Source organism: Ceratotherium simum, chromosome 6, assembly GCF_057802395.1.
Source record: "Ceratotherium simum simum isolate JZ-2026a chromosome 6, ASM5780239v1, whole genome shotgun sequence".
NCBI lineage: Eukaryota > Metazoa > Chordata > Mammalia > Perissodactyla > Rhinocerotidae > Ceratotherium > Ceratotherium simum.
In genome coordinates, this window is record NC_141905.1 from 74,889,386 (window position 1) to 74,961,474 (window position 72,089).

The 72,089-nt window shown below is 34.6% G+C and overlaps 1 protein-coding gene across 1 annotated transcript; it reads left to right on the forward strand.

Annotated features, from left to right (window-relative positions):
* Positions 1-5,442: 5,442 nt before the first annotated feature.
* CCDC172 (coiled-coil domain containing 172) lies at positions 5,443-59,773 on the forward strand. Its single transcript, XM_004428105.3, has 9 exons — positions 5,443-5,782; positions 5,917-6,061; positions 6,264-6,349; positions 23,591-23,707; positions 24,904-25,069; positions 37,997-38,098; positions 38,446-38,548; positions 58,807-58,894; positions 59,713-59,773. The coding sequence occupies exons 2-9, from the start codon at positions 5,983-5,985 to the stop codon at positions 59,746-59,748; spliced, it is 777 nt and encodes a 258-aa protein (XP_004428162.1). The 5' UTR covers positions 5,443-5,782; positions 5,917-5,982; the 3' UTR covers positions 59,749-59,773.
* The last annotated feature ends 12,316 nt before the right edge of the window (positions 59,774-72,089 follow it).

Sequence of the window (72,089 nt, forward strand, 5' to 3'; positions counted from 1 at the left end):
TTCTCACTTGCCTTATATATAGTATACACCCAATAAATGTTCATTAAATAAACAAATTAATTATACAAGGTGGAGAACAGTGGTGTCCAAGTTTTGTTTTGTTTTTGTTTTTGGGGGCTGACGGCTAATCCCCTGGGTAGAGCAGCCTTCCTGAACCCTGTGCTGGGCTCTGGGCTATGATGATGTGAAAATCCAGGTTCACCAGCTACACTACAGTTTTTTTCTTCTAAATATTTTGATATTTAATGACTCCTAATGTGTTAATGGAATTTCTTCATGCAATATATTTCACAACCAAGAAAAGTTTGCTTTTCTTATTCAGTGATTAAGAATGGACAGTTTACTTTCATTTCTATCATAGAAGTGTAAGACTGAAAATACAATTAACATCTTTAAGCATTTATACTTATATATATAACTTTATCATATATGTGTGTCTATATATGCATGTATATGTGTGTGTTTTCTCTATATCTATCTACCTATCTCTCTCTGTGTTTTCCTCTGTCTCTGCCTCTCTCTGACTCTCTTGCTATCTATATCTATATCTATATCTATAATCTATCGTCTGTCTAGCTAATCTCCTTAACGGGGAAGGGCTCCTGTAGTAGATGAATTGCCCCAGGCCAGCTCTGCACCCTAGTTGTTATACCCTTTCTTCAAACTCTTACTAGAAAGTTCAATACAGAAAAAAGATAAAAGAGGAGTGAGTTGTTTTAACTGAAGTAGTTGAAAGCCACTGGTGAACAAAAAAGATCTTTCACTGGAGCAGAAGGAATTAGGAGGGAGTTCTAGACCTAGCTCTGACATTAATTGCCTGTGCAATGTTGGAGAAATCCATCAACCTCCCTGGCCTCAATGTTAACATCTATAAAATAAAAGGATTGTGCAAGATGTTTTCTAAAGTCCATTAAACCACTAAAAATGCTTTCATTATAATAGAAATAAATTAAAAAAAATTTTAAACCATAACTGTTTCCCACAACTTAACTCTTAAGGTCTGTTATGGCTTCAATTGTGTCCTCCAAAAAGATAAGTTGAAGTCTGAACCCCCCCAGAAGCTCAGAATGTGAACTTGTCTGGAAATAGGGTTGTTGCAGATGTAATTAGTTAAGATGAGGTCATACAGGAGTAGGGTGGGCCCTTTATCTAATATGATGTCCTTATAAGGAGAAGAGACAAAGAAGCAGAGATACACAGAGAGAACTCCAAGGAACAGTGGAGGCAGAGATTGGAGTGATGCATCTACAAGCCAAGAAACGCCAAAGATTATCAGCAAGGACCAGAAGCTAGGAAGAAGCAAAGAACAGATTGTTCCTCAGAGGGCCCAGAAGGAACCAACCCTGCCAACACCTTGATCCTAGACTTCTGGCCTCCAGAACAGTGAGAGGATACATTTCTGTTGTTCTAAACCACCTAGTTGTGGTACTTTGTCATAACAGCCCTAGGAAACTAATATGTATATTAAGAAACTAATATAATACTTTGTATACAAATTTCATACTTAGTTTTACATATTAGATATGTAGCTGGTTAAATAAGCATTTACAGCAAGGCACAATCCATTCTCAATTATTTTTCCTTAGACCACATTTGATCTTAATTAATTACAGATGCATCGCATTACTAATCCAAATTCTAGAAGTCTGAAAAAGTCTTCAGGAAAGATATTAATTTGTTAGTGATAAATTTTTTTTCTTTTGCTGAGGAAGATTAGCCCTGAGCTAACATCTGTGCCCATCTTCCTCTATTTTATTCTGTGGGTTGCTGCCACAGCGTGGCTGACGAGTGGTGTAGGTCTGCACCCTAGATCCGACCCGTGAACCAGGGCCACCAAAGTGAAGCATGCTGAACTTAACCACTACGCCACAGGGCTGGCCCCTTAGGAGATGTATCTGCCTTGAAATGAAACACAGCTGCTTAAATAGTCTCATTTTTCTCTAGCCTCTAGTTTTTGGAGGCAGTAAATGAAATGGTTAAGGGTTTGCCTTAAGAGACGATCTGGGTTCAAATTCTGGTTCTGCTACTTCTCAGCTACCATATCTGACCTTGGACAAGTTACTTAGCTCTCTCTCCATTCATAATGTAGAAATAGTGAAAGCAATGATCTTAAAGGGTTGTTGGATTTATGAAAAGAATTAAGACATGTCAAGGTCTCATACAATGGTTGTCACATAGTAGGTTACTAATACATATTAGCTGTTAGTCTCTTTTTAATGCTTCTAACCCATTGCCACAGATTGACTGCATGAAGCAACTCTGACATGCCACTCACCTGCTAGAAAACATTACATGGTCCTCCACTGTACATTTGAAAATGTTAAACACTGTCCAAATGTTGGCCTTATCCATTTTTCTGCTTTTTATCTCCTTTACTCGCTATCTGTTGAAGCCCCACCCTGCTTTAAATTCCAGCTCATATTTTATCCCTTGCTGATAAGACTTCCCAGATCACCAATATCAGACTTATCCTTTCTCCCTCTGCCATATTCCCAGAGCACAAGGGTGAAGCTCTTGTACAGGGCCTGCCTAGGAGTTGTTGTGCATGCTCTGTCCCATTTGATAGATTATGAGCTCCAAGAGGGCAGGGCTTATATCTTTCAATTTTGTATCCCCCGTAGTACCTAGTAGAGATTTTTACACTAAATAGATACTCAATAAATGGTTGTTAAACTTGGTTGAACCCATATTTTTTTTTTTCTGGCAGATGCCCTGAGAAAAACATAAAATAAATGAATTACTTTTCTTCTTTTCATTGCAATATATATGCCCTGGGCTAGTGGGTTTTGGAAGCCTGGTTTAGAATTTAGGGAAGTCATCAATCTAAGAAAGGAGAGGAAATGCATTTTAAATCACAAGAGCAATATAGCCTTATATAAGGCCTTCTAGCAAAGCAATTATCAATGGCTCAGTAACCCAGGTGCTAGCGTTATTATGAACAAAAGTCTGAGGTTGAGAGACAATGAATAATCTTAACTTTTCTATTTCATGGGTATGCAATTCGGTGAAACATGTACAGATGGAAAGTTTAGATCTGAGAATCATATGTGGGTAACATAATGCAAATAATTGGCTTTCTTTCTAAAGAACATCTGTTGAAACATCTGAAAGCAGTTGTTTATACTGCTGCCAAAATGCTGAAAAATATAATAATTCTCCAATGAGGTTAGAAATATCCGGGGGAAGAAAAATACTTTCTATGTAGTTCTGTTTTTATTAAACTCTGTTGTTGTTTCTCTAATATGGCACATAGGAGATGCTCAATAATATTTGTTGAATGAATGTTGAATGACTACCAGAAACTCATTAAACAGTTGTTGAATGAATCATTTCTTTTTTGTAGACTTATAAGATACATTTTTGGAAAATACTATGCTCTAGTTTTACCATGTTGTATGCCATTTTTATTTGGCATAAATTTAAGTAATGCTACTCTTGCCGTAACATTATAGAATGTAATCAGCATGTATATCTATAAGAAAAAAATCTTAACACTATATAAAGTGTATGAATAAAGCTAGATATAGGATAGCAATATTTTAATATCTTAATGTGTTACTTTTACTCATTATTATGAAACATTTTTAAAATCTAATTGTAGGCTTGCATAATCATGTTTACTTCAACAAATAAAATAAAACAAAAAACCATGCTAATGTCTATAGTTGTGGTACCTCTAAGAGGACTCAAACTTGGGATTTAAAAGCACTGAAATATTCTGGGAAGTGAAGAAAACTGCAGAAGATGAAGAAGCCATTTCTCCCCATTTCCCCTTCTCAGAATTTCCAGCAGCTCTCTCTTCCATACTCCCGTTGAGTGAGGTGACTGGGGTCCCTAAAGGCTGCCCAAATTTCCCTGTGCCAAGTTTCGGTACAGAAAGAGCGTATTAAATAATAAATGTGAGTTTGAGTGTAACTAATAAAATTGGAATGTTAAGGAGCAGCATGCTTTTGAAAACCAGCCTCCTTGTGAGGGCACTCCCTGTGTAAGTCCACAGGAAATAATTCTGAAGGGAGTGATATTAATTAGTAATATAATTTATCTTCTGGAAGCCCTTTCCTTTGATGGCTGCCGTGGCACAGTTCATAAGCCTCCAAACGAGTCCTCAAAGAAAATGATTCAAACCACAATTTCAGCTTTGTTTTCTGTCCTTAAACAGATAAAAGAGTCAAACTTATTTCAGTATATCTAAATTTTACACATGCATCTGTATGATGGAGGATTATCAAGTTATAAAAATGTATTTATGAAGAGTTTTCAATGCAATGGTAAAACGCTTGTGATGTAATAAGAGGGAAAAGGAGTAGAATCCAAAATTAAATTCATGGTCTCTGGTCTCAGATTTCTTGCTTTCAGATCTCACTCTGCCATATACTAGATAAGCAACCTTGGCAAGATACTTAACTGTTTTGTGCCTCAGTTTCTTCAACTATACTATGAAGGTAATAGTAAAAATCATCTCAAAAGGATGTTTAGTGTTGAGAATAATGCCTGGCCAATACTCAATAAAAAATAATAATAACTATTACTATTACTTATTTACAATATTTTCAAGTTTATAAAGGAAAAATGCAAGGTGAGGAAGATTACCTGGAAGGCAATAACCAAAACGTTATTAATATTTGCTTCTGAATGATGTTTGGGCAATTCTTTTTTACTTCATTACACTTTTCAGTATGTGTCCTTCTATAATAAAGTTTAAGGATTAAGTTTTATGCATACATGGCTTGATGAAAATTAAGGTGGAAATTTGGAATAGGTCAAAATTTATAACCAATTATACTACAGTATTAATAAAATATTAATTAAGTCTATTATACAGGTGATGTGACAGAATTTACATTTACCTTCTTTTACTTAATTCTAAATACATTCTAGCTAGAAATTACTTATTAAAGTTTAGCCAATGTCAATTTAACAGTCAGAAATAAAGTCAAATACTTGTTATAATCTTAATATTTTGACCTACTAAAACTAATATTTTATTTTTTAATTTAAAAAATTCCATGCCAAAGTCCCAAAGGTGCCTTTCATGTTTAAGCTTTAATTAGCAACCACGTTGGTCTCTGACACATATTGCGCAGATATTGAAGTGTTAATATTACTGCAGCTTGATTACAAAAGGCAATGATTAATTTTAAAGCAGACAAAGAAGATATGCCCTGATTACAAAGGAATGATTAAGGCGGAATGTCAGACATTGCACATTTATAGCAGTCTCTGCCATAGGGAAAGGAGAGGACTTTGCAAAAGTTTATATTTAGAATCATGAGTACTTTGTACTTTATAATAGTGAGTGTTTGTGCCTTGCAGATGGATCACCCCAACTCCAACTAAGGCCTGAGACCTTTGGGGGCCACACGGCCATAGCAAAACACCTGGACGCAGAATGGGCCCCACGAGACGCCGTAGATTCTGTTCCCGCCAGGCGAGGCCGGCCTGAGGCGCTGGTCCCAGCCTTCGGCCAGGTCTCCTGCGCGCGGTGTTGTTAGCAAGTGCACAATTTGCTGAGAGACAGGGCAGTTGGAAGACTTTCTGTCTGCAAACAGAGGGGACTGAAAGGAAAAGCTGACCACAGAAAGGGCTGCTGCCCAGACCGGCTCTGACGCGAAGGCCCTGGGCCTCCATTTTTATTTGCCGCCAGAACAGGGACGGAAACCCGGCGAGGGCCCGGCCTCGGCCGAGGGAGCTGCGCTCAGCCAGGGGAGAGGCGCAGCGTGAGACTCGTCACGGCTGGACGGAGGGCGCGAGGGAGACGCCGGGTTTGTGCACAGTAACAGAGGCAAGAAGGCTGGGTCTGCAGCCCGGGGCCCTCGGGCCTCACCGCCGCCTGCGTGGCCGTCCTCGGTGTGGGCGCGGGCGGGGAGCCGGCCTGGGAGTCGCCCTGGAATAATCCTTCTTTACTGTGCTTTCCAGGATCGTCGGACTCGGTTATAAAATATTTCAGGGCGAACAAAGGATCGGCGGGAGCCCGGGCCCGAGATGAGTCTGGAGTCGTTGTTTCAGCACATCATCTTCTCCGAGCATCGGGCCGAGGAGGGTCGCCGCCTGATGCGCGGAGGTCGGCGCTGGTCGCTCGCGTGGGCCTGTGGTCGAGTTGGGGGCTTGGAGCAGAAGGAAATCCCGAAGGCAGGGGGCAGAGCGGTTAGGGGCCTCTGCTTTCCCCGCCCAGGGAAGGACAGCTGAAAGGTGGCTTATCACAGACTGCAGAAACGGGGACTTGAGACAGATTGATGTGTTTAAAGATTTAATTTGTTTTACAGTGAGGTCGGAAATTAACAGATGTCGTGAAAGAATTAAGAAAGCAACAGAGGAGCTGAACGAAGAGAACGTCAAGTTGGAATCTAAGGTATTGACACGTAGAGCATGCTCATTATCACGTGAAAAAGTCTATTTTAACTTGACTTTTTGAGGATGTTTACTGTTTAACTAGTGGTCCTTCAAGCAGGAAGCAGACTACTCTGCTGGTTAGTGTCGTTCCATGTTGTCTGGTAATGTTTCAAGTTCTGAGTCCAGTGACACCTTCGGTTCTAATATGAACTTGTCCTGAAGAAACCAGTGTTAAGTAATGAAGAATTCATCGTCCATGTTGTGGGATGCTTAACGTTTTAAAAGAGCACAATGTCATTGGAAAAATAATTGTTCGGTAGGTAGTTGGTGCCGTATATATAAATTTTGAATAATAAATAGTTTAAGAAGTGTGCTCTGTTGATGTAACACCTGAATGTAACTTTCAAAGGTCTCTCTGCCTTTTGTTTTTTAGTTCTCTAACGTATTTTGGACATATCTTTCATCCAAAAGTATAATTTTTCCACTAGCATTTCACTTTTTTCTGCAGCATTTGTCAGGTTCTGTTATTTTATATAGAAGCAAGGGAATCTGATGGCTTCCTGAAGGAGGATTTTGCAGTGGTGGGTAGAAGTTTGGAGAGGCAAAGAGAAGTAGTAGACGAAGCACATTTGAGGCAGGGGGAGGATATAAACAGCAGGGAGATATGGCCAGGGCATAGTGGGAGGAAAATCTCCCAAAGCAGAGGGCTGATGTCTGGGAATAGGAGGAAACCATTGCAGGTTTTTGATCAGGGAGTGGTGTGATAAAAGCGGTTTTAGAAAGAGCCCGCTGAGCTCTGGGAGGATGGAGCTAAGAACATCATCCAAATCTGTCACAATGAAGGCCTCACTATGGGCTGGGGCAGGCAGTCATACCAAAATATTTATTCAACTACTGAAGATAAAATAAGCAAGCAGTGTGCAATGGGAAAGCTGTTTGAGGAAGTCTGTTTGCTTAAAATGTCTATTTTAACTTACCGCTGTGAGGAATTTCCAGTCTCTTTCTGAATAAAATAATCATAGATTCTTTCTCCGCCTGCTGATCTTCTGCTCTTCCTTCCAAGTCTTGCTCAAACATTACCTGGGAAGCCCTCCCTTGGACAGCTTGGAAAAATTTTTTATTATGGCATTCAGCCCATTAGCTTACCATTAAACAACAATAGGCACTTGTGTTTGTATCCCTCGAGCAATATATCTGGAATTTTTTTCTTATGCATATTTTATCCAATGTATCTAATGCCTAGCACATAGTATACATTAGCATTTTAAGTGAATTAATGAGTACTAATAGTGAGATCATAGGGAGAGTGCTGTCTTAAAATAGAATTTGGAACTATTATTCAGTGAGACCTTAGGTCCTGCTTTGCCTGTGAATAGCAGATAAGCTAGCTGCTAACAATAATGCTATAAACTGATGGGATGGGCAAAGCATTAAGAATGTCATGACGTGCCTTTCTTTTTCTTTAAAAAGAATTAGGATAGCTTCAGGATTGGTAACTAGAAGCTAATAGAAGTAAGAGGCAAACATACACAATTAGGTAATGCATAGCTAACCCTTCCTGAGCACTGGTATGCTGGGCCCTGTTCTAAACACTTCACCTGTATTAGCTCCTTTAATCCTGCCAGGGATCCTGTGAGGAGGCACCATCATTAATCCTCCTTTATAGGGGAGGAAACTCAGAGGTTATAAATGACTTGTCCATGGTATATAATTTAAAAAAAAAAAAACAATTCAGCTACCACCGGTGAAAGTAATAATTGAGTAATGACAGTATATTTTATTAAAACAGATTTCTTGAGCTCATCTTAAACCTTTTTCTTCAGGAAATTCACATAAAATAATGTATCTGAAGCTTTTGCATCTAGTTTAGGGCAATATTTTTAAAAGGTCACTGATGTAAGTTTTTGTACAAAATGTATTTTTCCTGGATTCGTGAAGATATTGACCTGACAGATAACAAATGTTAAAAAAAAAAAAAAAGAAAAAAGATTTACTCTTTGAATATCTTTGGAAAAAAATAGATTTACTCTTTGTAATATTTTCTTTGTTAGTAGTGTATTTTGCTGAAAATGGAAATGTAATTTGTTGATATATACACATACATAAAAAATGTTGATTCAAATATTTATACTAGAGAGAAGACAGAGCAAATCCCTAACGTTGTTTATAAACAATAATTTGCTGCAATCACTAATTAATATAGGCTCATAAATGTGCATTGCTTTTTAATCAGCTTATATACATGGGTAATAATACAATTGTATCTTACTAATAAAATTAACATATGAGGTTCACAGTTCATGCGATACTAATTTGTAATTGAAATAATTTGATTTATAATATAGTCAAGATTGTGTGTGTGTGTACAAAGATTTTAAAACTGGAACCACAATTATAATGTAAATGACTAATGAGAAGAGCTGAAGAAGTAATCATAAATTGACGTCTTGTTTCTTTTATTCTTAAACTTAATTATATGTCTGCCAATAACAAGGAATATATTTACTTGAATATTTGACTTGGCGTTTATTGACCAATTTATCAAGTGGAAGCAGCATAAGGAGAAACTAGATCATAATTTGAATAGGCTAGTGCTTGAGCTATTTTTATAGTGATAACATTCAGAAAATATTTTGGGCATTTATTTTGGAAGTTGCTAGTGGTCAAAAAGTGTATTTAGTAAGTACAGTATTCATTTTTTTTTCCATTCTGTAAAACCCAGGGAGCATGTAATTAGTACTTGAATGATAGCATTTGCCTTTCAGGGCTCAATGAGTCCTTTAAAATATATGGTTGCAAAAGTCTCACATTATATAGTATGAGTACTTTGTGAATTGGAGAGCTACAGTATGCCTGGTTAGGTTTGGTAATATGAAAACAGAAAGACAAGAACATACTTGGATTTGTATTAATGCTTACCAATAAACCTAAAGCTTCTGATAATCAAGGAGGGGTTTTATAGTATTGATGATAGAGAAAATCAAAATTAAGGACTCACAGAACATTGGTAGTGTCTTTTAAGCATCTAAAAGAATATTTTCTGTTTTAAACGGTAGTATATAGTTAAAATTTGGGCATTTAATTTTTATAAACATATTACATAAAACCTAATATAATACCATACTCCCTCAAGAGGAGGTAAATGGAGTAAAGTCTGATGCTGTTTTGTTTATTTTTGCTTCTCCCAATTTTAATTTATTGCATGAACATCAAAACAATAATAAAATAGTATCTGTGAATTTTTAAAGGAAAATTATATTGAAGTAAGTAACTTAATATGTTTAATGAAGTTATTAATAAGGTTATTTCATCTCTTTGTTCCTCTGCTTTACCAGTTGAGTAGCCTTATGCGAGCAAGGTAATACCTTGAGTTTGCGCAAGTTTCCCTGTAATCGTGTGGGCTACTCATTACTAAAGATTCATACCAGTCAGGCAGCAGGTTAGGATGAATAATACATGGCCATTGCCTTTGAGGGACTTAGAGTCAAATCAGAGGTATTGCCCCTTCCTTAGAGTGGAGGCTCTGTCAGTTTAGGGTGCTCTTGGTTCAGTTCAAAATGGCTTAAACAATATTGGGAAACTATTGACATATATTTGAAAACCCATCATTTGATTCAGCAGTTATATCGGTTGGAATTGCATCAGGATGCTTATAACAAAAATCTTGCGATGGTGGCTTTACCAAATAAGGGTTTATTTTCTCTCGTGTAACAGGAAGTCTGGAGATGGGCAATCCAGGGCCATTTATTAAAGCTGCTCAATGAAATCCTAAAATACCCCAGCACATTCTGTCTTTCTGTTCCACCATCCTTAGCATGTGGCTTTCATCCTCATGGTCACAGGTACTGCTCCATTCCCAGGCATCATATCTGAGTTCCAACTAGTGAAAACGAAAGGATGAAAACCAAAAGGCTTCTCCTCATGTCACTTTATCACTGTTTTGGTAGTCTCCAAGGACTTAGGCCTGCATCTCAAGGATTAGAATTTTGTCATGTGGTCAACCCTAGAAAATGGATTCTGGGAATGTGATTTTTTTCTTTTCAGTTTTGAGGACTTTGCCATAATAATGTGTTCAAACATGTAGTGCTTAACTGTGTGTCAGGCACTGCTCTAAATGCTTTACGTATAGTAAGTCATTTAATCCTCACAACAGCCCTGTGAGGTGGGTGCTGTTTGTTAGGAAATTGAGGTAGAGAGAGTTTAAGTAATTTCTCTAGTTAGGAGGAAGTGCAAGGTCGATTCAGACCTAGGAAGGCTGGTTCCAGGGTCCCTCTCATAACCCCTCACACTCTACTGCCTTTTGTGTCTTTTACGTTGCCCAAGTATCTCTAGAACTGGACAGTTGCAGGGCCAAGGAGAGCCCGCAAGCAGTGGAGCACCTGCCTCTCCTGCTTCAGTCCTCGTCTTTGCTCACATAGACTTTGTCTCAGTTGGATATTTTTAACTGGATATATTACTGCTCTGAACAAAATTGGAATTTTAATTAGTAAATAAGAATGGTAGAATGGCTTGTTGTCCTTGTGTTCCCCAAATAGTTACTAACAACTCCTGGACTCACATGCTTTCTTGTTCAAAATCAGGGAGAGAAGGAAGTTTCCAGAAGCTTTCTCTGAAAAGCAGGGACATTATCCTCGTCAGAAACCTTCTTCCATCTTATTTCCATGAATTGTGACATATGACTACCCATGAACCAGTAACTGTGGTCAAGGGTAGTAACTTCTCTCAAATTCAATGGGCTCTCTGAGAATGGTGCAGGCTTCCAAAGATAATGAAGTATTTACCAAGGAAAGAAGGAATGCATGTGAGGGAAGCAGCCGCAGTGTCTACAACAAAGGCTTGAGTCCTTAAAACCAGAATGGCAATGTAGAGAGTGCCTGTAGTGGGTTGAAATATTTAAGGTTAATTATTGATTATGTTTATCATTTAATGTGAGTATGATTTATCATATATGACAGAACATAATGCACAGTTTTCCCCTCTAAGTTATCCCTCAGTCAGAAGAAATTGTTTTATGTTGGAGTCCTTGAAAAGTCTTTCATGTTATGAAATGCACTTTAAATTCCTTTATTTTGAACAAGAATTCAATTAATGATAGTTTGGAATGCTTGGAGAAACGACTTGATTGAACTGATAAAAAAGTAGGTAAAGACAGTTAACAGATTTAGTTATTATTTCCTGGGAGTATGACCTCAGAATTCTAAGTGCTGGATGTCATTATAAAAAAGCCACTTAATGATGACCTAAAAAACGAATTCATAAATCTCTAAAACATAATATTGTGATAAAAAAGCAACCTTTAGAAGGTACATAAGTATGATACCATTTAAAAACATGGAAAACAATAATACATCTTGTGAGGGATTTATAAATATATGGTGAAAGTATAATGATGTGCATGGGAGTGATAAATAGCACATCAAGATAGTGATTATCTCTGAAGGAGGGGGAAGATAAATGTAATCAGGGAAGGGTATACAGTGCACTTCAGCTGTACATGTAATGTTTTTTTCCTTAAGCTGGAGTTGGGGACATAGCTGTTATGTTGCTTTAAAAAATAGACATTTTAAAAGTTACAGAGCCATGGCTTTTAGTCTATTCAAAAGGTTGTACAACCATCACGATCTAATTCCAGAACATTTTCATCACCCCAAAAAGAAACCCTATACCCATAACAGTCACGTCTCCATCCCCCTCAAACCCCACAAGCCCTAGGTCACCACTAATCTACTTTCTGTCTCTGGGCATTTCATATAAGTGGATTCACACAATATGTGGCCTTTTGTGACTGGCTGCTTTTGCTTAGCATGTGTTTAAGGTTCATCCATGCTGTAGCATGTATCAATACTTCATTCCTTTTTATGGCTGAATAATATTCCATTGTGTGGATATACCACATTTTGTTTATCCATTCATCAGTTGATGGACATTGGATTGTTTCCAGTGTTGCTATGAATATTTGTGTCCAAGTTTTTGTATGAACATGTGTTTTCAGTTGTCTTGGGTATTCCACCTAGGAATGGAATTTCTGGGTCATACAGTAATTCTAGGTTTAACTTTTTGGCAAAATGCCAGACTGTTTTCATAGTGGCAGCATCATTTTACATTCCCATCAGCAATGTATGAGGGTTCCAATTTCTCTATATTTTTACCAACACTTGTTATTGTTATTTTCTGGTTTTTTATTTGTTTATTTTGTTTTTGTTTTATAGCCGTCTTAGTGGGTGTGAGGTGGTATCTCATTTTGGTTTATATTTCTGGTTCCCTAATGACATTAATGTTCAACATCTTTTCAAGTGCTTTTTGGTCATTTGACACATCTGTTCCTAACATGAGCTGCTTGATTAATGGTCATATACATGGTTACAATTCTTCTGTGGGGGGGCCTGGTCTCTGAGAAGTAGCAATCTCTCTTCATATTGATAGAACTGAAATGATTACATTTCTAAATGAAGTGTAAAACTGTACATGTAGCATTCATTGAACTCCTTTTTCTCAACTTTGTTTTCATGATCTTAAGAAAATCTGAAGAATATTTCATGGTAATAGCAGTTTAGAGCAAACTCTATAACAATATGCTGGATAGCCTTTCTGTTCACAAGTGCTTATAAATCACAAAAGTTGTGCCTTTCCTGGCTTAAATCCACAAAGTGGAAAATCTAAAGCACTGTTTCTAATTGTAAAATCTACCAGTGTACCTCTATTTCTCTCTTTCTTTCTTTCTTTTTTAAAGAACTACTTTAAATAAATTGTTTAGCCTGAAATGTTAGAAATGTTTTGAACAGAAAAAAATGCTTCCTTTCCCAGGAGTGAGAAAATGATCCTCATGTAAAGAATAGTAACTTTGTGGCTCAGTATGCAGAAAGCATTACATTAAAATTTAGTATGCTAACCTTGTAAGACTATAACAGCACAAAAGAATGCCTCTTAAAAAGTTTACCTTTTGATTTGTGATTTTTTGGAAATCAACTATGTTCCTCACTTCTAAATACTCTTCAATCACACATTGAATAATTATTCATTCAACAAACATTCATTGAGCAACTTCTAAATCACATGATGAATAATTGGCAAATAAATTATATAACAACTTTCTGCGTTGATTAGAGGGTTGACATCAAGCAACTTCAGCTATATAAATCTAACTGTAACGTCAAAATTCTTGATGTTCTCATTTTAAAAAAAATTTGTAATTACTTTTAATTTTCTCTGTGTAATTCTGTAAAGAAACCCTTATCACATTTGTCACGAATAATTACTTAAAAGTAATAGACAGGAAATAGACAGAAGAGGTCACTGAATGTCCTTTGAATGTAGCACTGGGCATTTTCTAGTAGCCCACCTGCCTGGGGATAATCTGATTTTCTAAGGGTGTGTACCTTTTTAATGGGTTCTTTTGTTTTTAATTATACTAACTATTCTTCAACCTCAGGGCCTTTGCACTTGCTGTTTTCGCTGCCTGAAATGCTTCTTCCATCAGCTATTAGTGTTTTATGCACACTCACTTCCTTTAGGTCTCTCCCAGTAGGATAGCCAACCATTCTACCGGAATGTGAGACTTTCAGTTTTAACTTCAGGACAGTCCCATGTGGTTCTTGATGGTTGGTTACCTTAGGTCTCTGCTCAGTTGCCACTTTAGAGCTGTGGTTCTCAAACTGTGATCTGCAGATCCATAGGAGCCCCCAAGACTCTTTCAGGAGGTCTGTGAGGTCAAACTAAATTCTTCATAATACAAAGGTATTGTTTGCCATTTTCGCTGTGCTGATGTGCACATTGATGGTGCAAAGGCAATGGTGAGTAAAACTATTGGCACCTTACCACAAATCAAGGCAGTGGCACCAAACTGTACTAGTAGTCGTGGTATTCTGCTGCTGCCATGAACTCACAGTCAAGAAACAAAACTCACCACTTGCATGGTATGCCCCAGATTAAAGTATAAAAAATATCGCTTGTTTTGAAGCTGACCGTTGTGTATATGTGTTGTTAATATTGTGTGTGATGAAATGGAAAGTTCACATAAAGGACTTCTGTATTCCAGGATGCAGTGATTGTCTCAAAGGAGAGCACTTGTGTGATTGAGTTGCGGTATGAATTAGCTATTCTTTTTCTGAAACACAATTTTTACTTGAGTAATTAACAGTAAAACTGTAGTTATTTAAACTTGAGTATTTGGCAAAATTTTTTCAAAATTTAATAAAGTGGCCCTGACATTTGAAGGCAAACAACTGATAATATTGATACTATTCAACCTTTCAAACAAAAATTAGAATTTTGGAAGACTCAGATCTGTCAGCATAAGCTTGACAGTTTCCCAGTACTTAAAGATTTTTCTGATGAAGTTTGTTGGCAGTATTAATGAATGTTATTTTTAATGTTGTATTATGAAATATATCAACTTTTAGAGAATCTGAATAATTCAGTGAAACAATATTTTCCAAATGACCAGCGTGTAATGTTACAAAACCGTGCGTGGATAAAAGATCCACTCAAAGCTCAAGGTAGACCCATGGATTTTATTGTAGCAGAGGATGGAAAGTTCATTGAAATGGTTTCAGGTTCCACATTGCAACTAACCTTTAAGGAACTTCCTACCACTTGTTGAGTTTGGATATGGTATCAAAGAAGAAGACACACAATCATTTGCAAAGGATATTAAAATACCCCTCCCATTTCCAACTACATATCTGTGTGAGGCCAGATTTTCTTCATATACCAAAAATGTTTTCTTCAACCAAAAAACATATTGCAAAAGGTTGAATAATGAAGCAGATATGAGAATCCAGCTCTCTTCCATTACGCTAGACATTAAAGAGATTTGCAAAAAATATAAATGCAACTCCTCTTACTATTATTTTTTTGCTTTGGAAAATACTATTTTTTCATAAAAAGTATATTTATTTTAACATGGAATAGGTTTGTTGTTGTTATTCTTAAATGAATTAAATGTTTTTTAAATTTCTCAGTTTTAATAGATATAACTCACAAAAACAATCAAACAAAAAAGTCCTGAATAATTTATGACTTATAAAATGTTAAAGACCAAAAAGCCTGAGAATGGCTGCCGTAGCAGACCCTGCCTGACCTTCGTATATAACATAGCATCACCTCATCCCATCTCTAGCTCTTTTATTCTGCTTTATTTTTCTTTGAGGCACTTATCACCTCTTGATGTATTTTATGTTGATGTGTTTATTATTTGTCGCCCCTCAGTGAAATGTGAGCTCCACAAGGAATACATCTATTTTGTTCACTAGTGTTATTCCCAGTATCCAGAACAGTGCCTGAATCAGTGGGTGTTAAATATTATTGAATGAATAAATTAATTTGACATTTTTCTCATAGAATTTTCTGTTTTCTGTTTTCCTCTTCTGTGAGTTCTGCTTGTTTCATCTGATGGCTTTCTTACATAGTGGTATATTTTCTTATGAGCTCTAAAATTTTTTATTGTGAACTTACCTTTAGCAGGGCTTATCTTTTCGAGGAGTACTACATATGCCTTAATAAAAAAGTTTCACCCCTGCTGCCAGGTCCTTGCAGATTTCACCTCTTCAGGACCAGTTTTTATGTTAATTTCTGAGCTCAGAATTTCTGCACTACGTGGATAAGAGATATTTGAATCTCGCATTCATGGACACATCAAGCTTGGGGTTGGAGTTTCTCGGGTATGACTCCTTTTCCAGTCATGGCTCAATGGAGGCAACTCACTTACATGCTGCATCTCTGAGCCGATGGATGGGGGTTTGTTACTTCACTTGCGTAGCTGACGTAAACACTTCTTGGTTCCTGCCTTTATCCAGTGAGCCCGGTTCCAGCTCCCTTTGGCCTTGACTTTTGGTCTTATGTGGGCATTTAGAGCCCTAGCCCCTGATGCCTGTATCCAGTCTCAGATACCCCGAATTCTAGTACACCATTCTTACGCTGAGTTACCTCTTTGTTTCTGGCACAATGATTTCTCTCTCTTGCTTTTGGCTTAGCTATGTAAATTATACATGTTTTAAACACAGTCATATTTTATCCAGCATTTCTCTATATTTGAGTAGAAAATGGGTCCTTCTCACATTTGCTTAGACTGCCATATTAACGAGAATTCTTCACTTTAAAATTCCTTATTGCCTCAACTTCCTCATTCTTAGGTTCTTATTTTTGATTTATCTTTTCATGAGTCTGTGTAATTGTTCAGGTAATTTTTTGGGAAGAATATGTACATGATGGACTTTCAAAGCCACTAACTTCTTAAATTTCTTTCTATTGTTTTCACACTTGAATGAAAACTTGTCTGTATATAGATTTCTGGACTCAAACATGTTTTTAGAAATTTTGTAGATCTAGCTCTATTGTCTTCTGAAATTTATTAATGCAGAAGAGAAGTATTGAAGTCAGCCTGATTTTTAAAAATCCTTTTTAGGTAATCTGTTTTGTTTCATTTTTCTTCCCTGGTTGCTTGTAGAAGTTGTTTTTTTATCCTTATAATTCCATATTTGTGCACAGGTCTATCTATTAATTTTGTTTAGAACATGGGTGAGCTTCCCATTTTAACCTCAACTATTATCTTCTGGTTTCTTTTTCGAGTACCCCTATTTCTTAAAGCTTAGATCTTCGTTCTCTGTTCTCTGAATCTATTATCTTCTGTTATTTGCTAGTTCTCAGCAGCCTTGGAGAACTCTTTATACTTTACATCACTGACTCCATCTTTTGCAGTGTTAGTTCTGCTATTCACTACTCTCTGCTGTGTTGCTTTCTTACTTTTTTACATTTCTTGAATTTACTGTCTGTCTTTTTATCTCAGCTTGTATTTTTATCTCACCCTTATGTTCTTACTTGCTCTTGTGTTTTTGTGGACATCTTTGCATCTGCTTGAGGACATCAAGTAATTGATTAACAAAACTTTTCTCTTTGCACCCTATAGTAATATGTTATAGAGATACACAGTACTCTTTCTCTGTAATCTTTTGGGTAATTCTCTTTTTCTCTTCTGTTACAGTAACTTTTTGGTAGGGTTTATGCTGTTTTTCTGTGAGAACTGTTCAGACTAACAGTTTGCCAACAGATACAATATATAAACTGTTCTTTGTTCCATTCCTGTTTTCTTGACTTCTTGAAGAATGAACTGTCTTCTTAAAGTGAAAGCTGCTGGTTGACAAGTTGATGTGAATATCCTCAACCCAATTTCTAGTATTCTTGTAGTATTCTTGACTGAGGTATGATCTTTTCTTGCTCATGTGCCAGATTTTCTTATTATGAGGAGGAAAATGTATGTTTTAAAGAATCTGACATTTTACAGTTCTTCCATTAAAAGCAGTACATGAAAAATCGCTACTCTCAGCATTCCATTGTTTTATGTCCTGACAGAATAGGAAGATGCAGTGATAGGTAAAATAAGGTACTGCCTGCTGAATTGTCAAATAGCATAGAAGTCACCTTATTTCAAAGCATCTCCCCAGCAAGAGTCTTTCAGATTAAGAAGTATCATTACAAAATGTTCTTGGTTTATCAGTATTTGTGCTTTACTGCTCTTTCCCTAATCAGATTAATATCTAGCTGAATCAGCAGTTCTCAGGGAATGGGAGTTTTATTTGAGGAAAAGGGGAAGAGTAATTTTGGAGTATGGGGGTTATTTTGAGAAGGGTAGATTTAAGTCGGCTATAGACCAATGGATTCAGGAGAGATGAATGGAAGAGGTCAAAGGCAAACTGGCTACTTAGAGCTGTGTGTGATCTCGATGCTGCTGGAAAGAATTTCTCATATAGCCTTTGGTGCTTATGTGATCTTATGAATTGTTATTACCTGAATTAATATTTTAAGATAGGTTGAAAGGCTGCCTACCTCAGCTTCTTTGATTCAGACTAGTTCACGTGGCTTTAAATATAGTCCAGTTTCTCCTGGTTAAAATTCTAATCAATTCCTCCCAAGAGAAGATAGAAAAGAGGAAGGAATGGGAGATATGTGGCCACCACAGTAGGAAAATAGATCAGATTGTTACTCTAAAGTGGTCTTTTTCTCTATAGCATGAGCTCCTGCTCCTCTCCATCTTTATTAGGAGCACTTGCTTATGTCCCTACTGGAAGAGTGGGTTATATTCTCAGGAAATTCTGAGGGCCTTTTACCATTATATGTGGTGAACATTCAGTATACTTTTTTTTTTTTTCAGAGTTGAACTAGCTTTATTGTTTTAACTCTTCGTAAAAGTAATACACGTTTATCGCTAAGTATTCCAAAAATAGAGATAGGCAAAAAGCAGAGTGAAGGCACTCATAGTTTCACTGTACAGTTAATATTTTCGTAGGTTTTTTTTCAGAATTGTTTAAGTGCATGTATTTTTTCTTAAATGATTTGCTTTTTTCCATTTATTATATCCTGGATATCTCGGTAAATGTATATCTAAATAAGCAATTTTTGGTGATTGAATAGTATTCCATTAAATATAAGCTATACTATATTTTAGCTAATTTCCTATTGATAAATATTTACTATTACTATGTAATGTCACTGTGATGACAATCTTGTACATAATCTTTGTGCACTTATTTTTTAGGATAAAATCCTAGAAATCAAATTGCTTTCAATCAGTGGGTAAAAGTGCCTATCCATTTTCGCCTGGGTAAATGTCAAATGTTCCTCATTGATTAGAAGCACCTTCTATATGATATAGTAATGTGTGTGTGTGTATATATATATATATATATGTTTGTGTCTGTTTCTAGATATTTTGTACTATTGTATTAATCTGTTTATTTTGGCACCAGTATCATACTTAGTAAATTACATTAGCTTTAAAATATCTTTAACTCTCTGGAAGGACAATCTCTTTTTCATAATTTTCCTGATTCTTTTCAGTTTTTGTTTGTTTGTTCTAGATAAATTTGAGAATGATTTTGTCAAATTCCAAAAAAAAAATTAGTGGGGTTTTAATTAAGATTATACTAAATTCATGTGGTAATTTGGGAAGGGCTGATGTATTTACAACTCTGGCTTCACATTCAAGAACACAGCATATCTTTCTATTTATTTGTATCTTCTTTTGTGTTCCTCAGTACAGGTTTTTTCATATAGCTCTCAGATATTTCTTTTTAAGTTTATTTGTGTTTTCTTTATTTTGTTTTTGCTGTTATGAATGGGATTTTTTCCATGCTTTTTTCTATTTATTGTTGGTAACTAGAAAAGATACTTAGTTTTTGGTATTTATTTGTTACTAGCCTCTTTACTGAACTCTTTTTTATTTCTAACAGTTTCTCGATAGATTTTCTTTGATTTATTAGGTATATAATAATGGCGTTTGCCTAAACAAACAAAAGAGAAAATTGTGTGTTAGCTTTTTTGGTAATTACATCTCTTATTCTTTTTTCTTACCACATTGCATTAACAAGAACTTCCAGAACAAACTTAAATAGCAGTGGTCTTATCAGGCATCCTGATAACTCTCAATGAAAAGGTGAGAGATGAGCAAAGTCTTGACTGAGGTGAAAGAACAAACCAGGAAGAATCTGGGGAAAGAGATTTCCAGGCAGAGAACAGCCAGTGCAAAGGCCTTGAGGAGTAACAAGGCATAAGAAGGAGGCCAGTGTGCGTGGAGAGGAGTGATTGAGGAGGAGACCAGTAGCAGATAAGGTCAGAGAGGGAATAAGGAGTGCAGATCCTGTAAAGCCTTAAGGCTATTGTAAGGACTAATATTTCCTAATATTGAACCTTCCTTGCTTACTGTATTAGGATTACAGTGTCATAGTGAGTTATTCTTTAAGCATTGCACCTGTGGTTAAGAAATGTATTTATTAAAAATAGATCTACTTTTTAAAAAAATATTAATATCTGTTATTGATACATATTCACTGATGTACTCTAATGTTTAAAATGTCTTTTATCATAGTCGTAATAAACACATCCTTTCCCCATAATCTTATGAATGTGAAATCTACATAACTCTCTTTATGTTTTCTTGTGTAAAGATGCCTATTATTACTATTGGAAAGAGTATTTAATCAGGAATATATCAGTTTCTAGAGGCTGAGATTATTTTGAACAACAGCAACCATAACAAAGAGTAGCTTTGCTTACTTGGACCCAAACGTTAATTTAAAATCCTCAATCATTTTCAATTTTCAAGTTTTTCTGGTAGAAAAATACCTAAAGGCACCCAGGCAGCAAGAATAGTGGAGTCACAAATCATGGCTATGCTGAAACTGACCTAGTTGAGCAGATAAGTCAGCTCATTGGGAAAACTATAAGCTCCTTTGAAAAATCAAATATCCCAAGAGGAATAAAATAAGTAAAGGGAAAAAAAAAACTTTATTGCTAAGAGAAGCAGAATTACTAGAGTGTTGGCACTGCTATAAATTAAAATTTTCCAAAACAACAATATTTTCTGACAAAGCTTGGCTATTTGATTCTAGAATGTAACTTTAAGGCTGCATGCAAATATTTTTCTCTTCATTTGTAGTCGGAGGAAAGAGAGAGATTAGAAAGAGAAATTTGTTGTTACTACTGCTAGGAGACTTCCACCCTTTTCTTATTTGTAGCCCCATAGGATCCCTGGGTAACTCAGGAGATAGAGGCAGTAGTGTCAAAAATATTTGTCACAATTTTATCTCTCTTCTGGTATCTCCCAATTCTGATCCCCACTCGTGACTTTTGCAACAAAGGGGGCTAAGAGAAGTTTCTGATGATAATTTATTCTGTCAAATGACCTCATCCTGTGATCCTATCAATATGTTCTGCGTTATATTTGGAATATTTACCTAAATTTTACACATCAGTAGGTCTGGTTTTCAAACACAAGAATGTGAAAAATAATTTAAGAAATTAGTTGTGATAACAGAAAGAACAAAAGGAACAATGAGAAATACATTCAGCAAATAGGTGGCCACGAGAAGCTATTTTAGTTCCTAAGAGTTAATAATTTATACTTGGTAGAGAGGAACTGGGCAGATCCAAAAGTTTTTGTCCCTTTAGTTCCATTAAAATATGAAGGCTCTCTATTAGTAATATTAGACCCCGTGTAGTTTCTGCAGCCCTAACTTACTGCTGTCCTCAACACGTGAAGCAACATATTGTAGGCATTTGTTCTTTCTTGACCTTCCTGACTTGAGCTTTCCCAAATTCCTGCCTCTTTCTCTATTATGCCAATTTCCCCTACTTGCCAATTCCTTTTTGTATGAAATGTTTTTTTCACAGATCCTAAGTAAATTTAAAAATTGTTACTGTAATTTTTCTGTAGTTATTGACCCTTTGGGATTTTTTAGATTGATTAAAAGAGGAAAGTGTGGAAGAAAAAATAAAGGCAAGAGTGTAAGATAGGAAGTGGGACTGAAGAGGAGAAGTAGATTAATAATAAAAGCGAAGCAAAAAAGATGTCAAAGTGGATAATTCACATAAGATTATAGGAGAAGAGGAAAATTATAGATCTTTGAACAACTATCTCCTTTTCAGTTTTGGGTATATAGGTTTCATTTTTCAGGTTATGGTAAAATAGTTGAGTTCAATGCTGGTATATCTAATAGCTTCCTTTAACATTGTTATTTCCCAGTTTAAGAAAGAAGAGCTCAGTGGTAATTTTAGGTCTTGGTTAGTGATAGCTGGAACAGAACACCTTAATTTCTGAGTCCTTAACGTAAGACTTTTCTGAACTTGAATAATAAATTTGCATAAGTCTCATTTAAAAATTCCTCAGTTTGATAAGTAATGATTTCTCCATTTTTGGGTATCAACATAGGTCTTTTTCAACAGATCACTGGCAGAAACAGAATCAGAATTGAGGAATTTTGATTCTGAAATGCATAATACATGAAATACCTTATTGGGTTAAACCAAAATTTATCCAGCCCAGTATTTGATCTCATAGCATGTTTGCAGCTGTTCATGGTTACTGTCCATAACAGCAACTCTGAGAGTTAGGCATAGACTGCAAGCAGCCTTCTCTCAGTTAGCTCTGATGGACCCCATATTCGATAATTTTTCTGTTTCTTAAACTTATATACTTTCAGTTTATATTATTATCAGAGACTGAAGTCTCCTTTTAGTTTAAGAAGTATCTCTTTATTATTTTGAAATAGTTTTAATATTTCCATGTTAACATCATGATTTAGAAGAAAGGAAGTCAGAAGACTTGGATTTTAGTCCTGGGTTTGCCCCCTAATTAGTTATATAACCTTTGTTAGGGTATTTAACTTCTCTGGAACTCATTTTATTCTCACTTATATGACAAATACTAAATAGCTCTCAAGTATTTTCTTATTCTAAATAAATGTGATAGAATTCTTGATCATACTCTTTTTTTGCCACTGTTATCAATTTCTGTATGACTTTATAGATCTGGCCATATGTTTTCTAATTTCTGTCTTCTCAGGCAGTAAAATACTAACTGCCTTGTTCTCCCTTCTCCCAATTTTAAAAGTGCTTTCTGATTTCCTTTGTTCATGTAAATTGCACCTTTCTACTATTCCTCTGTTGATGTCTTTCTTAAGTTAGAGTTGATGAGAATAGCACTAAGTACCGAAGATGTGGGCGGATGTGCTATGATATTATATAAATGTAAGATCATATTTTCTGTTTCATTGTGGCTACTTTTTTTTAATGCCAATATTTCTAGAACATTTTAGCCCTATTATTTCAAAATGTCTTTTAGGCCAACTCTTTGCCTCTGGACTAGACTATTCCTAAGCTTTTTACTATTCAGTATCATCTGAGACAGATTTCACAACCTGTCTCTCACCTTGAGGAAGTTCTTATAGCTAACATAAATCTTGCTTTCTGCAATTTAAGTTGAATTTAGTTCCTTTTTCTTTTCTCTGTGGAGATGGGAACAGCCCCAAACTAGAAGTGATGCTTTCTTATGAGGGCCATACTGAATATAGTGGAAAGATTATTTCCAGTCTGGCATCATTTTTAGCTTTTATATATCAAAGCTTCCTGACTTTCATTTCAATATTCATGGTCTTAGGAGATGCTATTCTTTATGACCCAAATGAAATAACAGTTACATATCTAATGTTAATGTTTATTATATTTTTTGCTAGTCAGAACCAAATGAGGTACTAAAATAAAAAATGAGTTCTGAAAACCCATTTGTGGACTTTAGCAGATTTGTGTTATATTTACTATAACTACGGTCATGGAACTGTAGTTATAAAATGAGATTTTACTGTGAATTTTATTTTGCATTTTAAAAATTAATACAGAAAACCTTTTATACTATATATATCTGCTGTATTAACTAAGTCATCCTAAAATGTCTAATTTGTTTCATTCTGATATTTGTTTTTTCACTTTAAAGGTTCAGGAGTTTTCTGAAAAATCCTTCTTCTTACAGCTTTTGAAAACTCATGAAAATGCCTTAGAAAGACAGTGCAGTGAAATTACAAACCAAAGGATTATGCTTCTCCAAACATTTGTAAGTCTCCAGTCACTTAGAAAAATCTATTTCAGTAACTGTTTCAAAAAGTATTTAAATATACTTAGGTGTACTTTCAGAAAATTATCCATATGCATATTGGCAGATAGTCCTGTTCAGCTATGGAAAAGTATTAAGTGCTATTTAAAACCAGTTGGTAGGGTAATATAGTTTGAAAGAATTCTATTGGCAGGGATGCAATATAGAAATTATTTGCGATGGTAATAAGCATAAAAGAAACAGTGAAACTGATTTGAATTGCTCAGGCTTCGAGACCTTGGTTTTAATGCTTTTGAAAGGCAGAGAGGTTCATACTTAGGCATATTTATGGATGTGGATGAAAAGATAGATTTTGTTTATCTTTTTATCATAAGTCAGAGCCAACAGGCTCAGTAGTTTTAAATAATAGGGCAGCTTAGCAATATGACTTGTAGTTAATTGACATGTCAAAGAAAATATATTTTAAAATATTAAAAATATATATATCTAAAATTAGAATCAACAGAATCAACCACCAGTGGTTATAAATGACATGGCCAGTTTATGAATGTTGCTCATAATTAGTTGACATTCCTTAGAAAAATACAGTAATGTTTAGGTTCTAGCATTGTCAAAAAGTTTAGTTTCTAGCATTGTCCACAGTTTTTGGAAATTCTTATTTCTACTCTATGTTGATATTTTGTAAAATGTAAACTGTTATTTAGAACTGAATTTGAAATGAATATATAATTTTAACTTAATTGTCTGCATTTTAAAAGGTTTCTTTGGCTTTCCTTGTTTGTTTGTTTTTTTCTATAAAGCAGTAATTCCTTTGAGTGCAGATTTTCATTTTCAAGTTTGGTCATTTAATTATTTTATCACTCAGTTTTATATTGCAATGACAAAATTGGCATATATGGTTGTAAGTTTAATACACAAACACATATATAATGATGAGTGGTAGAATTTCTACATCAATAGTTCTCCTAAAACATTAAGGATAAATGTTTCATGTAAAAATAGTTGGTTGTTATTACCTAGTAGCTTCAGTTTTTTATTAATATTGCTGGAGGAGTAAAGCATTTTTGTGATAATACCAGGAAGTATAATTTTACATTTTTGTTGTTAATAATTCCAAATGATTGCATTTTAAATGACTAAAGAAAAATATTATTGCAATTAACACCTATATTTGATCTTTTATTTCTGTTTTTCAGGAGGCTACAAAGAAAAAAATAACAGAGGAGAAGGAAAAATTTATTAGGGAAGTTACAGACTTCAATAATGAGTATGAAATAACAAAGAAAAGAGAGCTTTTGATGAAAGAAAATGTCAAGATTGAAATATCTGACTTAGAAAACCAGGCAGACATTTTAAAAAGGGGTATGAATACACAGTACCATCTCATTTAGCTGGCATTAATGAAAATAACTTATTTTGAGTCAGTGGATTTTCAAGAAATTTAACTCTTTAATAAGCAAATTGGGTTATTGCATAGCTATTCTTTTACTTTTTATCTTAATTGTCCTAATAGTTATGTATCGTTTATTGTGAGCAGTCTCAAATTCTTTAGAAGTAGGTGTGACATGAGCATTTGGTCATTCATTCAATAAACAAATATCTATTTACTATCTGTTGTATGATAAGTACTGTTCTAGGTCTGGGGGATATAAAACTAAAAAGTGGAGAAGTCATATATGTAAGCAGATATTTATAGTACAATGTGATAGAAGCTATAGTACGGATAAGACTGGTGCTATAATCCTCATTTTACCGTCAGTCCAGTTTAAACCAGGAAACAAGGTTACACAGTGGGTTGGGGAGAATTTCATTTGAAGAACACTAGTATGCCGGTATTGCAATCTGTGATAAGATTCTGAACTAAAGAAGTTGCCAAAGAGAGGAGAGAGCGAATTAAAGAGATGATAAGAAAGAATGACAGGACTTTGTCACTGATTAGCGTAAATAGAAATAGAGAAAGTCAAGGACGTGTCAGTTTTCAAACTTAAGAGATTGTGTAGAATTTGGTACCAGGAGGAAGAGCAGAGGTGGAGAAGCCTGTCTGCACTACAGTCTTTTTCCGGGCAACAATGTCTATGGCATAAACAGGTGGAGATGTCCAGGTGGCGGCTGGAAATTTGGTTGTGAAGCTGATAAGAGAGATCAGAGCTAGAGTATTAGGTTCGGACTGAGTCCAGAGGAGTTGGTGACATCATTCAGAGGGAAAATGTAGAGGGAACATAGAGGAGGACCAAGGGCCAAAGACAGAAACTGGGATAGCATAGTAATTAAGGAAAGGAAGAGAAGGAGGGCAAAAGGAGAACCAGCAGAGAGTAATATTTTGGAAACCAAAAGCAAGAGTAGTTTTGCTCAAATGATGAGGAGTCAAAATAGGACATTAATTTGACCATCAGAACATGTCAAGAGCAGTATCGTAGAGTTGAGTGGTAGAAGAAGACTGGTTGTAATAGATGGAGGAGTCAACGAGAGTTGAGGACATGGAGAATGAAAATATAAATGATATTAAATGGAAAATGAGTTTTTAATGGAAGCTTTTCTAAAATGTACTGTTCCTTTGATGCCTTTAATAAGTGGAGGATAATAAACACATTTAACTTTTTTATTGACTTGAAACTATCATTATGAATAATTTATTGTCATGCTTTGACTATGACAATTGTTATTATTATTGTAGGTAATATTTATTAGGCTTATACTGTATAAAAACTACCATCCTGAAGATTATAAATGCCAAAGTCATGTTGACTGAATTTAAATCTTAGTTTTACCACTTAATAGCTGTGTGATTTGAGGTAAGATGCTTAACTTTTCTTTGCCTCGGTTTCCTCATCTGCAAAGATGAGGGATAATAATAATGACCTTAATAAGGTTGTTGTGAGGGTTCAATGAAAGAATAATTGGCACATAATTAAGTCTTCAAAAATGTGAGGATTATACTTTTTTAATAGGTCTTATTTTATAAATGAAGGAAATGAAGTTCTCAGAGATAAATTACTTTGGGTAGAGAGTGTAGGACAGAGGTTCTTAACCATAGATGCACATCTTGGAAGCTTTAAAAAAAGATTAAATGCTTGAGTCTCATCCTAGACCTATTGAATCAGAGTTTCTGTCGGTGAGGATAGGGAACATATTTTTTTTAAAGCCCCTTAGGTGATATTGATATGCACAGCTATTTAATAACCATAAGTGTAAAATACAAAGTTAAATAGGTATTAACTTTAGGAGATACTCTGAAACTAACTTTCCTTAAAAAGTCATAGTTATCATCACTTCTATTCAACATAGTGTTGGAAATTCTAGCCAAATCAATTTGGCAAGAAAAAGAAATAAAAGACATCTGAATTGAAAAGAAAGAAGTAAAATTATCTCTGTTGCCAGATGACATATTCTTGTATATAGAACCCCTAAAGATTCCACAAAAAAACTGCAGAGCTAATAAATAAATACAGTAAAGTTGCAGTATACAAAATCAATACACAAAAATCAGTTGCATTTCTGTGTACTAGCAATGAGCAATCCAAAAAGGAAATTTATAAGTTCTGTTTATAACAGCATTAAAAGAATAAAATACTTAGGAATAAATTTAACCAAGAAGGTGAAAGACTTGTACACTGAAAACTATAAAACATTGCTCAAAGAAATTAGAGAAGACCTAAATAAATGGAAAGACATCCCATGTTCATGGATTTATAAACTTAATATTATTAAGATGACATTATTACCCAAAATGATATACAGATTCAGTGCAATCCCTATCAAAATCCTAACAGCATTTTTTTCATGAATAGAAAAACCCATCCTAAAATTCAAATGGGATCCCTTGGGATTCCCAAATAACCAAAACAATCTTGAAAAGGAAGAACAAAATTGGAGGACTCACACTTTCTGATGTCAAAACTTAAATGCCGCAGATTTAAAATGCTACAGTAATCAAAACAGTGTGGTACTGGGATAAGAGCAGACATATAGAACAATGGAATAGAATAGAGAGCCCAAATGTAAACCCTTGTGTATATGGTCAAACGATTTTTGATAAGGGTGCTAAGAGTATTCAATGGGAAAGGACAATATTTTCACCAAATAGTGCTTGGAAAACTAGATACCACATGCAAAAGAATGAAGTTGGGCCCTTACTTTACACCATATACACAAATTAACAAAATGGATCAAAGTCTTTTAATTTTTATTTTTTATTTTTTTCCCCAAAGCCCCAGTAGATAGTTGTATGTCATAGTTGCACATCCTTCTAGTTGCTGTATGTGGGACTCGGCCTCAGCATGGCCGGAGAAGCGGCACGTCGGTGCGCACCCAGGATCCGAACCTGGGCTGCCAGTAGTGGAGCGCGCGCACTTAACCGCTAAGCCACGGGGCCGGCCCAAAATGGATCAAAGTCTTAAACTTTAGAACTAAAACTATAAAGCTCTTAGAAAAAAACATATGGGAAACACTTCATGACATTGGATTTGGTAAGGATTTTTTGGATACCAAAACCACAGGCAACAAAAGAAAAAATAGATAAATTATATTTCATCAAAATTAAAATCTTTTGTGCATCTAAGTATGCTATCAAGAGAGTAAAAAAACAACCCACAGAATGGGAGAAAATATTTGCAAATCATGTATTTGATAAGGGATTAATATCAAGAATATATAAAGAAGTCATACAACTCAGCACTTAAAAAAATAAACAACCCAATTAAAAAATGGGCAAAGGACTTGAACAAGACATTTCTCCAAAGAAATGGCCAATAAACACATGAAAAGATGCTCAATATCACTAGTCATTAGGGAAATGGAAATCCAAACCACAATGAAATACCACTTCACACTCATTAGGATGGCTATTATCAAAAGAAATTCAAAATCTCTACAACATGATATTCATAATGTTCAGGATGCAATCCATAATTACTCGACCTATGAAGAATCAGTGAAATATGTGGCCTAGTGTCAAAAGAAAATAGTGAGATGCCAAACCCACGGTGATCTAGATATTGGGATTATCAGATGAATATATATATTCATCTATATAATGCTATATAGCAGCTATTATAAACGGTGCTCAATGAGTTAAGGAAAATACACTTGTAATAGATGAAAAGATAGATAATCTCAGTGGAGAAATAGAATATGTTAAAAAGAATCAAATGAACATTTTAGAGTTCACTAACGAAGTGGGGTGGGAAGCCAGGGGACTGTGTTTAGTGGGCACCTGGAGTTGTCCTTTTTTCATTTTCTTTTTTGAGGTGGGAGATATTTGAACATATTTAAACGCTGATGGATTGGAGCCAGTGAAGAGGTAGCGTTGAAGATCAGGAGAGAAACGAAGTCCCCAGAGAAGCTGGGAGATGGTGCACAAGATGGCAGGACTGGTGGTGGTTTGAGAAGAAAACAAAACAAAATAAAAATCAGGAAACATAACCATCGATAGAGCCTTCTAATTATCTGAGTATATATCTCATTATACTTTTTGAGTATATTTGGGTGGTAAAATCTATTAACAAAACTGTTAGATCAAAGGAAAATATTAGAAGATTTAATGCCAAATTATGCTCCTTAAAACACTGAATTAATTAATTTTCCTCCCAACTGTGAAGGAGAGTACTTGTTTTCCTATATTATTACCCATAACATTAGCTATATGGGCATTATAAATAACTTTAATCTTTGCCAGTCTGACAAGTAATAAAGATATTATTTTTATTGTTAGTTTAATTAACGTTTCTTTGATGTTGCATGACATTGAATTTATTTCTCTGAATTTATTGACTACTTATATTTCTTTTTCTGTGAACGATTTGTTCATGTTTTTTGTTCATCTTTCTATTCTTGTGTTCTTACTGGTTTATATTAGCTTCTTATAAATTAAGGAAGTTATCCCTGTGTTGTGTTATAAATCTTATTTCATAGTTTATTGTTTACCTTTTGACTATACTTATAGTGTGTGTATATGTGTATGTGTGCATGCACACCTGTGTGTGCCTGAATGCCATATAGAAATTTTAAATTTTTACAGTCATCTTAATGAGTCTTTTCCTTTATGGCTTCTGGATTTTTATCTCCAGCTTAGAAAAGTTTTCTCTGTGTAACATGAATAAAAAAAATTCAGCTATATTTACTTGTAGTAATTTTCTGTTTAATTTTTCCCATTTATATTTCATATCCATCTATAGTTAAATTTAGAGTAAGAGGTCGGGGATTAAACTTTGTTTTCAAATGACTGGTCAGTTATTTAACACTATTACATAGTTCATCTTTTTCCAACCAATTTGAATTTCTGTATTTATCATATGTTAAATTCATATTATATGTGTGTGTGCATGTGTGTGTGTTTCTGTACTCTTCTCTGCCTACTTTGTTTTGTCACTATTCTAGTTTCATAGTATGATTTAACATCTAGCAGAGCAGTCCTCTCTCCTTACTCTTCACAATTGATTGTCCTGTGTTTATTCTCCTAGATAAAATTGTCTCATTTTATCAAGTTCAAAAAATCTTGTATTTTAATTAGAATTGCATTAATTTTGTTCATGAATTCAGAGAGAATTGATAACTTCACAATCTTGAGTCTTCCTATCCAAAAACAAGATATATATTTCAATTAAGTCTTTGCCTTTCTCTTCTTAATATTTCTCTAAGTTTACTAACTACTGTAAATGGGATTTTTCCTTTTGTTATATTTTCTTACTGGTTGTTGGTTATTTATAGGTAAAATATTTGTTTTCGTATTCTAATTTTCTAATAAGCCACCAGAATGAATTCTTTTGTCTGTACTTGATTTCACTGAGTTTTCTATGTGTACTTGGGTCATCTTTAACTAATGATAGTTTTGTCTTTGTTTTCCAGTATTTATTACATTTTAAAACTTAGTTTCATTGGCTGATACTTATAGAGCACTGTTAAATATTAGTGACTGTGTTAGTCTGTCCAGGCTGAATAAAGAATACCGTAGACTGGGTGGCTTATAAACAACAGAAATTTATTACTCACAGTTCTGGAGTCTAGGAAGTCCACGATCAAGGTGCCAGCAGATTCCTTGTCTGGTGAGGACCTGCTTCCTCTTTCATAGACTGCCTTCTTTTGCTTTGAGGTAGCTCCTCAGAGTCTTTTTTATAAGGGCACCTAATCACCTACCAAAGGCCCCACTTCCTAACCATCACACTGGGGGCCAAGATTTCCACATATGAATTTTGAGAGGACACAAATATTGTCTTTAGTAGTTATGATGTTGGATACCCTTCTTTATTACTAATTTTCATGGAAATACTTCTAGAGTTTTACTGTTAATCATGATGCCAGATTGAAGCTCTTTCTCTCTTTCTTCTCCTTCTCCCTCTTTCCCCTCTTCCTTCCTCCCCGCCCTCCCTCCTCCGCTACCCTCTCCTTTTTGAGATCATCATATGTGCTTTTCCCACTCTAATCTATTAACACAGTGAACTTTATGAATAAATATCCTATTAGTAACCTTACTTAGCAGTGGTCTCTTAGTCGTCTACTCTATTGCTGAATTCTGTCTGATAATATTTTCTTTAAGATTTTTGCATCAATATTTATAAGTGAGATTCATCTTTCTTATGTGTGTGTTGTTGACTTAACAGAAAGAATGTAAAAGGTGTTCTCTTTCTCCGGCTGGAAAAATGTAAATACTAGAATTATCTGTTCCTTCAAGATTCAAAAGAATTCACCTGTGAAACCGTTTCTGGTGAATTTTTTTCCCTGGGGTTGGTGGTGGAGAAAGCAGTTGTTCACATTTTAAGCAGTTATTAGGAGTCGTTTTCTTCCCAGAGGCGTTTTGGTTTCCATTTGTGTTCTTTCCTGTCAGTGATTGCTCTTCTATTGCTTCTTCTAATTGGTGCCGTGACTTTTGTTATTTCCTGACTCTTGATTTCTCTCCTCTCTCTTCCTTCTTCCCTTGGCTTCCACCTCTGACCTTTCCCATTGATCTTTTAGCCCATGACTTTGATTAGTCAGCCAGTTTCATTGGGTTTTGAATAATATTCATCCTCAGCTCTCCATTGCTGTTTTATTATTTTCTACTACTCACAATGTTTTTTCCACTTCCAGACATCTTCTTTGATTTATTAATTTTTAACCCCAGAGTTCAATTCTGTTCTCATTCCTTGAGGTTGCCAAAATATGAACACCCATATATTTTTTAAAGAAATTATTAGTCCTAGATTATTACAGTGAACCTCATAATTTAGTTATGTTCTGTTTAAAAATGTCACCATAAACGTAGCAAACTAAGTTCCTAACCTTGTTTTGCCATCCCTGCACAACCTAGTGTTTCTCCACCTTCCAGCCATACCCAATGGCCCTTGCTCTTTGTGCTAAAGCCAACTTGCCTCTTTTGTTCCTTAGATTGTGCCATGCTTCCTCCTGCCTCAGGACTTTTGAATTGCTCTATTTGGAATACTTTTTTTATCTACTTGGTCATTCTTCTGATCTCAGCTCAAATGTTGCTTCCTCAGTAAATCTTTTTCTGACACATACTTGTTTTATTATTTGATTCATACCTATCTCCCCCACTAATGTGTAAACCTCCTCCAGGACAGGAACTATGACTGTTTTGCTCACCAGTGTATTTCTAAAATGGTGCTTAGTGCATTCATTCATTCATTCAATAATTTTTTGTGCATTTTTTGTGTATCAGGCACTGTTCTAGGCATTGGTGATACTGCAGCAAGCGGAAAAAAAAAAAAAAATCCCTGCCCTCATGGAGCCTACATTCCAGTAGAGGAAGACTGATAAAAGTTCATTAATTAATTAATTAAAATACTGTTAAATAGTGATAAGGGCTGAGGAGGAAAAAAAGGAAAGGAAGAGGATAGATTAGGGGCAGGGCTGGGATGCTGTGTGTGTGTGTGTGTGTGTGTGTGTGTTACAGTTTTAGATGGATGTCCTGGGAAGGCCTCACTGATAGGTGAGTTTTGAATAAAGAACTGAAAGAGGTAAGGGAATGAGTCAAATGAATATCTAGAGTAAGAGCGTTTCTGATGGAAGAGATAGCTAATACAAAGAACCCCAAAGGGAGATTGCCCCTGATCTGATTTTGAGGAAAAGCAAAGAGCCTAATGTCACTAGAGTAGAAGGAGAGGTAATGAGGTCAGAGAGGTGACAAGAATCCAGATCATTTAAAACTTTGTGGGCCATTCGAAAGACACTTGCTTTTACTCGAGTGAGATCAGAAGCCATTGAAAGGTTTTGAGCAAAGGAGTGAAGGCTGTCACATATTTTAACAGGATCGCTCTGGCTTCTATTGAAAACACACTTAATGGAGGTAAAAGCAGAAACAGAGTCCTAGGAGACTGGCAGTAATGGACACCAGAGATGATGATGACTTGGATCAGGGATGTAGCAAGCGACATGGTGAGAGGTGTTCAGATTCTGAATGTATTTTAAAGATGAACAAGCAGGATTTCATGATAGATTAGATGTAGGGTGGGAGAGAAAGAGACATCTTAAAGTTGAAGCCACGGTTTTTGGCCTGAGCAACTAGAAGTATGGAGTAATTGGCATTCAATATATGTTTGTGGAATTACCAAATATTTATTCATTTTAAACATCTGGTAATTCATAGATAAAGGGGTCCATCACTTTTGGCTTCAGAATTGTGACTATAATGATTGTCATAACATTTTTCTCAAAATGTCCCCCTTACTCATTTCTCCCAGTTGGTGAATCAGTTTTTCTTGGATGTTAGATAAGAAGCATATTACACTCTTTGCTTGCTAATATCCTTTAATGATAGGCAGTGTAAGTCATATGAGAAGGACAACTCATATGTCAAAAGATGGGAATGAATTTTCATTGTCTTAATTTGGTTTAATATTCATAGCCATAAAACCTAGCTGTTGATTAGAACTTTGTGGGATTTAGACAGTGGAAGGAAGTAAAGTGTTCTCACCATATCAGTTATACCTCAGTAAAACTGTAAAATAAAAATGATAAAATTAATATGAGACAATAGAAAAGTGGGGAAAAGGTTATTACCACAGATTTTTTTTCCTGTTATGTAAGCTTCATGAGGAATTGACACATTTACTTTTTCTTGGAAGAATCAATTTTGGGATTATGCCTTTTCAAATTAGCCTAGAGAGTCAGGACTAAGAAAAACAATATATTCTCTACCTCAGGAATATTTAAATCCAAAATTTCTCCATCATTCTTGCCTAAATTTTACAAAGATATTTTATCATAGAATGTCTAATAAATCAACTGATAATGAATAAAATATTGCATCATTTTTTGTGTCTTAGAGATTATATTATGATATCATGAAATACTTCAATTAATAGCATGTAGTTATGTTTGTATTTTAAATTTTTATTTGTTAAAGGAACAGAAGAACAAATGTGAGTCTATTAATTTTCTTTTCATAGAATTGTCCATTTTTAATCATCTACATTAGTTGACAAAAACATTGTGGGTAATAAAAAATCTTTAAAGTCAATTATATGATTTATTTTAGTTCAGTTCAACACACTTTCTTGAAAATACACTATGTGCCATGTATGTGTGTACTGTGCCAGGCACTGTGCAAGAATTGGGATTTAAAGATGAATGAGGCATAGTTCCTGTTTTCAAAGAGCTTGTGGTCTAATGTGGAAGATAGATAAGTAAAAGGATAATTTAAATATTATGTGTAGAACTTCCGCTTATGATTATGAAGGAGCAATTTTATGGAACTTTCCCTCCGAACACAAACAACTAGAAAGCTGGAGGAAAAAAATGTGAAAAACTATTGATATTAAGGACAAGAGACAGTGTAAGACTGTGATCCCTGAGAGAAGGGAAACAAATGAGGTAAGCTCTATGATTGCCCCAGCTTTCTAGGTGGATGCAGTTTTTGGACAACAGCACTGGGAGGAGGAACTTAAGCAAAGGAAAGTGGTCTGATTGAGTTGAGGCTACAGAGACGGGAGTTCAGGGAGGCTGAGTTAGCTGGATTTTGCAGAACAAGATACCTGAGAAGAAAAAAACTACATCAAGGAAAACCTCCAGAAATATGCATAGAGGTTGCTTTGAGTCTTTCGCTGTATATTAGTCTGTGCATACATAAGGAAAACTCCACCAGGCCAAGCGAAGAAAAACTACTGCAGAGTGATCAAGTCAACAATTCTAAGAGCTCACACAGGACTGAGAGACATTCATGTTTCATCCTGTCAGAATAGAAAGCTCTCATTAAACAGAAGAGTCCTGCCTTAATAGTAGGATTAAATTAGCCTTGGATTTAAGGCTATACTAGACCCACTCTTAAAAAAAAAATCTTAATTGAGCCAGCCCTGATGGCCTAGCAGTTAAAGTTCAGCACACTCTGCTTTGGCAGCCCAGGATCAGTTCCTGGGTGTGGAACCACACCACTTGTCTGTCAGTAGCTATGCTGTGGCAGAAGCTCACATAGAAAAACTAGAAGAACTTACAACTATCTGCTGGACTTGGCGGGGGATGAGTGAGAAAAAAGGAGAAAGATTGGCACAGATGTTAGCATAGGGAGGATCTTCCCCTGAAAAAACAAACAAAAATCTTAAAAACAAGATTTGAACTTGATTCACAAGTTACTTAACTGCCTGCTAAATAATGAGCATCAACATGCTTCAGGGGAAGATAGCAAAACTCAAACATTCAACAAAATAGTAAACACAATGCCTAGTATCCAATCAAAAATCACTAGACATGTGAAGAAGCAGCAAATTGTAACATAGCATAGAGGAAATTATGTTAATATAAACATACCCAGAAATGACAGAGATGATGCAATTAGCAGAGGAAGACTTTAAAATTGCTCTCATAAATATTATAAATATTCTCAAGGACATGAATTTAATAAAGAGATAAATGGAAGATATACAAAATAATCAAAGACAGAAAACGCATTTGACAAGATCTAACACACTTTCGTGATTAAAAAAACATTCAATAAACAAGGCATAGAAGGGGCTATCCTCAACCTGGTAAAGGGCATCAATGAAAAACCCAGAACTAACGTCATCCTTAATGATGAAAGAATGAAAGTTTCCCACCTAAGATCAAGAAGAAGACAAAGATATTGACTCTCACCACTTCTGTTCAACAGTGTACTAGAGATTTTAGCTGGGACAATCAGGCGAGAAAAAGAACTAAAAGACATCCAGATTTGAAAGGAAGAAGTAAAACTATCTCTATTTGAAGATAGTATAATCTTGTGCATAGACAATCCTCAGGAATCCACAGGAGAACTATTTGAGTTAATAAAGAAGTTCAGCAAGGTTGCAGGATATAAGATCAATATACAAAAGTCAATTACATTTGTATTTGTGAACAAATACAATTACATTGTTCACTAGCAATGAACAATTTGTAAATGAAATTAAGAAAATTCAATTTACAATAGCATCAAAAAGAATAAAATACTTAGGAATGTATTTAACAAAAATGCAAGACTTGTACTCTAAAACTACCAAAAACATTGGTGAAGAAAATTGAAGAAGACCTAAGTAAATGGAAAGACATCCTAAGTTGATGGATTGGAAGATTTAATATTGTTAAGGTGGCAATACTCCTAAAAGTGATGTACACATTCAATGCAACCTCTATCAAAATCCCCAGCTGGCGTTTTGTAAAAATTGACCGATGTGACCCTAAAATCCATTTGGAAATGGAAAGGACCAAGAATAGCCAAAACAATCTTGAAAAAGAACAGAGTTGGAGAACTCACACTTCCTGATTTCAAACTTACTACAAAGCTGGTGTAATCAAGACAGTGTGGTACTGTCATAAGTATGGGCATGTAGATCAAAGGAATGTCATTGAGAGTCCAGAAATAAACCCATACATGTATGGTCAATTGATTGACAAGAACGCTAAGACAAGTTAAAGGAAAAGAGTAGTCTTTTTAAATAATGGTGCTAGATAACTGGATATACACATGCAAAAGAATGAATGTGGACATCTACCTCACATTATACACAAAAATTAACTCAAAATTGGTCAAAGATCTAAATTTAAGCGCTAAAAACATAAAACTCTTAGAAGAAAGCATAGATGTAAATCTTCATGACCTTGGATTAGGGAATGGTTTTTTAGATATTCACAAGCAACCAAAGAATAGATAAATTGGACTTCAAAATTGAAAACTCTTGTGTTTCAAAGGATACTATCAAGAATGTGAAAAGACAACCCACAGAATTGGAGAAAATATTTGCAAATCATCCATCTGATAAGGAACTAGTATCCAGAATATATAAAGAACTCTTACAACTCAACAATAAAAAGAAAAATAACACGATCCTAAAAATGGACAAAGGATTTAAATTGGCATTTATCCAAAAATGGTATACAACTAGTCACATGAAAGATGCTCAGCATCGTTATTAGTCAGTTGAGAAATGCAAATCGAAAGCACAATGAGATGCCACTAGTATGGGTATAATAAAAAAAGGTAGACAATAAGAGTGTTGGAGAGGCTGTGGAGAAATTGGAAACCTCCTACATTGCTGATAGGATCATAAAATGATATAACTGCTTTGGAAAATAGTTTGGCAGTTTCTCAAAATGTTAAACCTAGAGTTACCATATGACCTGTCAATTCCATTCCTAGGAATTTCAAGAGAATTGAAAACGTATGTCCACACAAGAACTTGTACATCAATGTTCATAGCAGAATTATTTAGAGTAACCAAAAAGTGGAAACAACCCAAATATCTATCATGTACTGATATATGCCCCACCTCCAAATACCATCACATTGGGGATTAGGTTTCTACATATCAATTTGGAGGGGACACAAACCTTGAGTCTGTATAAATGTGTAATTGGAGTCCCAGAAGGTACAGCAGAAGAGAAAAAATATTTGAGAAATTAGGAGATGAATCTTAAAGGATGAATTGGAGTTTGTTGTGGGGATAACAGGAGGAAAGGCATTCTAGGTAGAGGAAACAATGTTAGCAATATTGTGGAAGCTTGTAGCCATATACTGTAGTGAGTGCTATGCAGTGTCATTTCAAATATGCTTTAGTTATGAAGGATAGAGTTTTCTTATTATCTCTTGGGAAGTTTGTTTTACTTAGTGATGTTACATTATTTTGAATTCTCTTTTGGTAGTCTATCACGTAACTTATTCTTTTGTATCCAGTTATTGCTTAATGAATTCTGCTCAGTTTATTAGTTTCCAGGTGGCCAAGGGAAGCCAGTTGGGGCTTAAAATGAACCATACGTTGCTTAAATTTTTACTACATGAGAAAAAGTTAATAATTGCTGACGTATTTAAGGCAAAGCCTAAATAGTTAAAATATGGTTTTTGTTTATTTCTAGAAATGAAGTCAATGGAACAAGATAGTGTCCAGTTAAATGAACTTCAAAAACAAAAGAGTGAATTAATACAAGAATTATTTACTCTGCAGAGGAAACTTAAAGGTATTACGTTTATGAGTTAGTTAATTTTACCAATGAGTATAGTTATATACACATGATAGGGCCATATTATTCTTTCAAAGTGTATTAACCTATTGGAATATTATTGGTATAAAAAAGGAGTAGGTAAAACACTGAAATGATCAGTGTTAGATCTGGTATTTTTAATGTCACAAATTTTGTTAAGATCTTTTTTCTGCCTTTAATTGCTATATTAAACTAGAAAAATAGAAATCATTAGTACGTATATTTTACATGAAGCACCAAACATTAAGAGTATTATTCTTGTGAATGAAGATAACCTTTATGTTTAATTTTTAAAAGATTGTAAGAATTTCTTATTTGTTTAGTTTTTGAAGATAAAAGGAATGAAGCCATTTGTACTACCAAATACCTAGAGGCAGAAAAAGTAAAAATCAAGGAAAAGCCTCAAAATGATGCTGAAAGCCTAAGGTAAGAATGGCCTATTATTCTTTGTTATAAAATCTGGTAATTTTTCAAGTTGTCAAATAGATTTCAGCATAAAGCTAAATGCATAGATTTTTTTATAGTTCCAGATGAAGACATTATTTCCTTCTCTGTGTATTCTGAAACATGCTAATAAGCAAACACTTCACTGGCTAGAAAGTGCTACACCTAAGTTTCATGATGTATTGGGTTGATGATACTGAAATCGATTTTATCTTCTCTTATATCTCATGGACTCAGCGTTATTCACATCCTAATAGATTAAGACAAAGTATTGGTTCCACAACTCTCCTTTCTGTTTGTTATTCCTAAATTTAAAAAAAAAATGTTTGAAATTGTTTCTTATCTTTCTAGATTTCTGGAGAAAAAAATCACAATCTACTATTTTACTTGAAATGTGTTACTTTGGTTTTGTGCCTAAAGAATGAAAGTGTATTTTCTGTATGGAATATTTAGATGCTTTTTATGTACTTGGGTAATTAAAGAATGGCTGATGTTTGAAATGACATAGTAATATACACAAAGAGAAACTCCCCCCCCAGTTCATTAATTTGCCTATTATTTATTAATAGTTCAGTGTTGTAGTTGCTGGCTTAATGTTAAAGAAGTTCCTATACTATCTAGGCTTAATATAAGAAAAGAAACCTCATTACTGAATCTATGAAGAAGCAAATGAAGCTTTCTTTCACATAAATCATGTAGGAAATATGTCCACTAGAGCTGAACAAATGCTTCATATTAGCAGTGTATTGCCTTAGGCCATAATTTTAGTAGATTGTGAGAAAATATTTGCAATTTAATTTTATGTTAAGTTTTATAAGCATGAAATATCAATCTCCTGGGTGATATGTGTGATGCAGAATGAGTTTCTGTAATGACAATCTGCTCATTGATTTTTTTAACACTTGAAAAAATGGTAATGCCCACTGGTGTCATTATAGTTAGTAGTGTAAGGGCTTTCAATATGAACTCCAGTTTTGTGGGTTTATCTTTCAGTTATAAAAATTTGCCCTGGGTTAAAATTAAACACACAAAGTCTGTTACAGAGTGCTTTTTCCTTCTTAGATGGTGACAGATAGAAAGAAACACCAGTTCACGTACCTACTCCAGTTTCTTTACATTTTAGGAGTTATTAAATGAAATGCCAGTATTTATCAATTCCCACTTTAAATTCTTTGATATGTGTAGCTTAGTTTCCCTACTGGTATGTTTCATAAAGGTTATTTCAAATGTGAAGAGCAGAGTCAAAGTACTGAGTATGAAGATTTTAGGAAAGAGGGCCTTCAGACCCATAATCAGTGCAATAACAAGAAGCTAATGATGGCAAGAAAATGATATGACATTTATTCAACTTTATCATGAAGGCAAAAATTAAGTTGATTTTATCCTTAAATTTTGGAATAGTCTTTATCATCTGTGTGTTCAAATGTATACTGAATTCTGTAATAGTTGCCTTTTTCTTATTTTTTCAGGTTTAACTGCTACTAGTGTGGGTGCTATTTTCATAGCAGGGATTCTCAAACTTGGCACTGTTGACATTTGGGGCCAGGTTATTCTTTGTGGAGGGGGACTGTCAGTGTAAGACGATTAGCAGCATCCCTTGCCTCTACCCACTAGATGCCAGTAGCACCCACTACCCCCCAGCTGTGACAACCAAAAATGTCTCCAGACATTGCCAGATGTCCCCTACGCAGAGTGGATGTGGGCAAAATTGTCCCCAATTGAGAACCAGTTTTATTTTAAGGTTATTATAATTATACTTTTATTAAACTTTAACCAGTAAGCAAGTAAGAAAGTTCACCTCTATGAACTTATTGTTTCTACTTTTAGTAATTAGAAAATTTTGATACATATTTTATTCTGTCTGTTTTATTGAAATTCTTTTATAACAATTATGTTTTTTTAAGTTAATCTGCCATGTTTAGGTTATTTGTTGGATTCTGTCTTGATGCCACTCATTAACGTAGAGAACCAGTACTTTACATTCACAGTGGTTTAATGGTCTCTGCTTTAGGTAATCTTTCCTTATTTATAAATACCAAGATGTCTGTTTATTTAAAAGATTCTATTTTGAAGAGTATGGGATCATTAATTAGCACATGTTAAGGCAGCTAACTTGTAGAATATTGCTATGATTAACAGTTAAGTCAGAGGTTAGATTAATTCATAAGAAGCTTCCCAGAGAATTGTGTAACTATGACTGAGCTAGTTTTTTCATATAGTCTAGGGAGGAGAATGATAAAGCTCTGAGTCTTGAGAGGCCGTAAGCATAGAGGTTAAGATTTACAAATCTCTTTGAATCCCAGCTCTGCTATTTACCAAGTTAGTGACCTTGGACAAGCAGTTTAATTTGTCTATGCCTCAGTCTCCACATCTTTGAAATTAGGTTAATAAGAGCACCTACCTCACAAGACTGTAGTAAAAATTAAATGACTTTATATATATAAAGCCCTTAGAATAGTGCTTGGCGCACAGTAGATGCTCTATAATTATTAGATATAATTTTAATTATATAATTACTCATGATTTCATTTTTATTTCATATTATCCTTGTGTATTTCATATTCAGTCTTCTGTATTATTTTAAATTTTACCTATCCCTTAAATGCAGAGGGTCCCTAAAGGTTAATCATTGTTTGTCTTCTTAATGTGTTCTCTCCATGGTCTATCTCATCTGGTCTAATGATTTTAGTTATCATCCGTAGATAATTTCCAAATCTTTGTCCCTAATCCCTTTTTCCTAATCTCCAGTCCTGAATTCCCAACAGTCTAATATAAACATAGAAATAGATCTGAAGTGATGCTGCCCTGCTTGAACAAACAAACAAAAACAGAAACAAAAAACCTTATCAAAAGTTCAAGGGCCTTTATAATCTGTGCCTATCCATTATCTCCCTGCATTTCTGTTGCGTACCCTACGCTGCTAGTGCATCAGAGTACTATTTGTGGAATTCTGAATGTGCCACAGGCCTTCACACCTCTCTATCCTTCTCCTTTTCTTCTCTTTCTTCTCCATTAGCTAAAATCCAACTCGGGCCTCAAGGCCCAGCTTACATGTCATTTTTTGGGGCATATTGCTCAAATCCAAAATGTAGCAGGCATTTTTGACATGTTCACAAATCTCATCATTCTCACCCTACCCCAGTCCATCACCAAGTTGGAATTCTTCCACTTCTTGATCTCCATTGCTAACATTCTAATTCTAGCCACCACCATCTCTCACCTGGATCACAGTAACAATCTCTTCTACCTTTCAATCTCTTGTAAACTGAATCATGTCATCCCTCTTATTAAAATCATTCAGTGGCTTCATAATAAACATAATAAAACCTGAACTCCTTAGCGTGGCCTACGTGACTTGTCACAATGTGGCCTCTGACCACATCCCCGATGTTATTTTCAAACATGGTCCCCTTCTCGTTCTGCTCCCTCAAGCACTCCAAGCTTTCTTCCATCTAAGGACCTTTGTACCTTTCCTTCTGCAATTATCTGTTCACCTCTCTGCTTTCCTGTCTCCTGCCTGGTGGGACATACGGCATCCTTTAGGTCTCAGTTGAAATGTTTCCTCAGAGAAGCCCCCCTTACCCTGTGATCTAAATTGCATAACCTCTGTTATTTTCCTACTAGCACCCTGTATTTTTTCCTTTATAGCACAGATTCCATTTTGTAATTACATGTTTATGTGCTTTATTTTGTTAATGTCTCTCTCCACCGTGTGCTCAATATGAGCAGGGAGCCTGTCTACTTTGTTTACCATTGTAGACTCCCGGTCTAATACTTTGGTACATAGCTTGGCATATAGTAGGTGTTGAATAAATAAATGAAGGAATAAATGAATGTGATAAATTATGAAAGCTTTCCTCTACTGTTCCTTTTTCTGTTCATAGAGAAAATAGTTATAATTCTGTTCTATCATTAATCCTATTTTATAATAGTTATGTGTATCAATCTATCCTACTGGACTGGGAACTCCCTCCACTTCTTGTTCATTTTTTACCAGTTTCTGCATCTAGCACAGTCAGGGGCACATAGTGCTGAACAAATATTTGTTCCAGTGATTGAGTCTACATATAATTTTATTTTCACTACAAGGAAGATAAAAGTTCTTCATGTATTTTCAGTGTTATTTGCAAAGACATGGCATATTCTAACCACTAGGATAGCCCCATGGAATTCTTTCCACTCTTGATTTTGTCTTCCATGTGGAAAAAGCTTTACTGGTTTAACCTTCCTGGCCCCCTCGCCCCCAACACCCTCTTTTCTTATTCTAAGATCAAGAGGAGTGATTCAATCTGATTGGTGAGTTTGGAAGGGTAAACTGGAGCCCAGCCCCTTCCTTTTTCCTATCTCTTTGGAAGTTGGCCTTCCTCAGAGAGTGTGTGTTCCACTCTGCTCCTCCATCCCTTAAGTTTTACAGTGGTAGGACTCCATGAGAGAAAGCCTGTGGCATCCAATTCTGCCGTTAATGGTGTAAGTAAGGTTAGTCTGATTCTAGGGTTCAATGCTAGTAAGTCCTTTGCTTGCAGATGAAAGCCACATTCTCCTATATCTGCTATATTAGTAGTAAATGTAACATCTTGGCCTCCCTTCTGCCTTCTTTGTTTCTCAATTGGGCAGAATTTAGTCAGGAAAGATGAGTGTTAAGTATTGGACCCCTTCAAATTCCCAACACCTATTATTTTTATTATTATTCAACACCAGGGTCACCAAAATACAGTTCTTGATCATGACTTTTTATTTACTCCAAATAGTAACATACCAGACAACTTGAAACATTTCAGGCATTTTCCTTACCCACAAAATTCTTTCTAGAATGGTTTAACATTTTTTATAACCAGTGTTTGTGCCTGTTTAATACAATAGGAGGTTGGTTTCAGAAATGAAGCTGCAAAGTCAACAGCATGAGGTTTTCCTTCTGAACATTTGAAGATAGTGTGGTTTTGTGAAGAGCATATTTGCAATGGAAACTGCACCAAAGTTAATATACATCTGCTACTGAGAGACTCTAAATGCATTTATATGAAGTAGTAAATCAATGCTGTTGCCTCTTCAGTGAAAAAGTCATCCAATTAAGTTGGTCATAGAGGTCACATTGATGGTCCTTAAGATTTATAAGAAAGCATAAACACATGATGGTATTAAAATACTTCCAACCTCTCTAAAGGATACACAGATAAATACGTATACTTACACATGTATATATTTTTTATTTTGCCAAATATGTATAGACGTTTTTAATTTATGAGAGTAGGCTATGTTCATTGAATAAATAATTCAAACACTACAAATATGTAAAACATCAAAGTCTCCTCTCTGATCACCTCACTCTAGAAACCCTTGGTGTAACCATTGTTAAAAGTTCAGCATGTATTCTTTCAGAATTTACTTATCTCTGTGTGTATGTGTGCATGCGTACGTACATGTGTATGTGTTTACCAAAAGTGAGATCACACTTACTGGTCTGTAATTTGTTTTATTACTTAGACATTTCCCATGTTAGTTTGTACTGATCAATTTTGTTCTTTTTAATGCCAGTGCATGGAGATGCCATATTTATGTAACTTGTCTCTCATTGATGGATTGTAAGAATTTCTAAATATTCATAATTAGAAACATTTTTATAAATGTATCCTTAAACACTTGTGGGAGTGTTTCTTTAGCATTACTTAGAATAACCATCATTTAGTAGAGTAATAAGAATTGTTATCCAGGCTATGTTGAGAAAATAACGCACATTTACTTTGCAGTGCTCTTTGTTATCAATAAGAATGAACTCAAAGTGGACAAGTGTAACAAGATCTCAGTACTAAAGTTTCTGGAAAATACTGGTCAAATAATTCTATATCTATAGCCAACCTATATCATCCCTTTCTTTTTTTAATGTTTATAAAATATGAAAATCCCCATTTAATTCCAGGATCATTCTTAGCTATGTATTTTATTGAATATTTCTGTTGACTCTGCATCTTTTCTGGTAAAACTTCATCATTTATTCATTAACAGAAGTGTCTCTGCAGCATTGATTATGTAGCCTTCTGGCTAATAGAGATCCCCTGTTTTGTGAATTCCTGGCACATATTATAGTTATTAAAGCTTCTAAGTAAATACAGGGGAAATTTTCATGGTAGAATCAATTGATTATTTTAAAAGTTATATTCTGATGTAAATGTGCCTGTTTATAAAAGTCCCTAAACTTTGAAATAATTTTGCTCATTGTACAAGCCATATATAATATTAAAGTAATGATTTTCAAAATTCATTAGTATCTTTGATATCATAATACAGTTTTTTTAAATTTTCATATGTTTACCTTTGTAAACAACCCCTTTTGGAATGCAGGGGGGGAAGATGATAAAAAATTTGTAGTAAAAGCAGATGCCTCATCCAGTCAACCCAGGACTTGGAGTAACAGAGATGCTGGCAGGAACCCTCTCTCTTTTACCTCCTTCTCAACAGATCTCTCTGGTCAGCCTTAGACACCTGTGAAGGTTCTTACCTGTCTGCTGGTGGCCTGGACTGAGGGAAGGCATGATTAGAAAATTGAAATTCTGCTTTCACACATTCAACTGTCAGACCTACTTTCAGAAATAAATTGTATATGAAAGAGGATGACCTATGTGTCTTTAAAATAGTATTTTTGTGTTTAAATGGCACTAAAATAATTTTCATATGAATTAATATAGAGAAATAATATTAAGAAAATCAAGCCATGGAAAAAGTAGAAAGGACTACTTATTAAACCTCTAGTGTGATTAGGAAACCAAAAAAGATAAGATTAATAGGCTTAACATGTAAGATTTAAAATTCCATGTGTCAAAAAAGTCATCGACATAGAATGATAGACTGGGAGAAATTTATAGTAATTATAACAAACAAGGGATAACAGTTTATCAAATAATCAACTGATAAAAAAATCAACAAGAAAGCACTAAAATCAATAGTTTTCCACTCATGTATTTATCCAACAAATGTATATTAAATGCTTACTTTGCACCATACACTATGCAATTTACTAGGGATACCAAGATGAATAAGGCAAGGTAATTCAGTTATCCTGCTTATCAACTAAATGCAGATTAAAACCACTAAATATTATTTTTCTATCAAATTTTGGCAGACATTCTTAAATGCCGTAATCACAAGTGGCAAGAGTGTAGTACAGAGATAATTCATACATTGCTGTGGCAGTATACAATGCATATATTTGGAATGCAATTAGATGTATATAAATTATTGTAAGCATTTAAAAAATTTTTATGCCTTTTGACCCAATAATTCCACTCATGAGCTCTATCCCAAGGAAAATAATTCTAAGTACAGAAGAAGCTTTATGCACAAGGTGTTCCTGCAAATATTATTTATGGTAGGAAAAAAATAGGAACAACTTAAATGCTGTACCATAAATGAATGGTTAAGTTAACTGTACTGTAGCCACTTGGACTACTACGTATTTATCTTAAATGGTATTAATTGGCATGTAAATAACTGGGGGAAATGTATATGATAGTGTTAAGCAAAAGAAAAAACTAGGAGGCAAATTACATAATCACTATTATATGGAAACACAAGGCCACGATGAAATATACCTAAATTTTAATAGCATTTGAGTTTGTGTACTAGGACTTTGGGTGATAGTTTCTTTCTACCTAAATAGTATTTGTACAGTGCTATAGCTAAAAAGAGTATTCTTTAGTTAAGGCTTTTCTATGGCACTTAGAGGTAACTGAAAAAAATTTGGAATGATGCAGGAAATCATAAAAATACACAGAACATAAATTTTAGTAAACTAACTAGTAGTGTTGGCCTCGTCCTCGTCATTATTTGATGTTTCAGAGAAGTGACAATAACCAGTGCAAACTGCCCTTAGTTATTGTGCAGTAGGTGAAGGAAGTCCTTCTTGACTCCTGTAGGCAATCAGTCTATGCACTGAAGCATGAGATCTGCTTACCATTATACAGCTTTGGCTAGCTGCAAATGTATTAATATTCATACTATTATCATCTAGCCCCTTTTAAGGCTAGCAACAGCAATCTTTTCTTTAAGTGCAGATCTAAATTCTACAGCTTGATTATATGCTGAATAGTGAAATACTTCCTATAATTTGCTCTAAATGTCCTCTTTAATTTCAGTAGTCTCTCATTCTTGTTATTAGCTAACCAAAGGGGAAAGTGGTCACTGCCCAATTGCAATGGGCATGAAAGATCTTACAGAACTTATAGTCTGTTTGAGCTGAAAAAGGGGAGGGGCAAGTGTTGATGGTATGGTGGGAAGAAAGATCCCTACCATTTTATTTGAATAGATAAACATATGAAAATGAAGCCTTAAATACATTGTATAGCAGCATCTACAGTACATTGTAACTCTCCTTTTAACTTTCCACTTATTCTTTAAAAATATTTATTACAAGGGATTTTATGCTTGTGTAAAAATCTAATGCTCAAAATTAATAACTTGTTCTATCTTTCCCACTTGAGCATTCCTTCAGAATTCCTATTTACTATTACATTTCTAAAAGTTCAGAACACAATGAACTTCACATATATAGGATATTGTTTCCTCATCCATCCCTATAGCTATTGTGTTTTTCTTCCCTAACTATATGTAAGTTCTAAAGTATAATAACGTAATGAGCACCTGTGAACTAAACTAGAACATCCCCACTAACTTGCGTTAGCTGTGGGCTCCTCCTGTGTCCCATACTCCCTTCCTTTCCCCAAATGTAATTACTGTCCTACATTGTGTTTCATTTTCTTGTGTGTGTGTGTGATATAACTTATTTGATTCATTTTCTTGCTTGTATATAATTTTCTTTGTTATGATTTATTTAAATTTATGCCATATATTTATATTTATGAGCCGCCTGTTATATATATGCATGCCAAAATAATATATTGGTTTATTTTTTCTTGTTTTTGAGTTATATATAGATGGTATCAGACTGTCTGGGACTTGTTTTTCATTCAACATTGTTTCGAAAATTTACCCATGTTGTTGAGTGTATATGTGTGAATATACCACAATTTTTTTTCTCTTTTTAATGCACATTTGGATTGTTTCCGGTTTTTGTTATCACAAACAGTGCTCTTATCATCCTGGTGCACATGTGCAAGAATTTCTCTAGGATATATGCCTGGTGGAATTGCTGAGTATAAGTGTATGAATGTTGAACCTTACAAGATAACGACAAACTATTTTCCAAAGTGATTAAACCAGTTTATACTTGCATTAGCACATTATAAAATTTCCCATTGATCTCCAACCTCTTCAGTACTTTATTTTCAGACTTAGTAATTTTTGCTAATTTCCTGGATGTAAGATAGTATTTTGTGGCCTTAATCTGCATTGCCCTGACTACCTATGTGATTGAGCATCTTTTCTTCTGTTTATGGGCCCTGTGTTTCCTTTTCTGTAAATGCCTCTTAATTATTCTGCCACTGGGTTGTTTGGGTAATTTACTTTTTCTTAGTTTCTAGAAGTTTTTTATTTTCAGTCTTTTAATAATTCTGGATTTTGTCTGTTAACGCATTGAAAATATCTTCTCCCAATTTATGAGGTTTTATTTTTGGTGCTCTTTATGCTGTCGTGCTTGAATAGAGTTCCTACTTTTACTGTGGTTGAAACTATCAGTCATTTCTTTTTATGGTTAGCATTTTTGTATCTTGTTGAAGAACTTTTTCGCCACCCAAGATCAGAAGGATATTCTTCCGTATTTCTTCTAATAATTTTTAAGTCTTGCCTTTCATATTTAAGTCGTTATCTGGAATTGATTTTTGTTTATATGTACAGTAAGATCTATTTTTATTTTTTTCCACATGGATAATAAATTGTCCCAGCAGCATTTATTGAGTGGTTTCTCCTTCCTCTAGTGATCTACAATGTCACATCTTTTATAAAAAAATAATAATATATTACTGAATCTTTTTCAGGATTCTATTTTCTATTCTGTTTCATTGGTCAATTCATTCATTTCTGTTCAAAACTGTCTTAATTACTACTAAATGCATATTATTCAGTTTTAATTATTTAATTACTGATACTTTATAATGAGTTTTTTTTAGGTGGTTGTTTTAATATTAATAGCACAGTAACAAATGCAGACTTAAGTAATAATGAGTCTTGATATAAGGTAGGACACTACTCTTTGTCCTTTGTGTTCATCAGGACTGTCTTGACTATACTTGGCTCTTTGCTTTTTATGTACATTTCTGAATCAACTTATATCCATGAAAATATGTTGTAGTTTTGGTTACGATTCCACTCACTCAACAAAGACTTTACGTCTTTGTTAAACTGAGACTTCCTGTCTGTAAACTTAGGGTATCTCAATTTATTTGTCTTCTTTAATATCTTTTGATAAGACTTTACAATTTTCTGCTTATCAACCTCATACATTTTTTGTGAGTTTTAATTTTAGATACTTTGCAGTTTTAATTGCTGTTGTAAATCATGTTTTTTTAATTATTATTATTGCTGGTGCATGGAACTATAACAGATTTTTGTATGTTGACTCTATGGCCATTATCTTTGCTAAACTTGATTAAAAAAAAAAAATTATTATAGAGCCAGCCCTGATGGCCCAGCAGTTAAAATTCTGTGTGCTCTGCTTCTGCAGCCTGGGTTTGGTTCCCGGGCACAAAAACACCACACCACCCTTCTGTTAGTAGCCCTGCTCTGGCAGTGGCTGGCATAGAAGAACCAGAAGAACTTAGAACTATACACAACTATGTACTGGGGCTTTGCGGGGCGGGGGGGGAGGGGGGTGCGGGGGAAGGAAGGATGAAAAAGTGGGGGGAAGATGGGCAACAGATGTTAGCTTAGGGTGAATCTTCCCCGGAAAAAAGAAAAACTTATTATAGAAGATTTAAAGCACATTCAAAAGTAAAAAAAGAAAAACATAATGAATCCTATGTACTCATCTCTCAAATTTAATAGTTATCAATTTATGGCCAATGTTGTTTCATCTATATCTCCACTCATTTTTCTCCTATATTACTTGAGGAAAATCATACACATCATATTATTATCTTATTATGTCTCTCTAAAACATAAGAACTTTAAAAAACCATAACTAGAGTCCATTATTATGCATAAAATAATTAACAGCAATTAACTGATATCATCAAATATCCAGTGTTCAAGTTTTCAATTATTTATAAATGTCATTTTTTTGTTTGTCTGAAGTAAGTTCCAGATAAGATTCACACATGACAATCAGCTGATATGTCCTTTAAATCTCTTTTAATCTAGAAGCTTCTCCTCCTTTGTTTTTGTTTTCTTTTTTTAACTTGTAATTTTAAGTTTTTTATCCTGTAGCGTTTCCCACAGTTTGGATGTGGTTGATTATATTCCCATTGTATGGTTAAACGTGTCCATTTGACTTACAGATTTTCTGTAAATTGGTAATTGGATCTAGAGGCTTGATCAAATTCAGGTTGAATTTTTTGGCAAAACTATACCAAAAGTGGTGGTGTGTTTTTCATCAAGAGGCTCATAATGCCTAGTACCTGTCCTTTTTTAGATGTTAGTGGCCATTGATGCTCAATTATTTAAAAAATTTTTTTCTGTGGCTTAGACTAAATTATTCTTCAGAAGCAGACAACCCCAAAATCTCAGTGATTTACAGCAGATGTTTATTTCTTGCTCACACCACATGTCCATTGGGAGTGAGCCACACTTCTCCTCCTCCTTATCTTCATTCTGTGACCAAGTGTGAAGTAGCAGCCCCTAGTGGGATATAGTCAGTTTCACAGCAGAAGTGAAGGAGATCATGATGAAGCATGCATCTGCTCTTAAAGCTTCTGCTCAGAAGAGATACAATTACATGTGCCCGTATTTTATTGGCTAAAACAAGTCACATGGCCAAGCCTGACATCAGTAGAGCAGAAATGTAACATCCTGTAGAGAGGAACACTGAATATAAGTGAACAGCAAACTATCTGCTACAACGACATCTGTAAATAACGAGTTTGTTCTTTCTTTATAGTCATTATGCCTTTAACTTCTTTTCTTGTCTTCTTGTGAATTGGGGCTCCAGTACACTGTTGAATAAAAACAGTGATAGGGAGCATCCTTGTCTTGTTGCTGATTTTAAAGAGAAAATTTCTTGTTCTTTCCCTATTATGAATGTTTTGTTGAGAGTTTTATGGATATACTTTACGTGATTAAAGCAGTTACCTTCTTTTTCTAGCTTGATAAGAGTGTTTTTTTTTTGTCATGAATGAGTGTTAAATTTTATCAAAATTTTTTCTGTATATATTGAGACAATCTTATGTATTTTTCTTTCTTTAATCTGCTAATGTGGTGAATGACATTTGTAAATATACAAATATTAAACTATCCTTACATTCCTGCGATAACTCAGCTTGGTTATGGTGTATATTTTTTAACATACTGCTTTTTTTTAGTAATATTTTAAGATTTTGCATTTATATTTATGAGTGAGATTGACATTTTTTTTTTCCTTTTTGTACTGTTATCGTATGATTTCAGTATCAAGACTATATGGTCCTTATAAAATGAGTATGGGGATATTATTTCTTTTTCAGTTCTCTGGAAGATTTTTTGTAAGATTAGAATGATCTATTCTTGGAAGTGTGACATTTTTTAGAACTTACTTCTAAGCCCATCTGAGTCTAGTGTTTTCTTCGTAGGAACTTTTGGACCAGTTATTTGATTTTCCTTAAGTTAAAGTACTGTTTAGTCTTTCTATTTCTTCTAAAATAAATTTTGAAAGTTATATTTTTTCTAGAAATTTGTCCATTTTGCCTAAGTATTCAAATTTATGGCATAAAGTTGTTTATTGTATTTTCTCATTTTGGGGAAAGGACACTTTTTTTAATCTCCAAATTTTATTTTGAAAAAAGTTAAATTTATGAAAAAGTGTAATAGTTCAATGCACAACTGTAAATTTTTTGTCTGTCTGTCTGTCTATCTCTCTCTCTCTCTATCTTGCTGCATCATTTTAGGTGGTGTTGCAAATATAACAGCACTTGATCCCTAAATACTTCAGCATGTATCTCCTGAGAAAATGAATATTCTTCTACATCCCCACAATATAACTAACACACTTAAGAAATTTAATAATGTTATAATACTGTTATCTATTATACAGTCTATATTCATATTTCTCCTTTTATCTTAATAGTATTCTTTATAGTTACCTTTCCTTTTTTATTTTTTTAAGAGTCTAGGCCAGTTGTTTTGTAGAATGTCTCTCAATTTATATTTATCCATTCCTTTGAGATTAGATTCAGGTTAAACATTTTTTTGGCGAGAATAAAATATAAGTGATATCATGTCCTCAGAGCATTACATCAGGAGGCATATAATGTCAGTTTGTTTCATTTTTGGTAATGTTAGGTTTGATCCCTTAGTTAATATTGTGTTTGCCAGATTTCTCCAATGAGAAAGTATTATTTTCCATTGACAATTAATAAGCGATATAGAGAATGACTTTTTGAGACCTTGTGCATAGCCTTTTCCTCAATAACCTTTCACTCAATCATTTTAGCATCCCCTAATGATTCTTCCCGGAATCAATTATTACAGTGGTGGTTACAAAATGGTAAGTTTCTAAGAATGAGATTCCTTCTTCATTTATTAGTTGGTAAAATTCTGTAAAAAAAAAAAGAGAGAGGTGTTTGTTCCCTTTTTCTCCCCACCCTTTTAATTTCTCCTATTTAAGATTTTCTGTGGACTCATGGATTTCTTTTTTATTTCATGTGTTATAATCCATTAATCCATTACTGTCATTATTTTTGATGTTCAGATTGTCCTAAATTTGGCCAGAGGCAGCCCTTGAACTCAATTTCTGTGCCTTTTGACATGTTGCCATCAGTTTGTGATCATTTCCTTTCTTTCTTGTGCAACAAGGTATTCTAGGCTCACCTTATATATTACCTACCTCAGCCCTGTGACCAGTTATTTTTTTGAGGAGTCCTGATATCTTTTAGTTGGGAATGGTATTTAGAAACTAAGATTAGCATGCTAGATGTGCTCATTGCTACTGGGTGTCATTGCTTCTGAGCATGTTAAATGGACATAAATAAAAATACCATTTTTTAAAAATTATAAATTTATACTGATCCCTTCCAATGCAAATCCAAAATGACTGTTTTCTCCTCCCTCCGTTCTATATGTACATCTTTCTTCTTCTAGTGAAAACTCTGATTCTTAACAACATCAATGTAATTATCCATTTCCTAAATCCTACAATATTGCAAAAATAATTTTAGATTTACTAGCTGTATACGTCCATTAACGACAAAAGTACTAAATAAGATTTAAGATTCCTTTGTCATTCTTATTGCCTTACGACATATCCCAGTGAGGGTGTATAGACTACTGTGTTTGAAAATTACTTGAATTAATTCTTCTTTATTTTTGTCTGTGATTATAAATTTGAAATGCGGTTAGGTTTATTTGTTTCTGTTTGTGTTTAACTGAAGTGTCATTTTGTGTCAAATTTTATGGTTCTTTTTCTCAACTTTATTGATTTAATTTTATTTGTTAAATATGTAAATAAATCATCTGCATGATTCAAAAGTCAAAAGTATATAAAAAGATATACCCTGAGGAGTTTCATTCCATTCTATATCTATTCCACTCCATTTTCACTCACTGCTGTAGGTAACCATTTTCCCTAGTGTCTGTTTTATCCTTCTTGTCTTTCCTTTTGCAAAAATAAGCAGATAAATATATATTCTTGTATCCCTCTCTCTTTCACGTATGTTAACACACTATATATAATCTTTTGTATCTTACTATTTTTCACTTAACAATATATCCTGGAATTTACTCCATATTAGTTAAAACATATTAGAATCATCTTTATTCTTTTTATACTGTTTAATACTCCATTATATGGATGTACTATAGTGTATTCAACCAGTCTCATAAGAATAGACACAGATTGTTTCCAGTATTTTATGATTACAAATAATGTTGCAATAAATAACTTTGTGCACATATTGCTTTGTGTTTATAGGGTATATTACTGATGTGGAATGGCAGGGTCAAAGAAAAATATAAATGTATTTTTGTTAGATATTGCCAAATTCTCCTCCATTGAGGTTTAACGTTTTGAATTCCCACTAGCAATGTTTGAGTACACCTGTTTCCCCACAGCCTTATCAAAAGAGTTTTATCAAGTTTTTGAAGTTTTACCAATCTGATAGATGAGAAATGATATCCCTGTGTAGTAAATTTGCAAGTTTTTATTATGAGTGAAATTGACCATTTTTCATATGTTTAAAATTGATTTGTATATTGTTTTCTGTGAACTGTCTATTTATGACTTCTCCCCATTTTTATATCAGAGTTTTGGTCTTTTTTTCCCCTTGATTATAAAATTTCTTTATATATTATGGAGATTAGACTTTTATCTGTGATATATGCGGCAAGTATTTTCTCCCAGATTGTCATTCATCTTTTGACTTTACTTATGTTTTTTGCTTTCAATTTTTTAAAATGTAATTGAATTTAATACTCTTTTATTGCATTTATATTTTGAGCCATAGTTAGAAAGTCTTTGACCACAACCAGCTTATGAAGGAATTTACCTATACTTTCACTTTGTCCTTATATGGTTTCATTTTTTACATTTAAATCTTTGATACAGTTAGAGTGTATTTTTGTATATGCTGTGAGATACAGATGCAATTTTAGCTTTGACTATCCATTTATATCCACATAGCAAATGACTATCCAGTTTTCCCAACATGGTTTATTAAAGAGTCCATCTTTTTTTTTTCCCCAAGAGTCACCTTTATCATATACTAAATGTCCACTTGTCTTTTGGTCTATTTCCGTCTTCTATGTCCCACTGCTCTATTTATATGCCAGTAGTGCGCTGTTTAATTATAAAGGATTAATAGTATGATTTAATATCTGGCAGGGCTAGTCAACATTCTTTGTGTTTTCTTTTCCAGGGCTTTCAATGAAAAAGAAAAACATTCAAGAGCTTTCCTAGAATGTTTATTTTTTTTTAGTATTAACTTTAGAATTGATTTGCCTAGCACCAGGTTAAAAAAAAAAAGGTGTTAGTATTTTTATTGGGATCAAATTAAATTTTAATTAACTTGATGATAATTAACATTTCTATGATGTCCTATCAAGAAGAAGTCATGTTGTCACAATGCTTGTGACATTGATTCCCAGCTTTTCCAGGTATATTGTCAAATCACCCAAGAAATGAGGTAGCTTTATTTCTTCTTTAAAATTCCTATTCCTCTACTTATTTTCTCAGATTAATTTCAGTGGCTAGTTCCTCCATCAAAATATTAAAAAGTAACAGAGACAGTGGGCCTCCTTGTTCCTGAACTTAAGGGGATTGACTTTAGGATTACCCCACTAAGATGCTTACTTTAGGACTGACATGTGTTTTTTATCATATAAAAACAGTGTCCATTAACTCTGATTTTTATTGAGTGTTTTTATCAGGAATAAGTTTTGAATATTTCAAAGCTCTTTTCAGCACCTCTGGAGGTGATTACATTATTTTTCTCCTTAGAAATATTAATAAGGTCAATTATATTAATGAATTTCTAATATTGAACTATACATTCATTCCTAGAATAAATCTTAATTGGTCATACTATATTATTTACTTAATGTGGTTTGAGTTCTTTTTGCTAATATTTTACTTAGAACTTTTGCATCAGTATTCATATATTGGCGAGTGTGTGTGTGTGTGTGTGTGTATTATCTTTCTATCTTTATCAAGTTTAGGTATCACTATTACACTTGAAAAGAATTTGACTATTTTCCTTATTTTTTATACTCAGGACCAACTTATATAGTATTGGTATTATCTGATCTCTAAAAGTGTTTTTGCTTTTTATTGTTAGTATAGTTCTTTGAAAACTTAATCTGTTTCACCTATGGTTATTAGGTGAGAAATAGTACTTGGAAGGGGCTACAACCTTTAAAGACAAGAAAGAAGCAAGAGGGGAAATTAAGGGCCCTGGAGAAAAAAAAGAAAGTCATAAAATTAAAAAACACAGCAACCCTTACACCCCCAAAATAGGAGAGCCATTGATTTAAAACTTCCTTGGATTCTACAAAGCCAGTACTCTCAACCGTGAGGCTTCAGACCTGTTCTCAGCGTTTTCCTACACAGAGTGAGACTTTCTCTTTCTGAGGGTCATTTAACCTGTGTTTCATCACTCCATATCCCCTTCCTTTTCTTTCTCTTTTCTTCCATTTAATTGCTGCTTCACTCTCTGCATTGGTGTAGACTTCAGAGCTGGTTCTGCTGGATATAGATGTTTATTTCCCTACTTACATGTAATTTCAAGTTTCTAATATCTTTTATTTCCTAGTTAGCTTGTAGGTATGGCTTATGGGTGGCCTTATTTGGTCTTCTTTTTGAGAGATAGTTTTTATTTAGGCAGTTGTTATTATCCTATGGGAACCTGGATTACTGTCATTGTCTTTTTTTTAAAGACAGGCTTATTGAAGCATAATTTACATACAGTAAAATTCACTCTTTTTAGTATACAATTCTATTAATTTTGGCAAACACATTCAGTGATGAACCATCACCACAATCAAGATAGAGAATACTTCCATCACCCCAAAATGTTCCCTCTTGCCCATTTATAACCAATGCCAGCAATCTGCCCTCAGCTTTTGATCTATTTTCTTTTCCTAGTTTTGTCTTTTGCAATATGTCATATAAAATGGAGTAATATGCAATATAGACTCTTAGGTCTGGCTTCTTTTATTTAGCATAATGCATTTGAGATTCATCTGTACTGTTCCATATGTTAGAGATAATGGCAGAAAATTTTACAAAAATAATAAAATACTTTAACGCACAGATACAAGAAGCTCAAGAACTCCAATTAGCATTTTAAAAAAGCAAACGTGTATGCACATCATATTCAAACCTCAGAAAAACAAAAATAAAAGGGAAAATCATGAAGGCAGAAAGAGAAAAGAAAAGACACAAAGACACGTTACACACAGAGGAATGAAGGTAAGAATTACAGTAGACTTCTCATCAGAAATTGTGCAGGCCAGAACATAAGGGAATGACATCTTTAAAGATTGAAAGTAAGAACTGTCAATTCAGAATTCTCAGCAAAAATATCTTTCACAAATGAAGGCAAATTAAGATATTTTTAAACAAATACAAGTTGATAGAATTCCTTGCCAATAGACTACGTTACAATAAAGCCTGTAGTAAGTTTTTCAGGAAGAAGGAATATAACAACAGATAGAAACTTGGAGCTACACAAAGAAATAAAAGCTCCAGAAATAGTTAAAATGATGGTAAATATAAAAGCATTTTTCCCCATTTTTAATTGCAAGATAAATTACTCCAGCAAAAATAGTAATAATATATTTTATGTTTGTAGTATGTGTAAAAGAAAAATGTATGATAACAATAGAACAAAAAAACTGGAGGGAGAAATTGGAAATATACAGTTGTAAAGTTCTTATACTGTAAGTACAACAGTATAATCTTATTTGAGAAAATACAGTAATAAATTGATAATGTATATTATAAACCCAGTGCAAGCATTACAAAATTTTAAAAATATGTATGAAAAATAAGTCAATATAGGAGATAAAATACAATCATTAAAAAAGTCAATTAATCCAAAAGCAGGCAGAAAGAGAGGGGGAAAAAGGAGCAAAGAACAGATGGAACAAATAGAAAACAACTTGCGAATTGCTATATTTTTAATCCAGCCATATAAATAATTATACTAAATGTAAATGGTCTAAACACACCAACTAAAAGATAGAGATTATCATGTTAGATAAAAGAGTAAGACACAACTATATGGTTTCTACAAAAAACCCACTTTAAATATAAAGACATAGATAGGTTAAAAGTAAAAGAATGGAAAATGATATCCTGTGCCAGCAGTGTCTGAGAGTTCTAGTTTCTTCATATCCTTGTCAACACTTGGAATTGCCTGTTTTTCATTTTAGTTATTCTGGTGGGTGTGTAGTAGCATTTCATTGTGTTTTTCCTTTATATTTCCTTGGTAACTAATGAAGTTGAGCACATTTTCATATTTTTATTAGCCATTGGTATCTTCTTTTGTGAATAACCTGGTAAAGGTTTGTGTGTGTGTGTGTGTGTGTGTGTATGCGTGTGCATGTCCATTTTCCATTGTGTTGTCTTTTTCTTATTGACTTGTAGTTCTTCATATATTATGGATTTAATCCATTATTTATCGTCTCTGCTGATTTTTACTTGTAGTGGCTTGCATTCTTATGCTTGGTGATCTTTGATTGTGAGCTCATTGTTTGCTCTTAATCTGTGAGAGGCCTGTGGGTCTAAATATGTTAAACTTTCCTTCAGAGAGGATTTTCTTTTGCTTCTGCTAGTATACAGGGAATGCAACTGGCCTAGGACCTCTTCATCCTTCTTTTAAGTGGTGGGACTCAGAAAAGGCTCAAGTTGATCTATACATTTCATCTTGTGGCTGGCCCAACTTGCTTAGGTTTGTGAGAGCAATGTTACTCTTACTATCTGCCGTCAGTATCAGCCTCACCTTCCTAGTTGCCCAGTCTGAAGCCCTAGTTCTCTACCCCTCAAGCCATAGCTCATGGCTTTTGCTTATGTTTTTCTTTTTGGAAGGAATGTTAGTCATAATGCTAGAAATGGAAGACTGTTTCTTCACTATTTTTCACATTAAATGTAGATATAAAATAATTTTTGAAAAAAAGTAATTTCAGAATATTCATAGGGTTAGAGACTTAATTAGGAAAAAGGAATATTGATTTTAATTTCTTGCTTTTAAATTAAAATATATTTTAATTTCATATGTGCATTATAAAGTTAATGTCTAATTTTAGAGCAAGAAGAAATCTCAGAGGTCGTTTTTTTTCTGTACTTAAAATTTTTCAGGTGAGGTTCAGAGAGGCTAAATGATTTAGCCAAGGTTATTCGGCTTGTTAGTGGCCAGGACTAAAACAGAAGTCTTCAGACAGTACTATATTTTTCCCACTAAACCATGTTGCTCTTTTAATTAACCTAAAATTATTGTGTCTATTATTTATTCAGTCTATCTACCTTATTTTCTTTGTAGGAGTTTGTTTTTTTTTCCCCAAAATTTTATATAATCATTACAGAATTATAGAGAACTAAAATTTCTTTCCAAATTCTTTAGTGTTAGCTTGAAATTCTGATGATAGAAGCTGCATACCTGCCACTATTCATGTAATAAAAGATTACTACAAAAGTTTCTGAACTAATAGGGTGAATTTTTCTTTTAAAACAGACTTAAAAGAGAATTAGAACTTTATAAGGAAGATGACATGCAAAGTGTTTATGAAGCTCTCCAAACAGAAATAGAATTTTTGGAGTTGGTAAGCCATTATTGATTCTTTAACTTCCATTCAGCATTATTTTACCTACTGGTAAGAGTGGTTTTACTGGTGCACATATCATTGAACTAGTGTTTAGCCCTTCACATGGATTTGTACTAGATACGAAAAACAAAATAGCAACAACAAACAAAACTAAAGTCAGAATATAAATCTGTGAAGTGTTTTGAGTTCCTGGAGAGTTAGGTGCTACATAAAGCAAGTTATATTCAAAGAGAATATGTACAATTTCAAACTAAGTTAAAAAAAATTCAAACCTGACCTCACAACATTCCCCTGACTGAAACTGTTATTAGAGGATTAGTGCACTAAAGGAGTTTAACTATCGTAAAGCTTATAAGTTTTTTGTTTTTGATAGGCATAAATTATACTTTTATTATATTTGATCCTATGATCTCAAGAACTTTGGATGCAGTTATTGGAAACTTATTTTCGGGTTGTGTGGGGGCACTTTAAATTGCTTTTAACCTCTTACTTTGGTTGCTTATAAAAAGAACACAATATTTGCCATGCTCTATTTTAATAGAAGACATATATAGCTAGCTTTAAAGTATGCTAAAATATAGTTTTAATTTAATATTTTACTTGCTTTGTTTCATGTTTATTTTCTATAAACATTTTTTGTTTAAAATGTTCCAATAGGTTATGTTAGGGTTTATATTTTTTTATAAAAACTTTCAAAAATAAAATTTAGAAATGCACAGAGTTATTGTCGTGCTAAATTTACATAAATTTTATGTAATTTCTTTATTAAAAATTTCATTTTCCTCATGAATAATTATTATATGTTTTCGTTTCAGACATTGGCACAGAAAGATCTTCAGGAGAACAAATAACTTGTGGAGAATTGATTAGCTATCTAAGATTTGATCAAAGCATCTTAGAATCAAATCTTTATGATAGATACGTGAATGATACCCATTACAACAGATTCTTGTGAAAAATGTGAGGTCCAGAATGTTGAAAGTTGTTAATACCTAGAATTGGTTTATTAGCACTTTTAAAAAATAGTTTTTTGTTTTGTTACTTGCTTGAACTTTAAGGGTTCTTTTGTGGTTTGATTTGCTTTCTAAAGGAGGAAAAAGAAGTAGATACCGTGTTCTCAGGCTTCTCATGTCGCCCTGACCCTTAAGCTGATCTATACGTTCTGATGTTGTTCATTCTCTCTCTGTTGCAGCTTACCCCAGGTCCAATCAAACACGCATAGGAAGAAATGCTCAGATTATTGACCCAGTTTTGTTGGTGTCATTTCCACCATCAAAGTTGCTTGCTTTCGTTTTAATCCTTCTCTAACCATAAGATGTCTATTGACAGAGGTCCTCTGAGGTTTTCATTTGCAAAAGCCAGTTTTCTCCACTTTTCTATAGCTCTGTCTGTTGAGTTAAGTCTGGGGCATCTGCAGCCATTTTCCAGCAGTTTGTGCCCGCCAGTTTTTTTCCTAATGCTGGTGTTGGATAGCAAGAAATAAGTCATCTGCTTGGGGAGGTACATAATCTCCTTACAGCCATTAGGAGTCATTTTCGCTGGTGATCTGAAACATTGCAACTGAAAACAGTGTACTTATGTTTAGATCAAACTTGGTATTGCTACCAAATTTCCAGCATCACATCAGTATCTTTCTGCTGTTAGCAATCTTGACTAGGAAGAAACTAGTATATTTTCACTAGTTTCTAAAAAAGTGTGTTGAAACTCTTAAAGGGACTAGATTGCAGTAGGTGAGGGAGGGGAACAAAACCTATTGGGGGATATATTTCAAAGTACTGAGTGCAAATGTTAGAATCATGTTTTCTTTTGTGGCTGTAGTTGAATTAGTTTAACATCAAATATGGGATGTTTACAAATGTCTTATATCTACTGATGTTAAGGTAGAGTACTTAAGTCTAGTTTCAGAGCAAGTCTTATTTTGGCATAGCTTTTTTGTATATGTGTTTTACACCCTTATTTTTTAAAAATTAGCAAAGTTAAAACTCTCCTTTGAGATGTGTAGCAATTGCCATCTGTTTAAATAATTTGCATTTTCAGAAGTGATTTCTATTTTGATTCTTTAAATATTTAACAGTAAATTATTTTTTCTTAAGAAGAAGAAAACGGTACCAGAGAATTGCAATCTATTTTATATGCAAATATAGAGTAGGATATGGTTATTGGGATTAGTCATGACTTCAGTTCTGTCTTATTTTAGTCCATTTATCTACCCACATTCTAAGTTCTAAGTCTCGTGAACATCTATTATTAAATATGTATCATATTATTAATATGCAGATTGAGTTTACACATAAAGCCTTTTTGACTTAGAGTAATTTTTGTTCATTATTGGTTTTGTAGCTAAAATATTAATGTGAACTAGAGACCTGCCATTTATTTGCATAACTAACATACAATGACTTATATGCAGAATAAACTCTTGCTGATGCAACTGTCCTTTCATGTGTGTGTGTTGTATAGAATATCTAGATTAAATATTCAGTGATGAAATCAGGACTCATATGAATTGAATTTGAGAAAAAATGGAAGGTTCAGTATTTTTATTATTTCAGAAGGCTTAAAAATGCATATTTTAAGATTTAAACTAATTTTCAAATAATCAAATGAATGATTATTTTAGCACTGCATGGTAGAGTAATACAGAGCATTACCCATGTGATACCAATCAAAATAACTGGGACTATTAGAATCAATGTAATCAAAGGAACAAGTTCACTGAATAAAGGAAATACAACAATCAATAGAAACCACAGTGTACGAAACTAAACTGCACTGTCAACATAAAATAGCAGTAGATTAGGTCTGTTCTTAGATTTTTAAGAATTAGTTAATTCATAAAATTCTTAAGTGGGAAAAATAACTGAAATTATCTGGGTAAAAATGTGTCTCAGACTGACTTTAATTACTCTGGAAATAAGACTTTGGCTATACAGAAAGGCAATTTTTAAGTGACTGCTCATTCATTAGGTAAACTCACCAAATTTTCATTACCCTTACTTATAACCAAAGCTTAAACTAACCCAGAGTAACACTGATACTGCTCTGAGGTCCCTGGCTTGCCACCACAGTTCTTTTCTGTAACAGAAGTTCTTTCAGAAACAACTTTTTAATTCACAGCTCTCCGTGGAGGATAATATTGGGATGTGTAGATAGTTTCCTGCATGTTTTTCCAGCTGATTAATGGAGTTAGTTGGCTAGAGGGAAAACAGCAACAAAATTATAGGATGTAGATCACGACCACTGGACTAAAAATTCCTTTCTTCCTTCCCTGGCCTAATTATTGAGATGGGAGGAAAAAGCAAAGAGAAAGAAAAGCTTTAAGGTACAGTATGTACAATCAGGAAGATTTCTATACTACTCATTGTTTTGTCATTAGTTGTGTTTTCTTCTGTAAAAGAAACAAAAATTGAGGAGCATTTTGTCTGCCTGTCTTTTTTTCCTTGAAACTTGAAAAACCATGATGAGATTCTTAAAAGTCCAAAATAAAGTTGAAATTACTGTATTGTAATGAATTGGAATCTAGAAATGTCTTAAAACAAGAGTCAACTGGGATTGGTAATTTATTGTTGAGTGGAAATTATGCTGTGAAAAATCTATTGAGTCTCTTACCAGAAAGGCAATCAGTAATTCAGTCGGCTAGCTGGAGATGGACAGGGAACATGCACTGGACAGACCCTGTTCTAAGCTTAGGCTGAGGACAAAGTCCCTTTCTATTTCATACCAATCAATCATACATAACTGTGTCACATTATTATGAATAAGTCATTTACTTGCAGTCCAGAAAACAGTAGCAGTTCAGTGACATGATTGGAAATAAATATGATATGATTTTTAATCCTAGATGTACGAGGGTAAGGTGTTCTGTCATTCAAATATTTATTTATAGTTTAAAATTTGAAATTTGAAGTTGTTCAATGTACTAACAAGTATTTTAACATTTGAAGCTGATCTATTTTAGGTCAACTTTATGTTTCTTCTTGACTTTGTCATCCTAAAATCTCAAATGAAGCAAATACGTTTGCCTCTCAGTGTCTAGTTCAGAACATTTTCTGTGAAGGGAATTTTTTCAGGATGTGAACTAAAAATGAAAAATATTTTTTGTCATTAGCCTGAAGCAGGGATTAGGTCTTGGAGTTTTGTGGCCCTTTTATCTTAAGACACAGATTTTTTTTTTTTTTTTAATGGAAGAACGGTAAGGATGAAGTTATTTTTGAAAATGTTGGAGGTAGGAATGTATAGTTAGTTGCATTTGTGCTTTCTAAACATAATGTTTTGAAGTTAAGTAAGTTTTTGCTTGGCCTGCTAATGATCACATCATACCAGTGAAGAAGCTTTATTTTCTTATTTACTTTACTGACATTTGACAAAAGAATAATATTGAGATGGCATTGATGAATATATGAAGGAAATAATGTAATAACTGCCTGTTCCATAAGGGAGATTCAGGATTTCATTTGTTTGTTTTCTGTTGTTCGTTGTACTGCGAGTCATAGTCGTTAAACATGAGGAAAAATTTTGCAGGGTAATGCTGGTTGTAAGAACATATTTACTTTGATTGGAGGAAAAAAAGAAAAGCATAACAAAGAAAGCCATGACTGATGGTAAAACGCTCTCCTAGCTGCTGCTGTGAAAAGTATTAAGAGCAAACCTGTCAGAGCCACATGTTATTTAAACAACTGCTTTTGATACATAGCAAATCTATCTTTAAAAGACCTTTATGAAATTGACAGCACCAGAATTCAAATGTCTGGGAAAATAAAGAGTAAGTAAAAATGTGAAATTAATAACAATGACTGATGTAAGTAGCTATGCAAAAGGAGACCCATGGAGTGGGAGAAAAATGATTTTATTTTTTTCTTACAACCAGAAGAACTATAGTACTCAATTAATTCTGAGTTAATTATTTTCATACTTGTAATAAATTGTCATTCTAATTAGTTGGTAAATAAAATCTTGTTAAAATAAAATCCTCTTAATCTACATTTAATAGATGCAAATACAATTACCATGGAATATTTCTGGATATGGCTTTGTGATTGCTGAGAGAAACAAAGTATTTGCAAATTCAAACCACCATTAAATGGTGTGGTTGTTGACAGTTTTCGTGGACTTTAGACAAAGAAGCTCCTGGTTGGAAATGGGTGACATGGGAGTAATCATAGGGTCAGTGTAATGTCAGCTCTAAAATCTGGTGCCAATTAAAATTTGTAAAATACCAAGGTTATATTTATAAAAACATTTTTATCCAATAAAATCAAAGCTCTTTATTGAGATTCTAGTTGGAGACCCAGCATATATCCCAGTTTCTGCAGAAGGAACTGAGATTTTGATTGATGATCTGATTTGTGTGAGGTCACAGGGGGCAGTGGGCCTCTTTATTTACAGTTTAACTGCTTGGGCTTTAGTTCGAACAACGTTAAAATATATTGCTTATGAAAATTTGCTTGTAATAAAATCTTACACAACAGGTAAATATTAGAAGATAAGAGAAATTTGACAATCATTTAAATCACCGTTTTGGTATCAGAAAACATTGATTAATCCGAATCAGCAAATGTGAATCTTTAATTAACTAAGAATATCTTTTATAGTCCGTGAGGAGAAAGGGGCAAATCAGTACAAAACAGACTCAAATCAAGTATTATTGAAAATTCACCTTCTGGGTATCTCTTGAAATTAATACCTCTTCACCCCCACACTATTACACTTTCTACAGATTTTTTTTTTTAGTGCTACCCCGTGGTCGTTGATAATTTAAGGTGATAACATGAGGGATAGCGTTGTCTTAAAATATCAAATAATAAGAGTTATATTCATTCTTCAGTACTTGCTAAGGTAGGAATGTGGACTAACGGAAAACTTGCAGAAAGATCAACATGGAGAAGAATCTGTGATTAACCTGAAATTTGCACTCTTGCTCATTTCTTTCTTTTCCCCTTCTCTTCTTCCTTCCATCTGTTCTTTCATCCTTCCGTCCATCCATCCTGGCTCCTGGCTTCTTCTTGGAACTCATGTCATACCGCTGGCCTCCTGGCACATTCCTCTCCAGCCACTCTGGCCTTCTCTCTGCTCCCCACGTAGGCCCGGCTCACTCTGGCCTTTGGATCGTTTTGGGAGCTGCGTTCCCTCTGCCTAGGATGCTGCTCCTCCTGATCTCTGTATAGCTGTCTGCTTCTGTCATTAGACGTCAGCTGAAACATCACCTCCTCGGAGAAGCCTTCCTTTAAGCAGTCAATCTAAAGTAATCATGTGGTCACATTATCACATGCTTTAATTCTCTTCATACTACTTGTGATTTCTCATATCTTTCTTGTTTGTTTTTCTTCTCTATTTATCACCACTAAAGCATAAGTTCCATGAGAGGAGGGGCATTGTTTGTCTTATGCTCTACTTTTTCTTAGAGCCTAGAACAGTGTCAGCATATAGGAAGTGTTTAATAAATGTGTGTTGAAATATGACTTGAATTAACTTGTTCATTTAACCTGTATTTATTAATTGAGAATTTAAGTATAAATTATTGATTCTCTAGTTAAAGAAACTGGATTCATTTAATTTTGATTCACTTTTTTGGTTGAATTACCCTATCCTCTCACTTCTTACTCTTTCTGAGCCTCTGTTTACTTAGCTGAAAAATGATAGTAATAATGTTTGCTAATTTCAGAACCTATGTTGAACAACCAATATAAGCATTGAAAAGAAACTAGAAGAAAATAATGATCCCGTATCTCATCATGGAAAAAGTTTGTGAGTCTCAGTGGTCACAGCTTTCTGTTATCAAGCTGTTGATTGGCAGGTAATAGTTACGAATGCTTACTTTCCACCAGCTGCTAGAATAGGAAGTGAAAATTGTAAGTTGCTTGCAAGCTATGAATGTGCATTAGAGTAGCTTAAAAGCATTATTTCTCCATGGTAATAGAAAATTTAGAAATGTCTTTGCTTCTGACTATGATTTATTCAATCTTTCTGGTCTGAAATACAAAGTGTAAGCAATCCTGTTTTTATTCAGCATCATATTTAGAAAAATGTATGAGTGCCATCTGCTGGATTTCTCTGGTACTGCCTTGAACAAGATGATAAAATTGGAGGAAGTTTGGGAGTGACAAATCCTTATAAAAGAATGATCATTCTTTCTTTCCTCCCTCCCTCCTTCCCTCCCTTCTTTCTTCCCTTTCTCCCACCTCCCTCCCTCCCTTCCTTCCCCATTTATGTAGGTATATATTTTAAATCCCTCTATATAATTTTCAATTTTTCTTTTTTTTTTTTTGTGAGGAAGATCAGCCCTGAGCTAACGTCCATGCCAATCTTCCTCTTTTTGATGAGGAACACTGGCCCTGAGCTAACATCTGTGCCCATCTTCCTCGACTTTATATGGGATGCCGCCACAGCATGGCCTGATAAGCGGTGTATTTGTGCGTGCCCAGGATCCGAACCCGGGCCACCAGCAGCAGAGCGCACGCACTTAACCGCTACACCACGGGGCTGGCCCTACTTATGCTATATATACATCCAAAATATAAATTTTGTCCACTTTGCTGTCTATCTTTCCGACTAGAACGTACGCTTCATGAAGGTAGGGATTTTTGTCTCGTTTGCTGCTGTCTCCCCAGTGCCTAGAACAGTGCCCAACACATAGTATGTACTCAAATAGCTTATCTCATAAATAATGGGTTTGCTTTGAGTGATTTTATTTTTTCTCCAATAAATATTTTATAAATTATATTGGTAGGGACATATTCTTGGTGTTTCTGTCAACTCTAATATTTATAATGCTAAAATAAGTATAATCTTTTCCTCATTGACACACACTCAGTTTGACTGTATCTCACTCTGTTTTAAGGTGAACAATTAACACCTACTAAACAGGATATCGTGGTAGTTGTGGCATGGGCCCCAAGGAGACCAAGACATGGTCCTTGTGCTTATGGAACTTATACTTCTTCTTCCTGAGGGTTGTTAAGGGGTTGTTATGAAATGACAAAACAATTCACACTCAGAGTTGCTAGATTTATTCCTCAGTGAAATAGGAGGTGAGTTTAGTTTTATTGCATTTTGCTTTATTTTTCTGAAGGGCATCAGCGAAACTTGGCAATGATTCTGGAGGAGTTCTGTGTATTTCCTAATCTGTGAACACTTGACTTGTGTGTGTATTGGTTAGAGAGCCCGAATTCAGAATTCCATCCTTGAGCTTTCATGCTAGGTGCTTCACATAAATCATCTCTAATCTTTACCACTATCCTAAAAGATGAGAAGGCTGATGATTGTTTTACAGCCAAAGAAACAGAGGCTGCAAGGCTAAGCAAGTTACTAAGATAATACAGCACCAGTTTCAAAGCAGATTTGAACCCAGGACTACCTGAACTCAGTGCTCTCTAATAAATGCTACATTTCCCATTTCAGAATACCGGGGGACTGATTCGCCTGGGTTTGGAAATGCAGCGGCGAGCCATCTCTTTCATAGATGTAGAGAGCCATTTACTAGGTACCAGGGATATTTAAACTGCTTCTTCTCCAATGGAGGCCACTACTTCCTTCTTCCCGGCAAGTGTGGAGGTAACTGGAATAGATATATTCATTCCTTTCAGATTTTACACAAGAGTTCCTTCCTCTGCCAAGTGTCATCTGGTACCACCAGGCAAATTGAGCATGCCTTCTGGGCCCCACAGAACTTTTTCTGAATGTGTGTTATAGTATTATCCAGCAGGGGTATAATTATTAGTCTCCTCTGGATTGTGAACTATATGAAGGCGAGAATTTTCATTCATCTTTGCATTTCGAATCCATACCAAATGCCTTACACATAGTAGGTACTCAATAAATGTGGAAGATTTCATGCATATAACTGACTTCTACTTCACATACTTAATGGGTTGATCAGGTTTTATAGACTGGCCTGGAACCTAATCATTTTTGATACCCTGGGTGAGAGAAGGTGTATGCTAAGATTTAAATAGCCTAATGAACATTAACTTTTGAACACTAAGGGCCTACCTTTATTTCTTTCTCGAATTCTGTTCTGGTGATTTTTTCCCTCAGACTCAGGTTTGTACTCAGTACATCCAGTTGCCGTTTGCCATTCACAGTAGCACCTTGATAGTGTTGAAAGGGAAAAGGGGAATACTAACTAGTATGGGAACATTTTAAAAGGAATGGGGGAAGCTTCTTGAAAGAATAGCTGATGACAGACTGCCAGAATGAGAGAAATAGTGTATACATACGGACCAGTAGAAGCAGTTCTTCTAAGGAAAGGATGTTTTCGGTAACTCCATTCTGCAAGTGTAGAAAAAAGCAGACTTGGCCAAACTAAAACAGTGTTATGCAATGATGATGATGTGCTAAACGGGCTACATGTACATGTTTAATTCAGTTCTAATTTCTGTTTTCATAAAACCTCATTAATTAGGTTTAACTGGGAATGTACTTATTTGAAATAGTGGAAAACTGAGTCAGTTTTTGTTCTAACAAAAAAATGTGATGATTTTATTTTTACTTTGCACACTAAATTAATGAGGGTCTATTGGCTTGCTTTAGAGCGTACGATAATTGGCTTGCTTTAGAGCGTACGATAAGACTAACGATGGGTTTATGTACATTGGCTAGTCAATTGTATTGCTGCTGTGACAAATTACCACAAACTGAGTGGCTTAAAACAGCACACGTTTGTTATTTTACAGTTCTGGGTCAGAAGTCTGATGTGGATCTCACTGGTAGAAAGCAAGGTGTTGTCAGGGCTGCATTCCTTCTGGAGGCTCAGCTGGTGAGCAGACTTAATTCCATCTGCACCCTTAATTCCTCCTTGCCATGTGACTTAGCGTATTCATAGGTTTTGGAGATTAGGATGTGGACATCTTTGGAGGGGGTCGTTATTCTGCCTACCACATCAGTGGTAGATTTGCGTTCTCTAAAACAGGGTAAGCTGTTTTCTAAATTGTGCAGCATATTTTGTGTTAGTTTTCTAAGCAAGTCCTTTTAAATTGAGTGAAAAATTCAGTATTAATTAGTGACATGTTACTCTTTATGTTTCTGTGGCCCATCTCCTGGCCTGCAATAAAGTAAAAGCATAATGTAGTTGAGTGATTTTTTTCCCCCTCCCAGGAAACAGGGTCCTGTAGTCCTGTAACAGAGGCTTTTTGTGGGCAGTTGCAAGCTCGATCTTTCTTTCCTCCTTCTCCATCTCCTCCTCCTCCTGGTTGTTAACTTCTCTGCTTTTCCTTTCCGAGCTTCTCCCAAACACGCTTTTGTAATTTTTTCTCTTATTTTTCACCTCTACTCTTGTTGCCCATACTTACTGTTTTCTCTCTTTTACTGGATTTCTTCCACTCTTGGGTAGTAAGTGAAGCTGTGTCCCCTTTGTGTTTTAGATTTTAAAACTTGATGATTACTCCCTAGCTGAATCTCCCTTTTCTGGTCAAAATCCTCATTTGGGTAAAAATGGTCCTAAAGAACATAAAACCTCAGAGTGACCTATATAAACTAAAGCAAAAATATCCACCCTCAAAGTATCCTTTGGGAAAATCACCTTGTTGGTTCAAATGTTTGAATCTGTTTTTATTTAAAAAGACAGAAGATACTGCCAAGTAATGTTAAGTAACAGACCTGTGTGTCTCTGAAGGGTTTCTGTCCTGTTGATTGCCTTGGCAGAAATCCACCTAGTGACTTACCATATGTATCTATAATATTCTTGAGTAAACTTGTTCTTGTGCATTATTCACAGAGCTTTTAAGTATATTATCACAGTCTTCAAGTTAATGAGTATTTTTTTGAAGTTTTGCTCTGGTTGATGCTGTATGGGTCGCACACACAAACAACAAGATGTGGTCCAAATCTCTGAAAAGCTTAAATTCAAGTATGCTGTGTTGCATTATGAAATCAGCTTTGGTTTTTCTTCTAAATAAATATTTTTATTTGCTTTTAACTCACCTTGTTTCAAAATGGTCATGTGATAGCTTTAGAATAAGGCCGATTTGCAGTCCTATTCTGGCTCTGCCCCTCCCGTGTGACCTTGGGCTAGTTACTTAACTCTTCTGGATTTCAGTTTTCTGCTTGAGAATGAAAGAATAAAGTAATATTTATTTTATCAGCTTGTTGTAAAGATTCTATGAGACAGAGTATATAAAGGAACAAGCATAATGCCAACATTGGGTATACACTCAGTGCATCATGGTCATTTTAATTGTTGTTGGGCAGAAGATCGTATGGAACAGATAGAGAGTACGTTAGCATGATATTAATGTTTTTAGTGTTGCTCTTTATACACAAAGATGGACTTTCTGGTTCATATAATTTGATTTCTTGCTTTGAGTCACCAGAATTTCGCATGTGTTGCTTGTATCCTGGATCCGGGACACACTTGGCTGTGTGTGTGTGTGGGGGGGCGGCTGAAGCTGTGGAACAGATTTTCCTGTGCAAACATAGTAGACATCTTTTGCCAAGTGTGAAACAACTAAACTGACCAGCCTAGTGGAACTTTTGGGGATGGTTCAATTTGCTTCCAGGCAAATCCTGTTTGTTTTATACTCTGAGATATAATTAGAGTCTCAGAACATGGTTTACTGGACACTAAAGACTCTTCTAACTTCCTGTTGAAGGTGGCAGATTGAACACAAACTTTTACCTCTGCATCTTCCCCCAAACTCCACTAATACGATAGTAAAATGATTTTCTCTTAAAGACCTAAAGGGCAAAGGGAAGATGATGTAGAGGAGTTGATAGTGATACGATTTTGGAAGCTGGGAAGTAGGTGGATGAGTGGGAAATGCCTTAGCAAACTTGAGAAAGTGGATTCCAAACCCAGAGAGAGAAAAATAAAACCGTCTTGATTTCCCTCTACAGAATTCTCAAAACACTTGGAAATTGGCAGTACTAGATACCTCCAGAGGTGGAGGTGAAGGTGGGACTGAAAACAAAGGAATTAGTTGAATGTATGTTTAAGAAACACTGAAATCCTCGGATCTTATTCCTCATTCCAGCAAGGGAACAGCACCCCCCGCCCCCCAAACCTGGCAGCAGATTTTAGATTTATTTTCTAGAGAACATAAAACAGAAGGTCTCCGGACAGAGGGCACCAGGCACTGTTGGGCATAGAGTATAATTACCGAAAACAGAGAGATTGAGAAAAGCTTACATTCTGAATGTTGTGATCCCAACCCTTTACTCTAACTCCAGTCTCATTTGGGGCAATCAAATTTATATCCTTCAGGCCAGCCACTGGTCTCAAAGTATGGTCCCAGGAGCATACCAGCAGCATCAGTATCATCTAGGAACTTGTTAGAAATGCAGATTGTAGGGCCCTTTCCCAGACCTCCTGAATCAGACACTCTATAGGTGGGGCCCAGCGTTGTGTTGTAATAAGCCCTCCAGGTGATTCTGATGCCTGATGCAGTTTGAGAACCACACTGCTCCAAACAAAAGGTTGGAATATTCTTCTCTGAGGAGTTTCACAAGCTCAAAAGAAAAGGCTTAAGGAAAGAAGTTTTTCAATGAAACACTTCAACCGGATGACGCCAGAGTGAAGCTCACAGTTGACAAGCGCCACCCATATGTCCAGAATTTACACTTAACATTTTATAGCCTCTTAAATGGAAGCAGTCAATATTCACAAGACATGCCTTTAACATGAAGAAGACCTATCCAAATAGGGGAAAAGCAACTTGGAGGAAAGAGATTACTCAGGGTGATGAAAACTTCTAAAGAATCATTGATATCCTCAGAAAGAGAAGATATTTGCCATTGTAGGATGCAAATAAATGAAATTTAAAATATGTTAGGAGAAGTTTAAAAAAATAAGAGTTAAAAAATAAAGTTAGGGAAATCTCCCAGACAATAGAGCAAAAATACAAAGAGAAGAAAAATGGGAGAGAAAGATAAGGTTAGAGAATCAGTTCATTTTGTTCAACATCTGAATAATAGGAGTTTAGAAAGAGAGAGAAAAAACAGAGAAGAGAAAATTTGCAAGAATTAACGGATGTGAGGTTTTAGATTGAAAGAGCCCATTAAGGGCCCAGTGGGATCAATGCATTAGACCCACTGTCCAAGTGACATCATCACAAAATTTCAGAATATGGAGGACAAAGATAAGATCCTATAAACTTCCGAAGTAAAAAATAGGTCACTTCCAAGGGATTAGGAGTCAGAGTACTTTGGACTTCTCAACAGCAATCCTTGGATAACCAATCTAACAATTGGTTTGCCAATT

What these genes read in the sequence shown, in the direction of transcription:
- CCDC172 (XM_004428105.3), top strand. Translation starts at nt 5,983, where the DNA reads ATGAGTCTGGAGTCGTTGTTTCAGCACATCATCTTCTCCGAGCATCGG. An exon ending in TCTGCAGAGGAAACTTAAAG is followed by an intron (nt 38,099 to 38,445) that starts GTATTACGTTTA and finishes TTATTTGTTTAG; the next exon opens with TTTTTGAAGATAAAAGGAAT. An exon ending in AATGATGCTGAAAGCCTAAG is followed by an intron (nt 38,549 to 58,806) that starts GTAAGAATGGCC and finishes CTTTTAAAACAG; the next exon opens with ACTTAAAAGAGAATTAGAAC.